Source organism: Camellia sinensis, chromosome 6 (genome assembly GCF_055761805.1).
Source record: "Camellia sinensis isolate YWXY chromosome 6, ASM5576180v1, whole genome shotgun sequence".
In the NCBI taxonomy this organism is placed as follows: Eukaryota; Viridiplantae; Streptophyta; class Magnoliopsida; order Ericales; family Theaceae; genus Camellia; species Camellia sinensis.
Window position 1 is genome coordinate 72,098,118 of NC_138966.1, and position 72,089 is coordinate 72,170,206.

General features: G+C 38.3%; 1 protein-coding gene across 4 annotated transcripts; it reads left to right on the forward strand.

Moving 5' to 3' along the window:
• Positions 1-7,369: 7,369 nt before the first annotated feature.
• On the forward strand, positions 7,370-60,332 carry LOC145788649 (transcription initiation factor TFIID subunit 4b-like). 4 transcript variants are annotated; one of them, XR_014332438.1, is made up of 15 exons: positions 7,450-7,770; positions 7,975-8,080; positions 16,931-17,457; positions 17,565-17,660; positions 17,739-18,689; positions 25,823-25,953; positions 26,080-26,167; positions 26,280-26,415; positions 26,543-26,598; positions 26,669-26,725; positions 26,827-26,967; positions 27,061-27,126; positions 27,214-27,478; positions 57,874-57,992; positions 59,882-60,332. XR_014332438.1 is itself a non-coding variant. In XM_082873965.1 (14 exons), exons 1-14 carry the CDS (start codon positions 7,732-7,734, stop codon positions 60,052-60,054), a joined length of 2,832 nt encoding a protein of 943 aa, XP_082730091.1. In that variant the 5' UTR covers positions 7,370-7,731; the 3' UTR covers positions 60,055-60,332. The 4 variants fall into 4 exon arrangements, 3 of the variants coding, with proteins under 3 accessions (XP_082730091.1, XP_082730093.1, XP_082730092.1); XM_082873965.1 differs by lacking the exon at positions 57,874-57,992 and having other exon boundaries at positions 7,370-7,770; XM_082873967.1 differs by lacking the exons at positions 57,874-57,992; positions 59,882-60,332 and adding an exon at positions 33,812-34,109.
• Positions 60,333-72,089: the final 11,757 nt, after the last annotated feature.

A 72,089-nucleotide genomic window follows, 5' to 3' on the forward strand; every position in this document is an offset into this window, starting at 1 on the left:
CAGATTTATTTACACTTGAACTTACATTTCATCAATTCATTCTGCACCACACAAATATACTACCCAAGAAAATCTGGGTAGTTTTGCAACATAGCATTTTTCTTTAGGTAAATGGGCACAACAAGTCATTGTTACCAAATGGCCTCAGGATGAGATGCAAGGCCCTTTTCCTTCTTATATCACAAGGCATGCGATCAACTATGCATTCAATAAAAAGTTGTTAGCTTGAGAGACACATATGCGGGGAAAGGTTACTTATCCAATTGAGATTAGAAAAAGCTTTTATGACTATTTAGGATTTATGTAACTCCATGTATAAAAATTATATAACAAAAATAAGCTTTTAATAAGCTTATATAACAAAAATTATACAACTTGAAAGGGTAATTTGTAAACCAAATTGGGTCGATCTACTTAGAAGTGTCTTCCTGATTTGGACTGTGTTGTGAGTCGAGCAACGTCTTGCAAATAACATTGCTTTGAGCCAATCAATGGCTAGGTCGATGAAAGATGTTGACCGAGCTAGCAGAGGCCCATGTCCTTAGATTTGACTATATCTTATAGGCAGTCAACATCTTGATTGAGCTATGTGGAAGGCGGTTAAATGATGGTGAGAATGAAGCTTTAACCGAGATGGGGGAGAAGGATGCGCAACGCTAGGGAGTTGGTGTGCCGAGCTATGAGAGCACAATGCAGCACGGTGCATGGTCGTCTGGCGAACGGAATCAAGATAGCTCGGCTGACTGGTAGAGAGCCGAGCAAAGAGTTGTGCTATCTCGCTTGGCTTGCAATAAGGGGGGGTGTCAAATGATAAACATTATCTTTTGGAATTATGATTCTTAGAAAGACTCTACAAAGGAGAATTAGAGTCCTACTAAGATTGTGCCATGCAGAATCTACAAAAGCTCAAGTTAAACCCTAATATCAGGTATTGCAATTCTAACCCCCGAATTTACAAAGCTTTTACTTTCTTAGTCTACTTGCTAACTTAGGCATTAGAGGGGTTTTTGGCACATACCCGCCAGTTAGCTCACATTTGTGATTTCAAGTGTTACGATGACGTTTGGAGGAACGCAACCTTGATCAACATAATTATACAAGTGAAGATTATTTCATGCTCGTACAATTGTCGTCGTCTGTGGGAAGTGTTCAGAGAACTGACCTTTTGATCAAGCTTTCCTTCAGTAAGTTTGAATGGCACACAATAAAGATCTGCCACAATCTGTCATTGACGACTAGACGCCTGAAATGAACAGGAGGTGTAAGGATTTGCCTTTTGCTCCCCCTATGCCATACTTGGACCCTCAACAACGGAACCCGCACAAGGGCACGCGAGAAAAGCAGGGTTTGAGCCCTCGCTACTCTCGAAGCCTAATTAGATAAAGGAGATAAACAAATACCCAAGTTCTGAAGGATCGCATAAGGAAGTAGGACAAGTTGATAAGGAGGATAGCAGTAGACATGGAAGCTCTAAAATGCCAGGTGAAAGGCAAGTGCGTGGCTAGGGTTGAGATTTGTGAGGGATGAACGTGATGTCATCGTTCTAGAGATCAGGATGGTTATGCCAAGCCCACACATTTTAGGAGCAGAAGCCTCAGGACAGGTGGCACCTAGTCAAGGACTTCCAAAACTTGTTACTCTAGGTCTGAGAGGTCGAGGTCTAAAAGGTCATACACAAAAAAGAGTAGCTATCGACCTTCACACTCTCATCAAACATCTTCGCGATACACCAAGTTGCCCAAATCAAAAAAATTGAGAACTGTTTTAGAAGAAAGGGCACGAAGGAAAGAAGTTTCCTAGGCGCAGGACCCTTAAACGGTATCTGCTCTATAGCGATTGGTTCTTAGGAAGCATAGAAGCTTCGAGATTACAATGCTAATGCTGCGCCTTGCTTATGAGCCAACAAGCAGAATGTTGTTATAGAGTTTGTCGTTTGTCTCAATGATTGAGAATGAACCTCTACCTTCAGGTTTTGACCAACCTAAACTAAGTTCACAATCTATGATAGAAAGTCAGATCCTTACATGCTCCTTAGCCACTTTCGACAAATGATGGCTATACACAGATGAAATGATGCCTTGATGTGCATCCTGTTTCTGTCAAGCATTGGAGATTTAGGGTTAACCTAGTTTAAAAGGTTACCAGAGGGTAGCATTGCCTCCTAGGCGTAGCATGAAGAGGTGTTTGTCACCAGGTTTAAGACAAACGCCAAGACGCTTGTAGAGGTTGATCAATTGCTGGCCATTGACATGGACAAGAAGTAGACATTGAAATCCTACAACAATAGGTATAAGGAAACATTTAATCAAATTAGCGAATGCCCCACCAACCTAGCTATTGCCCAATATAAGCGTGGCTTGCCGGTTGGGCACAGATTGAGGGATGCCATGACCATGACGCTACCTCTTACCATGGAAGCCTTGATGGAGATGGTGCATCAACACATCAAGGTGGAAGAGGATGGTGCCTGCTCTAAGGCAAGATCCAGCACAATAGCAATGTTGGACAAAAAATCCACAGCTAAAATAAACATGGTTGGTAAAAAGGGAAAACTGAGCTACAACAATCGTGGCAGCTTGCCAAATGATGAAGAAACCAAAGCAAGGAAGTGGAAGGTTCACACTGCCATCACGATAGTTATTAAGAGGCCCATCTATTGAATTTTCAACAAGATACGCGATAAACCCTTTGTTTGGCGGCCTTCCAAATTAGGGAAAGCACAAAGGGGCTATGACAACAAATATTGGTGCACTTTCCATAACAAAGTTAGGCACCGAACTGAAGATTGCATGCCACTGAAGCAACATTTGGAGAAATTGGTGAAAGTAAGCCACTTGGACCGATACATTGAGGGGGGAGCCAATCCCCCAAGACTGTAATGTGCCAGACGGAATGCCAGTAGACAGTCCATCACAAGGCATGATTAATGTGATACATGGGATCATTGAACCTAAGCGAGTCTGCGAGCTCAGAAGAATGATAAAAAAGGCAAAGCACATGAGGGAGGTGTTAAGTGTTCAGCTGACTATGAAGAAAGGGAAGACAGAAGCAAATAATGGCATCCCTTTCTCCGACCGTGACCTAGCAAGGTTGTAGAACCCCCGTAATGACGCGCTAGTGGTTACTTTGCGCGCGTCAAGAATTTTGACATCAGAAAGATCTTGATTGATCAACCGAGTTCATGCAAAATAATGTACTATGAAACTTTCAAACAATTGAAGTTGGATGACAAGGACTTGGCACCATCCATATTGCCCTTTGTGGGCTTTAATTCAATGCCTGAATGGTCGATTGGTAAGAATTCTGCCGGTCAAAGCAAGCTTGATGGTCAAACAAGTAGAGTTCTGGGTTTTGAAAGTCGCATCCACTCATAGCATCATTCATTAGAGAGCATGGTTGCATGCTATGCAAGTCGTAGTGTTAACTTACCATCAAGTAATGTGGTTCCCAAACGAAGCTGGAGTGATTGAAGAGGTCTTGAGACACCAAATCATGTCCAAGTTCGTGATCATGAATGACAGCCACGTTGCCAAAGGATTTGTGTAGATAGTGGAAGAACTGAAGAACAATGAGATACTCGGAACGTCAACAAAATAGCCGAACAGAAGGCCGTAGAGGATCTGGCGAAAGTAAGGATTAAAGAGAACAACCCAGAGAAGTTTTTCTTGCTCAACTCATCTTTGTCCAGCATTGAAAGAAGGAGATCATAGATTTTTTGATCTCCAATCTCGAAGTGTTTGCCTGGACGCCATACGAAATGCCCGGTATTGATCCAAACTTCATCTGTTATTAACTCAATGTCAACCCTATCGCCAGACCGGTTAGACAAGACAAAGAACTCGCAGATCAGCTCCATAACATGCCGAGGTAGTGGCTAAGGAAGTGCAGAACTTGCTGGAAGTAAGGGCAATCTAAGAAGTCTACTATCCAAAGTGGATTTTGAACACTGTGGATGTACCAAAGAAGAATGAAAAATGGCACGTTTGCGTGGACTACAAAACAGTCAACAAAGCATGCCCAAATGATAGCTTTCCTTTGCCAAGGATTGATCAGCTAATGGACCTAAATGCTGGTCATAATCGACTTACCTTTCTAGATGCATATCGCGGATATCATCAGATCGCTGTGTATGAACTGGACCAGGAGATCACGTACTTCAGAACTCTAAGAGGGTTGTACTGTTACAAGGTCATGCCTTTTGGCCTAAAGAATGCAGAGGCAACATTTCAACGTATGGTCACCAAAATGTTTGCGCCATTATTGGGTAGAATGATGTATGCTTACATTGACGACATGGTGATCAAGTGCAAGGATGAGTTAGATTATCTTAATGATCTGGTAGAGATGTTTCGAATTCTGAAGGCACGCGAGTTGTGACTAAATGCGTCTAAGTGTGTGTTTGGCGTGGGATCAGGTAAATTTTTAGGCTTCTTGGTGACCAACTGTGGAATAGAAGCAATTCCTTCCCAAATTAAGGCCATTCAAAAACTTGAAAGGCTAAACACTATCAAGAAATTGCAGCACTTAACAGGGTTAGCCATCGTGCTGAATAGATTCATCAGTCAGTCATCAGACCGATGCCGGCCTTTCTTCCAGGCGCTTAAGGTGAAATTTGAATGGGACGAAGAATGTGATCGAGCTTTGAAAAGCTTGAAGGACTACTTGTCTTCTCTAGCACTTTTCACAACTCCAGTGCTTGGAGAAAAGCTCTACTTGTACCTTGCAATTTCCCAGCACACCGTCAGCTCGGTGTTGGTGTGTAGAAGAAATACAACACTTGCCTATCTTTTATGTGAGCAAGACAATGCTGGGCGTTGAAATGAGATACTTTCCATTAGAGAAGCTTGCCTTGGCTCTAATGATGGTATCTAGGAAGCTGCCGCACTACTTCTACGTGCACATAGTGGTAGTATTGGCCGCATTTCCTTTGAAGGCCCTATTTGAAAGGGCAGACTTTTCTGGGAGGATACTAAAGTGGGCAGTGGTGTTAGGACAGTTCGATATCAAGTTCCAACCTAGAACAACAATAAAGGCCCAAGTATTAACACACTCTGTGGTGGAGTTCTCCCCAGGAAGTTACTTTGTTTGCTCGGTTGAACTGACTATGGAACCTGAACGAAGAGGGAAAAGTGCTATGGGAATAGCGCAACCCTGCACCACCTAGCAACAAGTTGCATTACCACCTTAAGCGGATGAACTGCACAATGCGCTATTGAACCTAGCAGTGGTTGCACTGCCCACTGAGGTCAACGACACATTGCCAGGAGGTGATGAGGTAAGCCACGCAATGACAAACGTGATTTGCAATGACGTGTTTGAAAGGAAAATGATAGAACAATTGAACAAAGAGATTGACAAACCAATAATGGACAAAGACTTGGAGGATATAGTCGAAATACCAGATACTAGGACATCTTCAGAGCCATCTACTTGTTGGAAGTTATTCGGGGGAGAGATGTGGAAGCTTTTTGTGGATAAAGCTTCTAGCAGACATGGAGCTGGACTGGGAATAGTCCTTATCTTGCCAGATGGCCTGACTATTAAGCAGGTGATCAGACTTGGGTTTCCAGTGTCCAATAATGAAGCGAAGTACGAAGCATTCTTGGCCAATCTGAAATCTACCTTTCGGATGAAGGCTATTAAGCTAATGGTGTACAGCGACTCTCAATTGGTAGTTAACCAAATATCTAGCGAATATGAGACAAAGGATGATAAAATGGCCAAGTATCAAGAGCTGGTCAAAACATAAATTAAAAAGTTTGAAGTCGTTATGATAGAACTGATCGGCCGAGATGAAAATAACAAAGTGGATGAGTTGGCCGGCTTCGCATCAATGTCCGACACTTCCATTCCAAACCCTTTGTTGATTAAGTTCCTACCAAGGCCAAGTATTGAAGAACCTGAAGAGGAAGAAGTATTGTGCGTCGAGCTAGGACCTTCTTGGATGGACCTAATCATTATTTTCTTAAAGGGCAACATCTTGCTAGAAGACAAGAATGAGGCGAAAAAAATTCGAGTAAAGTCATAGCAGTTTTGGTTATCCCCATCTTTAGCATTGCATAAAAAAACATTCATAGGGCCATACTTGAAATGTGTGCACCCTAGCAAGGTTGAGGCCTACTTGTTTGAAATTCACGAAGGAATATGTGGAAGTCACCAATGGGGGAGATCTTTGGCCTACCGAGCTATCTCGCAAGGATATTGGTGGCTGTATATGTAAGCAGAAGCAGAGAAGTATGTCAGGAAGTGTGAAAAGTGCCAGAAGTTTGCGCACCAAATCCAATAACCAGCAAAAGAACTCTTTCATTTAACCAACCATTATCCTTTTGCGATGTGGGGTGTAGATATACTGGAACCACTCCTAGTCGCACCGGGCAATAGGAAGTTCTTCATTGCGACGGCTGACTACTTAACAAAGTGGATTGAAGCAGAGGCACTTGCTTCCATCAAAGAAAAAAACGTCAAGAAATTTGCCTGGCAGAACATTATCACTTGGTTTGGAATTCCAAGGCCTTGATATCAGGCAGCGTCACACAATTTGATGGAAGGATATTCAGAGGCTTCTATGAAGAGCACAAGATAAAGTTCTACGACTCCACCCCGGCTTACCCACAAGCCAATGGTCAAGTTGAAGAGTCAAACAAAGTGATCCTGGATAGAAAAGGTGAAAGGAAAGTGGATTCTATGGGCCTACCGAACTACCCCAAGGCGATTAACCGGGGAAACGCTTTTGCTTCGGCCTGCAGTATGGAAGCTATCATCCCTTTGGAAGTTGGCCTTCCCACTATTAAAAGCGAAAAATTTAACCCAGATCTGAATGAAGAACCTTGGAACTCGACCTTGCAAAAGAACGATGAGAGAGAGCTCTGATTCACATTGCATCATATCAACAAGAGCTATTCAGAAAGTACAACAAGGCAGTGCACCTAATACAATTCAAGGTAGGAGATTAGGTTCTACTCAAAGCCATAGGAAACACTTTCATACCCTGTGATGAAAAATTAGGACCAAATTGAAAAAGACCATACAAAGTGGTGGGGCTAACAAGAAAGAGAGCCTACCAGTTGGAAGATACAGATGACCGAACTATTCCAAGACCATGTAATTGGAAGATATAATTTTTTTTTTCTAACTTTTTGCTCAGCATTAATAAACTAAGTAGACAGTTTTCTTTTCACACTTTTCCATGTAGTTTTCTGTACTTGTATTACTTCAGTCTGAACTTTGTAAAAATCTGATCTGATTAAATATAATACACGATAACCCCTTGATCGGAACACATTGTTTACAAAGATATAATACTTGATAAATTCTATATATTACACGATTCAAATTATCAAAACAAAATATAAAAATAAGCCTACAAGGTGGACTAGACGGTCCAGTCTTGATCTTTAACCGGAGACAAGCTGGACCGTTCGCAAAAAAGACCCATAGGAGCCAAAGCGTAAACCGCTCATATCTCATGGGATCAGACATCACGGGCAAAAAAGGAAAGAACATAATAAGATCGTTGGGGATTTCAGTCTGTCCTTGGCTAAGTTATCACTGTTTTCCTCAGTTTCACAATTCCAATTCCCAATTCCAATTCCAATTCGTCGTCAAAGAGGTACCAGATTTGTCTTGGTAGCAGAAAGATTCACCTCGCAGTCGCAACCGATCAATTGCCCATAGCATATACAAAACACGGACACCATTCTCAATCACCAGCCTGCGAAATCAGAGATTGTGATGGACCCTTCCATTATGAAGCTCCTCGAAGAGGACGAGGTTCCCTCTCTCTCTCTCTCTCTCTCTATATATATATATATATATGTATCTATGCACATCCACCACAGCATCCACACCCGCAGAACAGAAACACAAATACGTTAGAGATTGTTTGGATTTGTAGAATGGGGGTCTGTACAATCTGGGAAGTTAATAAAGGCTGAATCTTTTTATTATTTATCTGATGATGATATATGTTTGTAGGACGAAACAATGCATTCAGGGGCGGACGTGGAGGCGTTCACAGCTGCTCTGAACAGAGACATAGAGGGCGATACGTCCACATCTCAACCCTCTGATTCCGACAGTGGTATGTACCTCTCTACAACCCCTTTCTTCTGGCTTTTCTATATTTCTTGAAAATGAAAGCATAAATAGCCCCTCTATTAGCTAATAAACAACATGTAATTCAAGTATGGAAGAAGATAATGGGTTTCCCTTATTTGTATTATTTTGCTTCTATTTCCGATATTATAGAAAGTTACAAAATCAAACCAAACTAAGCTTTGTATCCCACTCAAGTGGGATAGGCTAATTAGTTAAATTAAAAAATTATTTTTTCTTAAGTGCCACATCCATGTTGGTTTAGGTTTTCTCCCCCTAACATTTTTATTTACAGTGATCATATTACTCTTTCTTACCATTGTATTTATAAGTTTTCCTTGTACATGACCAAACCATGTTCTATTTTTTCTCAATTTATCCCTAAATGGTGTGACCCCTCCGGTCGTTTCAAGGACATTTTCATTTCTAATTTTATCTTTCATAATCTTGTCACACATTCATCTAAGCGTTCTTATCTTAGCTGCACTCATTTTATGATCATGTTATTTCTTAGTTTCCAAGCATTTTGTTCCATACAACATTGCTGTTCTTATAACTGTTGTATAAATTTTTCTTTGTATTTTATTGGTATCCATCAATCCGGTAATATGTCTGATGCACTCCTCCACTTGAGCTACCTACTCTATTTATGTGGATTACATTATCTCCATCATCACTAGCCTTTTTAATAATTGAACCTAGGTAACAAGAATGTTCACCATTTGTTATTTTCTGGTTTTCAGTCTTCACTTCTCTATTATTTCTACTGTTATTGTCACAAAAATTACATTTCATAGGTTTCAATTTTATTTTTATTAATTTTAATATTTTTTAGGCAAGTGCTTCTTCTCTAACACTAAATTAGAAATTTGGAGAAAAGCACTTGAGTAAAAAAATGCTTAAAATTAATTGAAATAAAACTGAATATATAGAATGTAATTTTGTAACTATAAAAGCAAAAATAATAGAGAAGTGAAGATTGGAATCTAGAAGAATACAAATAGTGAACATTCTTGTTACCTAGGTTCGATTGTATTAATAAATATGGTGAGGTTGGAGATCATGTAATCCATAGAATTAAAGTAGGTAAAGATTTACCGTTAATTTCTTCCTTAGTTTCATCCATTAGAATATTATCATCTGCAAACAACATACGCCAGGAGATATCATCTTGAATGTGCTAATTAATTTATGATTAAGGAAAAATAGTTAGGGACCTGAAGGGACCCTTGATGCAACCTTACAATGATTTAAAATTCAATAGTTTCTTCTACAACCTATAGATGATCTAATTGTAGTTACAACTATCATACATATCTTTTATCACATTAATATAATCTTCTGTCATGCCTGTTTTCTTTGACACACCAACTATATTATATCTCTAGGCACCTTATCATAAGTTTTTTTTTTGGTCCTTTTCTATTACGGTTAATTTCACTTTCTACCACTGAATTATTGCCAAATTATCTACTTAGTCCCTGAACTATTGATTAAGTCTAGTAAGTCCCTAAAGTATATAAATCAAAGGCTACTTAGTTCTTAAATTAAACTATCAATTGAATCTGTTAAGTCCTTAAAAAGATTTTACTTCAAAACTATTTGGTTTTTGAAAAGATTACAAAAATAAAATATAAGCCAATAAGTATTATAAATTGGTAGAAGACCCTACCTAATTAACATTTTATTCCAAAAATATCTTAAATTTTTATTATGTTTATGTCTTTCAAGTACAATTAACTTAAAAGGTTCTTTAGGTAAGTTTCCTTTATAAGGATTAAAAATCTTATTTTTTATAATTTCTTGGAAGTGGCCCAATGCCGGTCGATGCGTCGGAGCTTGTAACGTAATGGGCCAATGCTGGGTCGGAGCAAGGGGTTGGGCTGATTGGTGGGACAAATTGGTAACTTAAAAGGTTCTTTAGGTAAGTTTCCTTTATAAGGATTAAAAATCTTATCTTTTATAATTTCTTGGAAGTGGCCCAATGCCGGTCGATGCGTCGGAGCTTGTAACGTAATGGGCCAATGCTGGGTCGGAGCAAGGGGCTGGGCTGATTGGTGGGACAAATTGGTAGGCCTGTTGGGGTTGGAGTTGGTGTGGATCGTGTTGTGAGGCTCTCAACTGGGCCACCTGTTATAGGGTTTGGGTTGGGCTGTAAGGGGCAGGGTCAGAATGGTTGTCATAGAAAGTTGGGTTTTCAAAATGGGCTTGGACACAGGCTTGTTTCGCGGGGGGTGTAGGGATGGGGCTATAATCTGGGTCCAAATTCATCTCTACACCAGGTTTCCGGATCACTCCAAAGGCCGTTGGGCTAGTGAGGTTACGCGCAGCGTGGGCGTGCTCAGAGTGTGTCTGGAGGGCATTGCAAGGCTGGTTTTCTGATACCGGCAAGGTTTCCAACACAAGAGGTAGTGCTACAGGCTCCGAGTGTGTTCAATCTGGGGTTCGTGATGTCAATCGATGTGGTGGCTGATGGTCATTGAGTAGTGGGCTCTCATATGGCTGTGGTGGTGGCTACGACGCAAAGGGCTGAGGAGCAATGGGTTAAGCTGGGTCAAGTGTTTGATATGGTGGATGATGGGTGTTAGTTGGCCATCAGGTAGGTGTTTTCAAGTGGCAAATGTGGCACCATTGCCGGAGCCTATGTTGACACCTTCGGTTGGTCAGGGCTTCAAGGAGGTGTCCGGTCCAGCGGGTGGTTGGGAATTGGCGATGGTGGTGGTGCCTAATCGTTGGGAGGATCTGGCAGATGATGGTGCTGATGGGTTGACTAATGATGGAGAAGGGGGGTCAATTTTTAGGGTTGGGGAGGCTAATGGCAGGAAAGATGTGGATTAGTTGTTGGCTAGACCAATTGTAGTGATCAAGGGTCAGGATGAGACGGGAGTGGAGACGGGTTTCCAGGGTAGGGATGTGCCCGTCTGCAGAAGAGGTGTCAGAATGGGTGTTAGGTCGGATTAATGAGGTGAGTCGTGTTTTGGGGGTGCCCTTTGAGGGACATGAGGAGGAAGTGGAAGCGTTTTAGTTGTTTTCAATGATTGTGGCGTCATGGCGTAGTAAGGTGCTGGTTAGAGAGGGTGTGGTGGAGGTGACAAAGTGGAGGAAGGGGGATTGAGAGCTTCGTGATCTTGAGTGCTCAATTAATTATGAGCGTATCCCAGGGGAGTTGGGAGGTTTTTCGGTTTCTTGTGTGTTTCGGTGTGTGGAGGATGGTTTTCGGTGGTTCTTTACTGGGGTTTATGGCCCATGTTTGAGTTTTGTGCGTGTTACGTTTTGGAAAGAGTTGGAATGTGTCACTTTGAGGTGGGGGTTACCATGGAGTGTGGGGGGTGATTTTAAAGTTGTTCGGTTCTAGGTGAAGAAGGCAAGTTGCCATATATTTGTTAGTTCGATGAGGTAGTTTTCTAGATTTGTTGATGAGGGTCAGCTGATTGACTTGCCACTACAAGGGGGTTGTTATTCTTGGTTTGGAGGACAAGATATGTCTCGTTTAGATCGTTTCTTGGTGATTGGGGATTGGGAGGAGCATTTTTCTATTGTCCTCCAAATTAAGTTGTCTTATCCGGTTTCGAATTATTGGCCCATTTTGCTTGATAGTGGGGGAGTTCGTTGTGGTCTGTCGCCTTTCCCGTTTGAAAACATGTGGTTGAAATTTGAAGGTTTCTTGGGTATGGTTTGGGTTAGTGGAATGGTTATGTGGTGTCTGGTTCTCGTAGTTGCAGGCTATGTTACATGGACTTGGATACGGGTGTCCGGTGCGGGTATGTATCTTGATATCATACTCATCAAACTATATATTTAAGGGTATGTGGGCTCTGCAAAAAAATGTCTTATTTTTATATTTTTAATCATGTGAGATAAAATAGTACTATATATAACTTAATAGTGTCAAAAAGACATTTATAATTATTATATGACAATATGTATATATAATAATAGTGTTATATGCAATTATATAAGAAGTATTTATTGAAAAGTATCCGACACATATCCCATACTCTTGTCTTGAGTGTTGTGTGTCAGTTTGTGTAACATAAGATTGCAGGTTGGCTAGGAAGTTGAAGTTGCTTAAGAAGAATCTAAAGAAATGGAATAGGAAGGTATTTGGGTATGTAGAGGGTCAGAATGGGGCGAATTTGGTAGTGATTCAAGAGATAAATGAGCAGGAGAGTGTGGGGAGTTTGTCAACAACAACTATCTTTCTTAGGGACAAGGCAAAAGAGGAGTTTAGTTTTGTTGCTTAGATGGAAGAAATTAGTTTTCGTCAACAGTCATGGTGTTTGTGGTTGAAGGAAGGGGATCACAATATGAAGTTTTTCCATTGTATAGGTAATGCTTATAGGAGGGTCAATCAAATCGAGAAGATTTGTGTGGATGGTGTGGAGTTGGAATCTATGGGGGAGATCAGTGCTGGTATAACAGAGTTTTATAGGCATCTTGATGGAGGCAAGTGGCAGCAGCCTCTTAAGGTGTACAAGAGACGAGGAAGAGATGCCTCTAAGGCCCATGCTTTGATTTGGCATGCATTGGATGATGAGCACCTCATTTGGGACCGTGGCTAGTTATGTTTTAGGCTTATGAGTCATGTTTTATTATTATTATTTTAGTTTAGGGTATTTAGGTAATTTCATAATTTCTAGACATAGGTTATACGGGTTACCCATGGGTCGTCTTGTGGGTCAAGTTATTTGATTAGATTTTATTTATGTTTCTTATTTGGTTTTAAATTAGTTTTGGAAGTCTAAACTATTATAGTAATTTTTTTTTTGTTCTAATTGGTTTAGGAAGTCTCTTAGTTCTATATAAAGCCATGTAATGCTTTTAATTATTTAGACTTGATATTTCAGAGAATTTAGAGCTTTTAAATCTTCTTTATGGATTGTGTGATGCAATCAAACCCTAGGTATGATGCCTAAGGAGTTCTAGGAGTATTCCTAGACTTATCTTCTTCTTCTCCTTGTTTCCCTCTTTTATTTTCTGCACTTTAACCAGCCTAAACACTGTTCACGGGTACTTTCACTGCCCCAGAACAGCTCTTACAATGCTGTCCTGCATCACATCTTTTTCATGGGGGTAGGGAAGAGTGGCATCTAGGCCTTAAGGGTGTGGTTTTTGATAGAATTTCGGATGATGATGGGAGGGGTTGGAACGACCGTTTTGTGGGGAGGTGTTGGGGGCGTTGTGTGAGCTTAATAGGGATACAGGTTCGAGCTTAATGGGGATACAGGTTCGGGCTGATGGTTTCACTTTGGCTTTTTTCCCGCACTGTTGGCAGATGGTTAAGGGAGATGTGTTGGCCATGTTTGGGTAGTTCTTTGAGTGTGGGTGTTTTGAGAAGTGTCAATGTGGCGTTTATTGCTTTGATCCCTAAGAAAGGCGGGGCAAAGGATATTCATGATTTTTGGCCGATCAATTTGTTGGGGGGTGTGTACAAGCTTTTGGCTAAGGTTCTGGCAAGGAGATTTAAAGGCACCCTTAAGGAGGTTGTTTCAGAATCTCAAAATGTGTTTGTGGCAAGTCGTCAGATTTTAGATGCTGTGTTGGTGGCAAATGAATGTGTTGATTCTAGTATCCAAGAAGGTCGACTAGGGTTACGTGTAAGCTTGATATTGAGAAGGCTTACAATAATGTGGATTGGGAATTTTTGGTCTATGTGTTGGAGAAGATGGGTTATGGTGGTGGGCAATGGATTCGGTGGGTGCGGTTTTGTATTTTGATGGTTCAGATGTTGGTGTTGGTGAATGGGACCCTTGTGGGTTTTTTTCCAGACTGGTCGTGGGTTGCGCTGGGGTGACCCTTTGTCTCTTTTGCTTTTTATCTTGGTTATGGAGGCGTTAAGTCGTTTGTTGTCTGGAGTGGTGCAAGGGGGTTTGCTGGAAGGTTTCAAAGTGGGCATGGAGGCGGGTGAGCCGTTGGTTGTGTCTCACCTCTTGTATACTGATGATGTCCTTTTTGTTTTTTTTTTTGGCGTTGAGGTGGCGCAATTAGGTGCTCTTTGATATGTGTTTTTATGTTTTGAGGTGGTTTCAGGTTTGAGAGTAAATTTGATGGTGGGTGGTCTTTGATTGGCGGCGATTCTGGGGTGTAAGGTTTTTGTTTTGCCAATATCATATTTGGGTTTGCTTTTAGGGTTAGCTTATAAAGCAACGGTTGTGTGGGATGGGGTGGTGGAGCGGGTTTAGCGTCATTTGGCAGGTTGGACTCATCAATACTTGTCTAAAGGCGGGAAGTTGATGTTGATCAAGAGTACGTGAGGGAGTATTTCTATGTATTTTGTGTTAGAGCATGTCATTCCAGCATCAGATGTTTGACTTTTGGAGAAGTTGCAACTGAAGTTCCTTTGGGGTGGTTTGAGTGATGAATCTAAGTTCCATTTGGTAGGATGGAATGAGTTGTGTAGTTCGAAACATGGGGGTGGTTTGGGGTTAAGGAAGTTGGTGGTTTTCAACAGGGCTGTATTGGGGAAGTGGCTTTGGCGGTTTATAGGTGAAACGGAGCGTCTATGGCGTCGGATTGTGGTTGCAAAATATGAGGTTGGGTAGGGTGGTTGGGGTCTGTGAAAAGGTATTTGGCTAGGTGTGAGGGAGTTTTGGCGGTGGGTTAGTTTTCGGGTGGGAAAGGGTGTGCGGGTGTGGTTCTAGAAGGATAGGTGGTGTGGAGATCAGAGTTTGGTAGTTTGGTTTCTGATAAGGATGTTGTGGTATCATCATATCTATCTCCACTAAATGGGAGGGTGGTATGGGATGTCAGGTTCCAATGGGTTCTTTTTACTAAGGGTGCTAAAGGGATTTTCTGGCAGGGTTCTTTTTACTGGGCCCAGGTGGGCCTTGTGGATTGTTCATTCCCATGGAGGAGTGTGTGGTTTGTTGGTGCGCCAACTAAAGTGGCATTTTTTGTGTGGACAGGTGTGCGTGATAGGATTTTGACTTTGGACTATTTGATTCGTTGTCGTCAGATTTTGGTCAATTGGTGTTCTATGTGTTGCCAGGACGCAGAATTCGTCCTGCATTTGCTGTTTCATTGTCCTGTCGCTTTTTAGCTCTGGTGGTTGATTTTTCCAGTGTTTGGCTTGAATTGGGTGCAGCAGGGGAATGTGAGGGAGGTGTTGTGTAGTTGGAGGGGGTGTCTGGTGGGGAAGCGGCATCGGGGGAAGGCTTGGAATTAGGCTTCCCTGTGTTTTCTGTAGTTGGTTTGGTTGGAGCGTAATCGTTGGACTTTTCAAGGGGTTTGCGTGTCGGTGTCTTGTTTGAAGAATAAATTTTTAATGGTGTTGTCTAGTTGGGTGTTAGGGAGGGTTGAGCCAGATTTGTTTTCTTTTCTGGATTTTGTTGATTCTTTGTTTAGCTGATATGTAGTTTTGTTGGTTTCATTGTATTTGTTAGCATCATCTTGATGCTCTTTTTCTAATAAAGTTACTTCCATTTATCAATATATATATATATATATTTACATATTAAGCAATCTATTTTTTTAAAAAAGAAAATAATCTAGTTGACTCTTATTTGACCCACTTTTAAAAGTTATTAAAGATTCTCTCTTTTTAAACAGTTGTTGATTACTATAAAATCAAATGCTACCATGAAATCTAAGATTCACCCTAAGGCCTCATTTTGGTGACCAAAACCATATGCACCATGTATCCTCTTGTACGTCAGCTTATCTTTTCCTACATGACCATTGAAATCTCCACCTATAATTATATATTCGTCTGTAGATATTTTGGATATAAAAGTTAAGGATATAAATTAATGCAATGAAACAAATTTGACTGTAAGCGTCTACTTAGGCTGTGTGTGGTTCAGGGTAAGGATTTGGAAACGGAAATGGAAACGGAAAACGTATGTGAAATGTGGATGAAATATAGCTACATTTCACACACCTTTTCCCTTTCCCTTTCTCTTTCCAAATCCCTACCCAAATCTATGAACCAAACACAGCCTTAGTTTAATGTAATAAGAAACTGAATCATTGATCGGTTTGGGAGCTGAGTCGAGAATTATGAATTCTGATTTAGCATTTTCCACATTTCACATGCTAGGATAACTTTCCCCTACGGGTTCAGATGCCAAATTCCATGCGGAAGCCTGGCTAATTATTCGTGTAAACCAGCTTGTATATGGTATTTTACATTTATTAGGCACTATTTGGCATCCCCTACAAAGGTGCACTTTTTTATTTTATTTTATTTTATTTTTATCTTTTTATCTTTTTTGGGTCGCATCAGCTCTCTACTTTTTTCACATCTTTTTGTAAAAAGTTAAAAAGTATACTTATTTAACTTTGTGGTCTGGAAGGAAGAGGCCTGCCTTTTGTTGCTGTTGTAGTTGTCCAAGTGTGATAGCTTAGTGAGGACTATGCAAAAAGGCTGCAATGAGTTTTTGTTGTTGTTATAGTTGTCCAAGTGTGATAGCTTAGTGAGGACTAAGCAATAAGGCTGCAACAAGGACTAAGCGGTGAGTTTGATGATTCTGGGAACTATTTGGTTTGTAAAAGCTTGCTGTTTTTGTTTATATTATTTATTTATGATTAATTGCAGAGCATTGTAATGAGAATACATTTGTGAGTTTCTATTGAGTCATACTGAGTAGGGTACTGCAATATAAATGGCTCAATATTTTCCGTTCAATTGTTATTGTTTTTATAATATAGTGAGTCCATCAAGGATCACACTTTGAAGTTTCACTTTTGAAGACTTTGGAACTTAAAGCCTGTGACTAACTTGCATGCATTCTTAGGTATACTGTGGATTTGTAATTTCATGTCTTGGCTTTTCTATTGTTTTGTACACCATGGTTAGAAACTTCTTGATTAATCATGATATGCTGAACTTCAACAGTAGCTTTATCTCAAGGAAGCAATCACACTTCCAGTCAGTTATTTCCACAGTGGCAAACTTCCAGCCAAGATGAAAATGCCAATTTTCAAAATCGTCAAGATCTGAATGGATCCCAGCAGCAAGATCCACATTCATCCGAAATGGAGCTAAAGCAGCATGGTGTAGGTCCTGAGTGTCAGCAGCAACAAATTGACACCTCACAGGAATTGAAACAGCCGCAAGATGACCGTCAGCAACGGCAATTGGAACAAAATCCCTTCCATTTTTCTCAAACACTGGGTGTTCAGAGTTCTGAAAAGAATCCTGTCCATAACCTAGAGCCAGACAGAACACACAATCCAGAGAGTGAGTCTCATAACCCAAAGTTACAAAATATGAATAATCAACAGGCAATGACAACAGAACAGGCAACGAATCCAATGAACCGTGGAAAACAAGTTCCATTTGCCATGCTGCTTCCGGTCTTACAACCCCAACTTGATAAAGACAGAGCCATGCAACTTCATACTCTTTATTATAAATTAAAGGTGGGTCTATGACATGCATTTCTTTAACTGTTATGAATGTCTTGCATGGGATGATTTCTTTTGTATTACATCTCATCCTAATGGGTAAAATATTTTGCTATTTTCAGAAAAATGAAATATCCAAAGATGGATTTGTCCGGCACATGAGAGGTATTGTAGGGGACCAGATGCTCAAGATGGCAGTGTATAAATTGCAAGCCCAGGTAAATATAAACTGATTATCTAATTATATTGAGTCTCTTTTGGTTGGGGTTTAGTGCTGAAATCCAACTGGAAAACAGGCTGCTCGAAATTCACAGACTGGACCCAACCAATTCTCATTACAGTCTCAAGCATCTGCGCAACAACATCATCTGAAAATGCCACCTGTTGGTGCCCAACAGGGAATGGCTCCCCAGTCATTTGCACAACTTCACCGGAAGGGTGTCACCTCTCCTACAGACCCCTCTCATATTCCTTCTTCTGCAGCTCAACTGAAGACTGATTCAAGCAATGCAGCGACGGATAATAATGGTAAAAAATCCCAAGAGATGGAAAGCCATTTAGATTCACATGGTATGCCAGCAAGCCAAATGTCTTCATCCAGTTTGAGTAACATAAACCAGGAAAGGGAGCGGTCCACAATCCCCATACAAGGACTTAGCAAGCAGCAGCAACAACATTTGCACTTCTCACAATCATCTTTTCCCATTTATGGAAGTACAGGTGGTAATTATGGTCACCCATTTTCTGGAACAAATGTTAATTCTTCAGCAGCATCTCTCAAACAACAGCCCCATGATTCACAAATGAGGCAGGGTCCCGTTCATCAAAGTATTGGTGCAACTCAGTTAGGAACATCAACTCAGGTCATGAATGTGTTGAATGTGCCTAATTTTGAGAGGCAAAATCCTTTTAGTGAACCGAAGAGAGTGCAGGGTGGAACTCTAACCCATTTGACAAATAATTCAACTTTGCAACAGAATTCAGTTCAATGGCAATCATCAACCAGTAAAGAGCAGAAAAATTGTGCTCTATCATCAATGACTCACATTAAACAAGAGCCAGTTGATCAGGGGAATGAGCAACAGCACAAATCACAGTTGTCTTCTCCCCAGGGATTGTCTTCTTTCTCTCCTTTACAGGTTGAACGTGGGAATGCAATTACAGGAAATTTAGAAGATGAAACTCTTGAGGCGCAGCCCTCGAGGATGTCTATCACTGCCCAGCTGGGCCTGGACCCTAATATCTCGGTAACCTTGTTTTGATCATTTACACTTATCTGCTTGTTTTGTTGTTTGAGTTTCCGATGCATGAATTCAAAAAATCAGGATGAGCTGTAATAAATTCCCATCCACTTAAAATCACTCTGCCAGTGCAACAGTGAAGACAACATAGAAAATTTGAAGGAAAATTAACCATCCCCTTTTCTGTTTGTTGTAAAAATCTTCCATGACAAATAGGTTCATAGGTTTGGATACTCAACATAAAAATGTACTTTTTTTCCTGCAATATGGATATTTTTATAATGTCTGGTTGTCTATAGGTGCTAGTTGAAGCCAAAATCTGTTTAGTTTTTGTTAGCATTCATCCTGCAGTTGTGCTGTTAAATTTATAGATAGGAAAGAGAACTGTGCCATTAAACAGTCTTGTTTGGATTCTTTCTAATAATGGAGAGCTGAGGTGACTGGTTTATTTACAGGGCTGGCTTGAGGTAATTTGAGGCTTAAAGCAACAATTTTAAATGAGGCTTTTTTTACATTTATTTATTATTTCATCATTATTATTTTTTCTATTTAAGATTTATTTTTCACTTTTTTTTTTTATATATCATGGAACCTGGAAGTGGCCTAGAATGAGAAACAGAGTAACCTAGGAGATCATGGAAAATACTCCTAAAACTCTGCAGGCAGTAACAACAAGACCTGATAATGTAATTTGGATCTGCTTTTCTAATGGGGTCTATTCTCCAAAATGAGTTTGGGAGGCTGTGAGCTCGTGAGCAAAGTTGTTTACTTTTGTGGTTTAATCAAAATGTTCCAAGTGGGCATTCATTAAATGGCTGTCTTGCCTAAGTAAATTGACTAATCACCTATTCTTTGAGTGCCAGTTCTCTGCTCAAATCTGGAGAAACATTCTGAAGCAGAGTGATATATATATATATATAGAAGGCCTGTTTCTTGTAACTTAAATAAGCTGCTTATGGCTTCTTTTTTATTTTTTATTTGGGGATTCTGTACTAAACTCTTTGTTGTAACTTTTGTTTATAGCTTATTCCGTAAAAATAACATACATAAGTTGAAAAAACTGATTGTCATGTGCTTTTAAATTCTATTTATAGATTATCAATTTTCAGCTTAGAATAGGTATTGACAAAATGATTTAAGAGAGCCTTAATGATGCAGAGCATAAGAAACTCAAAGAAGGCTAAATTTAGAGAAGTGATGATACTTGGACATTGGCATAATTTCATAGAGAAACTGATAGAAATCTTCTATAATTATGTTTCTAGTATTATTAGAGTCTTATTTTATTATTATTTTTTATGGTTTTTAGGATTTTTAGGTATTTTGGTAATTTTATATTTGTTGACATGGGTTATATGGGTCGCTCATGGATCGTCTTGTGGATCAAGTTATTTAATTGAATTTTATTTGTGTTTCTTATTTGGTCTTAAATTAGTTTTGAAAGTCTAAGATATTATAGTAGTTTCTTTTTTTATTGTAGTTGGTTTAGGAAGTCTCTGAAGTCTATATAAAGCCATGTAATGCCTCTAATTCAATAGAGTTGATATTTTACAAAAAGTTGAGAGCTTTAAAGTTTCTTTAGGGTTTGTGTGATGCAACTAGACCCTAGGTGTGATGTCTAAAGGGATTCTAGGAGTGATTCCTAGATTTTTCTTCTTCGTTGATAAGCCAACTCAACCCACTTTTTGTATGTTGTTATTGTTTGTTTGTTTTTTTTTTTTTTTTTAATTTTAAAGCATTTTGTTTTCCTATTAATGAAAATATTTATTTTTCTGTTAGAAAAAGGGACTTTCTTTCTAGTTTACTTTATTTTTTTATTTTTTTGGTGACAAAGATAGTGTTAGTGCTGGAAATTTGTGTTAATGCATATAATATGATAGTGGTGTTGGTGGTAGATAGTGGCATGTATAGAATATGATAGTGGTGTTGGTGGTAGATAGTGGCATGTATAGAATATGATAGTGGTGTTGGTGGTAGATAGTGGCATGTATATAATATGATAGTGGTAGATAGTGGTAATATATAATATGTAAGTGGCATATAATGGGTTATAATGATGTTTGTAATATCTCCTATATAAGGAGTGTCATTTGGTCTTGTAAAATAAGAAGTTTTGAATATAACAGAAATATATTCCTTCTTCCTCATATTTTCGGAGTTCTTCTTCCTCATATTTTCTAAGTTGGTATCAGAGCAACAAAAAACGCAGCAGCCCTAAAACCGTCATAGCCATGTCGGAAGTCACGTCCGAAACCACTTCAACGCCTGCCGCTGCCATTTCGGTGAAAACGTCCAACTCTCACTCTGTCCAAATCACCACCATCCGCCTAAATGGTGATAATTTTCTCCGCTGGTCACAATCTGTCCGGATGTATATCCGTGGGCAAGGAAAGATCGGTTACATCACTAGTGACAAGAAGGCTCCTGCTGTTAATGATCCGCTGTTCGACAGTTGGGACGCTGAAAACTCCATGGTTATGACATGGTTGGTCAATTCTATGGAGGAGGATATAAGCTCTAATTACATGTGCTATCCTACTGCACAAGAATTGTGGGATAATGTTAGTCAGATGTATTCTGACCTAGGAAATCAATCTCAAGTTTTCGAATTAACTTTGAAGTTGGGAGAGATTCGTCAAGAAGATGATTCCGTCACCAAATATTTCAATTCGTTGAAAAGGTTGTGGCAGGATCTTGACATCTTCAACACATACGAATGGAAATCGGTTGACGACTGCAACCACCACAAGAAAACTGTGGAAGACAGCCGTATTTACAAGTTTCTTGCCGGCCTCAACATTGAGTTCGATGAAGTGCGAGGAAGAATTATTGGCAGACCTCCTCTCCCATCCATTGGCGAAGTATTTGCCGAAGTCAGAAGGGAAGAGAGCCGAAGGAGCGTCATGCTTAAGAAAAAGGGTACTGGTGAATCAATTGAAATTTCTGCTTTAATTAGCGATGCTGCGGCCAACAAGGCTGCAAATTACCAGCGCAGGTTTGATGATAAGCTACGGGTCTGGTGTGATTTTTGCAACAAGCCTCGCCATACACGCGAAACGTGTTGGAAGATCCATGGCAAACCTGTCAACTGGAAAAGCAGCAAACAAGGAGAGAAGAATCGTGGCTTTCCTACCGCTAATGAAGCCGATTCAGGTCCCTTCAACAAAGAGCAGATTGATCAACTCTTAAAGCTGATAAAATCCAACTCCTCATCCGGTACTCCTAGTGTTTTGTTGGCACAAACAGGTAGAAATCCTAAAGCCTTCTCTTGCCTAAACTTCTCTCCGTGGATCATAGATTCCGGTGCCTCCGATCACATGACTAGTTTTTTCCATTTATTTAGTACCTATTTCCCTTGTTCTGGTCATGACAAAATCAGAATAGCCGATGGTAGTTTTTCACCTATTGCAGGAAAATGATTTATTAAACTAACTGAGAAAATTAATCTCAATGCTGTTCTTCACGTCCCCAACTTAGCCTGTAACCTTTTGTCTGTCAGTAAACTATCTAAGGATTCTAATTGTCGTGTTACATTTTTTGAATCCCATTGTGAATTTCAGGACCAGAACTCGGGGATGATGATTGGGCGTGCTAGGATGCTTGAAGGTCTTTACTACTTTGATGAAGTACCTGTTAGTAATAAAAAAGCTCAGAGCTTTAATAGTACTAGTTCAATCTCTGTTCGAGAAAAAATAATGCTATGGCACTATAGGCTAGGACATCCTAGTTTTCTTTATCTGAAACATTTATTTCCAAAATTATTTAAATGGATTGATTGTTCTTCTTTTCATTGTGAAAGTTGCATTTTTGCAAAATTTCATCGCTCTACTTATTTGCCAAAACCTTACCAGACTTCCAAACCTTTTTATTTGATTCATAGTGATGTTTGGGGCCCTTCTAAAATCACTACTCTTTCTGGTAAAAGATGGTTTGTTACATTTATTGATGACCATACCCGCTTATGTTGGATTTATTTGATGAATAAAAAATCTGACGTGAAAAATTTATTCACAAATTTTTACAATATGATTGAAAACCAATTTCAAATCAAAATTGGTATTTTACATTCTGATAATGGAACAGAATATTTCAATGAGCAGTTGGGTGAGTTTTTAGAAAAAAAGGGGATTTTTCATCAATCTACATGTCGGGATACCCCTCAACAAAATGGCATTGCAGAACGAAAAAATAAACATCTACTTGAAGTTGCACGTGCTATAATGTTTTACATGCATGTTCCTAAATATTTATGGGGTGAAGCAATTTTAACAGCCTCTTATTTGATAAACAGGATGCCTACAAAGGTGTTAACATACAAAACACCTTTCGATTGTCTCAAAGCTTTTTTTCCTGACACGAGGTTGTTTTCTGATTTACCCGCCAAAGTTTTTGGATGTACTGCCTATGTTCATGTTCCTAGTCAATTTCGTTCAAAACTTGACCCCCGTGCTATAAAATGTGTTTTTTTGGGTTATTCCTCAAACAAAAAGGGGTATAAGTGTTTCGATCCTCAAACCAAGAAATTTCATGTGAGTATGGATGTGTCATTTGTGGAAACAAAATCCTATTTCCCCAACACTTCTCTTCAGGGGGAGACAAGTGGAGTAGAAGACCGTTTTTGGGATATTTCTATCCCGCTCCCCAATGTCATTTATCCTACACAAAAACCACATCTGTCTGATAATGATCACTTAGGAGAACCAAGTTCTATGGTGCCTAGTCAAGAAGATTCTTGTTTAGGGGGAGAAGTACTACAAAATGATCTAAATCCTGAGCTTCAGGTTTATACTAGGAAGCGATTTCATCTGAAGAATAATGACCTGAATGTCCATCCTAATGACCCGAATGTCCACCCGAGTTCTGGCATCGAAATTTTAGGTAATCCTATTCCTTCTATTTCCGACCTTGATGTTCCTATAGCAATTAGGAAAGGTGTCCGAAATTGCATTAAACATCCTATTGCAAATTACCTCTCCTATCAAAGACTGTCTAAAAACCATAGAGCTTTCACATCTAGGATTTCACACTTGTTTGTTCCAAGAAATATACAGGAAGCATTGGATGATCCGAATTGGAAATTAGCAGTCATGGAGGAGATGAATGCTTTAAGGAGAAGTGGTACTTGGGAGATAGTTGATCTACCCAAAGGCAAGAAAACAGTTGGGTGTAAATGGGTGTTTACGATAAAATGTAACGCAGATGGAAGCGTTGAGAGATACAAGGCGAGACTGGTGGCTAAAGGCTTCACTCAAACTTATGGGATCGACTATCAGGAGACGTTTGCTCCTGTTGCTAAAATAAATTCCATCAGAGTACTGTTATCTCTTGCAGTAAATTCAGATTGGCCTCTACATCAACTTGACATTAAGAATGCATTTCTCAATGGTGATCTTGAAGAGGAGGTGTTCATGAGCCTACCGCCGGGATTTGAGCAGACTTGGAAGCGACAGAGTATGCAGATTGAACAAGTCATTATACGGACTCAAACAATCACCAAGAGCGTGGTTTGAACGCTTTGGGAAGGCAGTTATCAGTTGTGGCTTCTCGCAGAGTCAAGCAGATCACACAATATTTTATAAACATTCAAAAAATAGTAAAATTGCAATTTTGATTGTTTATGTTGATGACATCATTTTAACTGGTAATGATGAAGCAGAGTTAGCAGCCCTCAAAGAGAAACTCGCAAAAGAATTTCACATTAAGGATCTGGGAGCTCTCAAGTATTTCCTCGGAATGGAATTTGCAAGATCCAAGGAAGGTATATTCGTTAATCAGAGAAAATATGTTCTTGATCTCCTTGGAGAAACAGGTATGCTTGGTTGTAAGATGGTGGAGACTCCGATCGAGCCTAACTTGAAGTTACAAGCTGCTAAGGCTGAAGAAGTCAAAGAGAGGGAACAATATCAGCGACTTGTCGGGAAATTGATTTACTTGCCTCATACGCGGCCTGATATTGCCTTTGCAGTCAGCATGGTAAGTCAGTTCATGCACTCACCAGGGGCAGAGCACTTTGAGGCCGTTTATAAGATCTTAAGATATTTGAAAGGAACTCCAGGGAGAGGCTTACTGTTCAAGAAACATGGACATCTTCAAGTTGAAGTATACACAGATGCAGACTGGGCAGGAAGTGTTACAGACAGGAGATCAACATCCGGATACTGCTCCTTTGTAGGTGGGAACCTAGTTACATGGCGGAGTAAAAAACAAAATGTGGTAGCTAGAAGTAGTGCAGAAGCAGAGTTCAGAGCTGTTGCCCATGGAATCTGTGAAGTAATGTGGATTAAAAGAATTCTTGAAGAATTAAAGCTTTCTCACCCGACACCTATGAAGGTCTATTGTGACAACAAAGCAGCTATATCTATAGCTCATAATCCAGTTCTACATGATCGCACAAAACATATAGAAGTGGATAAACATTTCATCAAGGAGAAAATCAATGCTGGCATAATCTGTATGACCTACCTTCCAACAGGTGAACAATTAGCTGATGTGCTAACGAAGGGACTACACAAGAAGCAATTTGATAAGCTGACTAGCAAGCTGGCTATGGAAGATATCTTCAAACCAGCTTGAGGGGGAGTGCTGGAAATTTGTGTTAATGCATATAATATGATAGTGGTGTTGGTGGTAGATAGTGGCATGTATAGAATATGATAGTGGTGTTGGTGGTAGATAGTGGCATGTATAGAATATGATAGTGGTGTTGGTGGTAGATAGTGGCATGTATATAATATGATAGTGGTAGATAGTGGTAATATATAATTTGTAAGTGGCATATAATGGGTTATAATGATGTTTGTAATATCTCCTATATAAGGAGTGTCATTTGGTCTTGTAAAATAAGAAGTTTTGAATATAACAGAAATATATTCCTTCTTCCTCATATTTTCGGAGTTCTTCTTCCTCATATTTTCTAAGTGTTAGTGTGTTAATAGTTAAGATTACAATGCAAGCCAATGTCTCTCCATACGTTGACACCTAAGTGCCCTCTCCATGACCACTTGGGCTACAACCTGGGTCTACTTTGTGGTTTACTCTGCTGTCAAATTCTTGTTTTGAAGTAATCACTAGTGACTTCTTTTATCATATCTTCGCTTACTGCTATTGATTGGCATACTTTTGCCTTCATGTTTTATCAGTTACGTTCTCAGATCTCATCTGCAACGCCTCCAGTTGGACCTGGAAATAATGTGAAGACACCCCCGAAAAAGCCTTCTATTGGACAAAAGAAACCACTTGAATCACTTGGTTCTTCGCCACCCCTACCAAGGTAATATAACTCTTTGCCTAACACAACTGGAGGATAATTTTGATTGGTCGGTGTAATTTTGTTTCATACTTCTCATTATCAACCATTTTTTCCCCTGTATTCACACATTTATGGGATTTTTGACAGTAAGAAGCAAAAACTATCTGGGGCCTTCTTGGATCAAAGCATTGAACAACTCAATGATGTAACTGCTGTCAGTGGAGTCAATCTTAGGGTAAGTTATTTTGCTACCAACTTCATATGTAGTTAAAAGTATCTGCTAAATGTACAATGCACTGGCTTTAAGTAAGGAGCTCACAATTCTTTTGATATTTCGTGTAACATAGGAAGAGGAAGAACAACTGTTTTCTGGGCCCAAGGAAGATAGTCGAGTTTCAGACGCATCTCGAAGGGTTGTACAAGAAGAAGAAGAAAGGCTGATTTTGCAGAAAATTCCTCTTCAAAAAAAATTGGCAGAAATCAGTTAAAGCTTCTTCATTTTGTGATGAGAGTATTCATATCATGTGAATTTATGATTTAGTTTCTGGAGGCAAAAGCAATTTTAAAAGTACATAGCTTGACATGTTGGGATGGTGTGTATTTGTGACAGTGTCAAAGTGTGGTCTAAAGAGTATGAGCAATGATGTGGAGCGATGCTTGTCATTGGTGAGATTTTTGACACTACTGCTTCTTGCTTGTTAATCTTTTCACCTTTCTTATGCAACTGAATGGCCAGTGTGTGGAGGAAAGAATGCGTGGACTGATAAGGAATCTGATCAGATTGTCAAAACAGGTCAGTTTTTCTCCTTTTTTGTCCTTTGTTCTTTTTTAAAAATTGTAAAGAAGAAAGTTGAAAGGACTCATTATTTTGATGGTCTGAAATAAATTCTGCAGCGGGTCAATATTGAGAAGCCAGGGCACCGAACTCTTATCACTTCAGATGTTCAGCAACAAATCTTGGCAATGAACCGAAAAGCCAGGGAAGAATGGGAGAAAAAGCAGGCTGAAGCAGAAAAACTCCAAAAGCTCAATGATGTGAGTTTCTCTCATTTGTTAAATTTAATTTATGCATTTGCCTCTTTAGGTGTATATGCTTTAAGTTCTCTATATTTTTGTTTGTGATTGCAGCCAGAAGGTAATGCTGGAGTTGATGGCGATAAGGAGAAGGATGATGGTCGTGTGAAATCACTTAAGGTATCAAGTATGATTGATTGCAAACCATTTGCCACTAAAAGAAAACAAAGATTTATTTATTATTATTTTTTTTAAATACGTATACAGGCAAACAAAGAGGAGGATGACAAAATGCGGACAACAGCTGCAAATGTTGCTGCCCGAGCTGCCGTTGGAGGAGATGATATGCTGTCAAAATGGCAACTAATGGCTGAGCAGGCCCGGCAGAAACGTGAAGGAGGAACCGATGCAGCTTCTGGTTCTCAGCTGACTAAAGATGTTAGCCGCAAGCCTTTATCATCCTCTTCAAAAAATGCAAGGGATGATCAAGAAGGAGAGAAAAGGGGCTCCTCTGCTGCTGTCATGACAGCTGGTAAGCATGATTATGTTGATCTTTGGCCAAATTTTGACATTAGTGAAGAATTGAATAAAACAATAGAAGAATGAAGAGAGAAAGAGAAGAGAGGAGAGAAGAGAGGTGAGAAACAACCGTAGAGGAAGAGAGAGAATGAGAACATTAGGGTTCTCTTCCCCATTCTTTATTATTTATACTTGTAAGGAAAATTACAATACTCCTTACTAACACATAGCCAACACTCCCCCTCAAGTTGGGACAAAGATATTGCGAATGCCCAACTTGTCAAGGACCGAGTAAAACTCCCTTGGTCAAAATATCTGCAAATTGATCTCTTGTCTTCATAAATACTGTACAAATTAAACCCTCATTCAATTTCTCTTTGGTGAAGTGTCTATCAGCCTCCACATGTTTTGTTCTATTATGTTGGACTGGATTGTGTGCAATATTAATTTCAGTTTCATAGGGATTTTCTGATTAAAACCGAACTCTTTCAAAATTGACTTCAACCAGAGCAATTCACATATTCCATGAGCCATTGCTCTAAATTCTGCCTCTGCACTCAATCTGGCAACCACAAATTCTTCTTGGTACGCTCCGTCACGAGATTACTGTCTACAAAGGTGCAATACCTTGAAGTGGATCCCTTATCAGTGATGGATCCTACCCGATCTGCATCATTATAAGCTTCTATTTGCAAACCATCATGTTTTGAAAACAATATGCCCCTACTAGGAACTAACTTCAAGTACCGCAAAATTCTATATAGAGACTCCATATGAACTTCACGAGGTGAATGCATAAACTGACTAACCACTCTGACTTATATGCTAAGTTGGAATGAGTGAGTGAAAGGTAAATAAGTCTACCAACAAGTTTTTGGTAACGACCCCTATCAATAGAAATATCACTTTTACTATCCCCAGTCTATGATTTTGTTCAATAGGAGTGTCTATAGGTTTACATCCTAACATCGTGGTCTCCTTAAGAAGATAAAGTAGATACTTACGTTGGGAGATGAAAATACCATGTCTAGATTAAGCAACCTCAATACCCAAGAAGTTTTTTAATTCCCCCAAGTCATTTATCTCAAACTCCTTAGCCAAGGAATTCTTCAATTTCTCCATCTCAACTATATCATTCCTAGTCAATACTGTTAGAATAATATATTATGTTTGTGGGTTATTATTTTGTAATTATTTTATGCCTTATGGCTCCCTTGTAATTATTAACTCCATTAATATAAATAGGGGATGATAGCCTAATCATTCCCTAATCTTGGTATTCTCTAAAATTAACATGGAGCCTAACCCTAAAACCTAAATTTCTCTATCCATGCAGTACCCACCGGAGCCACCACACAGTTGTCTTCCATCGTCACACCCTTAGGACTATCTTCACTTGCCGACAGAGCTCAGGTCAGGAGGCCTGACGGCAGTGGTTGACAAGGCTAGGAGAGCCCTAGGCAGCCTTGACTGGGTGTGTCGCTGACGAAGCTAAGGCTAGGAGGCCTGACGGCAATAGCTGATTGGGCTGGAAGAGCCATAGGCAGCCCTGACTAGGTGCGTCTGCCTTTGCTGTCGTCGTAGCCTCGATTGGGTGCATCTGTCTCTGATTGTTTGTCGTCTGTTCTTGTCGCGTCTTCGTGATGATGCATCGATGAGTTCTCTTTGTGACTTGGAAGCTCTGTTTGTGGTCTATATTCACCTCACCTTATTTTTCCCTTTAATTTAATTTAAAAACACACACACACACACACACACAAATAATAAAAAAATAAAAAAAATAAAAAGAGAGAAGAAGAAAAAGTTGATGAGTTTTTTAAGTCTTTAATTTTCTTAGTGGTCATTGTGTTTATATTCCTCTGCCTTCCGAGTTTGTGATTGGCACTAGCTTTGTTGAGGGTTTGGTAGTATGGTATCTATGGCATATTCCACCGGTGTATCCACTACTTCTTCGACACCTAGGAGTGAGAGTTTCCCTATACCTACTACTATGACTGAGAACCGCAACCCTAATCTTAAAATCACTACCTCTCTATTTAATGGTCAGAACTATCTCGCGTGGTCGCAGAGTTTGACTATGTTTTTGAAGAGTAGAGGGAAGATGAGGTATTTGGATGGCAAGATACAGGCACCTAGCACAGTTGACCCGGGTTGTGACCAATGGGAGATTACCAACTCTTTGATTATGGGTTGGCTTATTCATTCGATACCAGACATTGGCGAGGGCTACTTATCTATAGAGACTGCCCAAGATGTTTGGGATGTTGTGGCTACCACCTATTCCTACAAAGGGAATTTCTCACAGGCATTTGAGTTGCGCCGCTCTATTGTGAGCTTTGTTCAGGGGGAGCAGACGGTTCTTTAGTACTTCACCTTCCTCACCAATGGCTAGAAACTCCTTGATCACCTGCAAGACTATAAACCTATTTGCACTGCTGGTCGGGTACCGAAAGTTCATTGCACAGGAAAGGGTCTTCAAGTTTCTGGCCGGTCTCAATGTGGATTATGATCCGGTTCGGAGTCAAGTTCTGAGAATGGATACTCTTCCTTCACTCCACTAAACCTAACCCACTACACCACTACCACCTCCACTTCACCTACTCCACCTACCACCTCCACTTTACCTACTCCATCTACCACCTACTACCACCTACTCTTCTATATATAGGAATCATTGTAACATTCAATATATCAATCAATAATACAAGCATTTCTCTTTATACATTAAATTTCTACATGGTATCAGAGCAGGTTTAGAACCTAGTATTTTTGCTTCACCGGCGGGCGGCAACTTCGCTTTGGCCGCCCGCCGGACCTCAACCTAGTCCACTAGCATTTTCTACACATACCTTCACTCTTCTTCACCACCTCGCCGACGCAAACCCAAAATCTCTTTACCCATCCGTATTGTCATGATCGGAACTCTCACTGGAGCCCAGTGGGGAATCTTCGCTAATGGTATGTACTGTTGCTCCATCTGGCTTACAATCTTTGGACATAGAGATTTCCTTCGCTGCCGGTTCTTCAGACCCCTTAGGACAAGCCTGTCTATCACATGTGGCATCAGAACTGTGACTTTCCTCCAAAACACAACCCATGGAGTGCTGATGCAGACTATCATGTGTTTCCTGCACAACAAGTCTGGTGTCATCCAAAATCTTTTCCATGTTAGGCTCCTTAGACATACACTCAAACAATGTAGAGATTCTTGATCGAAGCTTTGTCAAGGATAGTGAATCAGCATCAGATTGTGGATCCATTACAGACAATTCCAGATTAGAAGGCACCTGCTTTGCCAACGAATCCAACTCAGGCTGTTCTTTAGAGTGGAAATCTGAATCAGGAAGTCATCCATAAGCTGCAGGTGATTGTACTTTCAGCCTTGTTAGGCTTCTCAACATTCTTATCCTTCTTGAAATGGGACAGCTCAGAGATCAATGCTGTAGCCCAAGCAATTGCAGTAATGTCACCCAACACAGCTCTCTCTCTCTCTCTTTTTCTCATTCACACTGCCACATACACACACATGCACGACATCCCTCTCTCTTCATCATGTACCCCACTCTCTCTCTCTCATCTTTCAACTTTCAAACCCACAATCCTTTTTTTTAATCAACCCACTCCCTCACTTTCTTTAAACCCCTCTTTCCCTCACATGGGCTTGTCCCCTCTCTTTCCTCCGTTTGATTTCAAAATCCATTATTTTTATTTATTTTCTCCAAACCACTTTCCTTATTTCCCCCCTCTTTCATTTTGATTTCAAATATATTTTTATTATTTCTTTCTTTATTTTTCTTTCACATTATTTTTAATCTTTTTCAAATTCCATTCATACCATATAGCTTTGCACACCAAACCATATTTTATTCATCTCGGGATCAACCCCGATCACCATTTTACACCACAAAACAACAACAAAAAAAAAAAAAAAAAAAAAAAAAAAACAAACAAAACCCAAACAACCACATCCACAGGCGGGTTTTTTTCTTCTCTACTCTGCCGCCGGTCTTTTCTTCTTGCCTCCGTCCTGGGCGGCCCTTGCCGGTGTTGCCTCCGTGTTTCCCACTCCACTGGGCATGATCACTCCTCCCTGCTCCTCCACTGCAGCATATGGCGGCCCTCCAAATCGGAACATAACGGTGGCCTTCAGCTTCAGCTCCTTATTTTCCGCCTTTAGCACACTTATCTCTGCTCGCGCATCCTTATACATGCGCTGGAGCAGAGCCAGTTGGGCGTTTAACAGCTGCACCTCATTTGTCCTACTCTGAAGCCGGTGCGATAAGTTTGTGACCGCAGTCATGGTCTCCACACATGACTTCAATGTATACTGATTGGCTTCTATATCTGTTTGTACTGCCATTTTTTGCTCCACCGACCGCATCGGAAAGTTCAACGGAGCAAAACCAGAGGTGTTTGGTTGAGGTTCACGGGCCACCGCACCAGTTATCTCTCCTGTTGACTCGTTGAGGTCGGGAAAGAGAGTGAGCAGACCACGGGAAGAAGAGGCCATGTTCTGGGTAGCTGAACGGGAAGAAGAGGCCATGTTTTTTGGGTTGCTGAGTGTTTCAGCGAAGCAGCGATTTCCGACTGGTACTTTCAGAGAAGGATTGGTTACAGAGTGTTACAGAGTATCTCTCTCAGCAAACGAAGAGTTTTTCAGAGGATTTTAGCAGGTTTTTTTGTTTCAGCCTCAGCCTCAGCCTCAGCCTCCGTCTTGGTTAAATAGCCGAGGCTGACACGCGCATCATGCGCCCCTTGACGCCAGACGACAAACCGGGCGCGCAAGCCAATGTGGTGACGCGCCTCGCCATTATGTCCGGCACATCTTTTTATGACTTGGGCTCGCCTTTTGATGGCACGCCTTTTTATGGATTGGGCACGCCTTTTGATGGCACGCCTTTTGAAAGATTGGGCACACCTTTTGAGGGTGCGACTTTTTAAGGGTCCGACAAGACTCTGTAAACTGTCCCGACATTGATTCCGGTTAGCTCCTTCATGGGTCCGACAAGACTCTGTAAACTGTCCCGACATTGATTCCGGTTAGCTCCTTTATGGGTCCGACAAGACTCCGTCAACTGTCCCGACATTGATTCCGGTTAGTTTCTACAAGGGTCCAGCAAGACTCCGTAAACTGTCTTCTACAACGGTCTGACATGACCCCATAAACTGTCTTCTACATCGGTCCGACACAAGCCAGTGTCTTCTACATCGGTCTGCCATAACCATACAGTCTTCTACAACGGTCTGACACGACCATACAGTGTCTCCTATCCTCTTTTATTTTTTATGTATTTTCTTGTTTTGTTACTCTCTCCAAACTCAAGTTGGTTAGTTCCTATCCCCCTTGAGTTTGCGGGGGGCTGTTAAAACCTATCACCTACTTCACTCCACTAAACCTAACCCACTACACCACTACCACCTCCACTTCACCTACTCCACCTACCACCTCCACTTTACCTACTCCATCTACCACCTACTACCACCTACTCTTCTATATATAGGAATCATTGTAACATTCAATATATCAATCAATAATACAAGCATTTCTCTTTATACATTAAATTTCTACACATTTGCCTATGTACAGAATGAGAAGAGTCGCCAGTTTGCTATGATGTCCCTTGTCTCTACTGACCGCTCAGCATTACTGTCTACCTCTAGAGATGGCCTCAGCCTGACTCCTATCTCTCCGTCTGCCGCCAAGGACTGTGTATTCTGTGATTACTGTAAGAAGCCACGACATACTTGTGAGACATGTTGGAAGCTTCATGGGACTCCATCCTAGGGTTGAGGTGATTGGTCTGGTTCTAGAGGAGGTTGGTCAAGCCAGTCTAAAGGACGTGGCTCCTATCCACGGGCTCATCAGTCTAGTGTCGTTGATACACTTGATTCTACTTCTGCTTCTGTTGGCCAGGCTTCTGATGGTCTCTCTGACATGACTACTCATGAGCTTGAGGATGTTCTGCGTCACTTGCTAGACCGCCGGTCTTCTACTGTTCTTAGTACATCGTCCTAGTCGTTTGCCCGCTTAAGTAACTTAGCCTCTTCTCCTTGTGTTTTCTTGTCTCATAAGTTTTTGCCTTGGATTTTTGATTCTGGTGCCTTAGATCATATGTCTGGCTCCTGTGACCTTTTCTCTGCCTATAAGCCCTCTTTAGGTCAGGACAAAGTCAAGATTGCAGATGGTACTGTTTCTGGGAAAAGTTTAGTCCATGTCACTCCTACTTTACCTCTCTTTTCTGTTCTTCATGTTCCCAATTTTTCTGTTAACCTGCTATCCTTGAGTCGTATTACAAAGGATTTGAATTGTAGTGCGACATCTTTTCCTGATCATTGTCTTTTTCAGGACCTTGTCACGAGGAGGACAATTGGCAGTGGTAGTGCAGAAAATGGTCTCTACTTCCTGGATCAACGGGACAAGCTTGCTCATTTTTTCACCACGGGTCCTACTACCACCGATGATATATGGTTGTGGCATCGGCGTCTTAGGCATCCTTTTTTTTATTTACTTAAGCATTTCTTTCCATTTGTTTTTTCAAACAATAATGTGTCTGAATTTCTTTGTGAGTCTTGTCAGCTTGGAAAACAACACAGAGCTTCTTTTGCTTCCAGTTTTAATAAAAGCTTAGATTCTTTCTCATTAATACATTTTGATGTTTGGGGTCCATTTCGTGTTGTGTCTGTGAAATATCATCTCTGGTTTGTTACATTTATTGATGATTTTTCTCGTACTACTTGGGTGTATCTCATAAAGACAAGAATGATGTTTTCTCTGTGTTTCGCAATTTTCATAAGATGATTTGTACTCAATTTGGAGCCACTATCAAAATATTCCGTTCTGATAATGGGGTTGAATACATAGATTCTGGGTTAGGGCAATATTTTTATACTCATGGCATTATCCATCAGACCTCTTGCACCAATACGCCTCAACAAAATGGGGTGGCGGAACGCAAGAATCGCCATTTTCTTGACATGGCTCGGTGCATGTGTTTTTCTATGAGTGTGCCTCGGTTTCACTGGGGTGACGTCGTTCTCACCGCTGCCCATCTTATTAATCGTCTTCCTACCCAGGTCTTGCAAAAACTAGCTCCTCTTCAAGTTCTCCTAGGTTCCCAGTCCTTGTTTTCTATTCTTCTCAAAATATTTGGTTGTGTCTGTTTTGTCCATACTCACTCTCCTACTCATGGTAAATTGGACCCTCGTTCCCTCAAATGTGTTTTCCTTGGTTACTCTCCTACTCAAAAAGGGTATAAGTGTTACCACCCTCATTCTTGTAAGTGGTTTGTGTCCATAGATGTTACTTTCTTTGAGTCCCAGTCCCAGTCCTATTCCTTATCCTCTCTGGTGTCACAGTCCTCCCTTCAGAGGGAGCCTTGGTGTGAAGTGATACCTGTGATTCCTATTGCGGAATCTGCTGTTCTTGCACCACCACCTCCTACTGGGACTACAGAACCCAATATCACGAAGGATAGGGAAGAGCAAGTGTATGTTAGGGACAAAGACAGACAAAAAGTTAACTGGATACAAGAGACCACTTTTGCTCATCCACTGCCATCTCCTACTTCTGATGAGAGTCTAGGTAACTTTAAATCTCTGGAGTCCATTGATCTTGATGATCCTATTGCCAAGAGAAAGGGTGTGAGAACTTGTACTCAACACTCTATCTCCAATTTTGTGTCCTACTCTCATTTGTCGTCCTTATATAGAGCATTTGTGTCAAATATTTCCTCTGTTAGCATTCCTAACCATTTTCAGGATGCTCTTGCTACCTCTGAGTAGAAACTTGCTATGATTGAGGAAATGAAAGCCCATAGGAAGAATGGCACTTGGAAATTGATTGAGTTACCTAAGAGCAAACGACTTGTGGGATGCAAATGGGTGTATACTGTGAAACACAGAGCGGATGGTTCTATTGAGCATTACAAGGCTAGACTTGTGGCAAAAGGGTTCACTCAGATATATGGCGTTGACTATCAGGAGACCTTTGCACCCATGGCTAAGATGAATTCAGTCAGAGTTCTTCTCTCTCTAGCAGCTAATCTAAATTGTCCACTTCATCAGTTTGGTTGGCCACTTTATTAGTTTGATGTAAAGAATACCTTTCTCCATAGTGACCTCGAAGAGGAGGTATATATGGACATTCCTCTTGGTTTTGAGGATCATCAGACAGAAGGCAAAGTATGTAGGCTTCGGAAGTCATTATATGATCTCAAACAGTCTTCAAGGGCTTGGTTTGAGAGATTCACTCAGGCTATGCTTAAATATGGCTTCAAACAGAGTCAGGCAAATCACACATTGTTTGTGAAACATTCCTCACTTGGTAAGACTACAAAACTCATTATTTATGTAGATGACATAGTTCTTACGGGCGATGATAGTGAGGAAATTCTTCTGTTAAAGAAATATTTAGCCAATGAGTTTGAAAATCAAAGACTTGGGGAGCTTGAAGTATTTTTTGGGAATTGAAGTTGCTTGCTCCGAGGATGGGATATTTATCTCACAGAGGAAGTATGTGCTTGATCTGTTAAAGGAAACTGGGATGCTTGGCTGCAAGGCTTATGACACTCCACTAGAACCTAATCAGAAACTGAGGGATGATGAAGGAGCAGCTGTTGACAGGGAGAGCTATCAGCAATTAGTGGGTAAGCTCATTTACCTATCTCATTTCCGTCCTGATATTGCTGTTGCTGTCAGTGTGGTTAGCCAGTTTATGCATGATCCTCATCAGATTCACTTCGAGACTGTCATGAGAATTTGAGGTAGTCTGCTCCTGGTAAGGGTCTTTATTTTTCAAAGTATGATCATCTTCGTGTGGAAGCCTATACAGATGCTGACTGGGCTGGATCAGTGACTGATAGGAGATCGCCTTCAGGGTATTGCACCTTTGTTGGAGGCAACCTAGTTAGTTGGAGGAGTACGAAATAGAATGTGGTTGCTAGGTCAAGTGCAGAAGCTGAGTTTAGAGCTATGACACAAGGGGTGTGTGAGCTCTTATGGATCAAGTTATTGTTGACTGATTTGGATATTGATCAGACGGACTCCATGCAGTTATACTATGATAATAAGGCCGCTATCAACATCGCTCACAATCTGGTTCTACATGACAGGACAAAGTATGTTGAGATTGATCGCCACTTCATTAAGGAGAAACTCATTAGTGGCACAATATGTACTCCCTTTGTGCAGTCTGGTGAACAACTTGCTGGCATTCTCACCAAGGGAGTTGGGAGTAAGCCATTTCATGACATCTTAGGCAAGTTGGGCATGGGAGATATCTTCGCACCAGTTTGAGGGAGAGTGTTAGAATAATATATTATGTTTTTGGGTTATTATTTTGTAATTATTTTGTGTCTTAGGGTTCCCCTGTAATTATTAACTTCATTAATATAAATAGGGGATGATAGCCTAATCATTCCCTAATCTTGGTATTCTCTGAAAATAACAAATACAATATCATCAACACACACCATTAGTGCAGTTGTCTTCTTATGTGAGGAATGTTTGACAAACAAGTGTGATCAACTTAACATTGATAATACCCAAATTTGAGCATAGCTTTGATAAATCTCTTAAACCAAGCTCTCAGTGATTGCTTCAAACCAGTGACTTATTTAGACCGGCAAACCTTTTCACTATTATTAGGAAGTGGAAATCCATGAGGGATATCCATACACACCTCCTTTTCCCAGTCACCATGAAGAAAGGTATTTTTTACATCAAGCTGTTGGCTGCCAATGAAACAATGACTCTGATGGAATTCATCTTTGCTATTTGTCTCTTGATAATCAATTCCATATGTTTGAGTAAATCCTTTGGCTACTAGTCTTGCTTTCTATTTCTCAACTAAATCATTCGCCTTATGTTTCATAGTGAAGCCCACTTACTTCCAACTAACTTCTTCCTGTCAGGTAATTCAACCAGCTCCCAAGTATTATTTCTTTAGAGCATTCATCTCTTCATGCATTTCTCCACTTAGGATCATTAAGTGCTTCTTGGACATTCAGAGGAACAAACACAAAAGAAAGTTGGGATGCAAAAGCATGATAAGATGGTGAAAGATGATGCAAGTAAACAAAGTTAGAGGTAGGATATTGAGTACATGATCTCACACCTTTACGAAGAGCAATAGGAACATTAAGATCGGATTCAACATAAGGAATAAGTCCATGATCAAAGAGTTCAAAACTAGGTACACAAACAAGACTACTTGAGTCAGTGGAATCAGATTGCCAAGTAGATGGAAGAGAGACAGTCTTATCCTTCTGTCGTCTAGAGTATACTTTCAACTCCCTAGGACATATTTCATGGTCATGAGCATTTTCATGACACAATAGGTAGCACAGGAGAAGATGGATCTTCACTCAACTGTGCCCCCTAAAGAGAAGGCTTCGGCAGGTAATAAGACATAGCTTCAAAGAAGGTCACATCCATGGATACAAACCGTCTACCTAACAGAGGATGATAACACTTGTAATCTTTTTGAGTAGGAGAATAACCAACAAAGTTGCATTTGGTTGCCCTAGGATCAAGCTTACCATGTAGACATTGTGGAATATGAACGTAGCATATACAACCAAAAACACGAAAAGGAACTGAAAACTAGGTGGAGGCAGAGGAGGTGGATAAAAGTTTCAATGGAGGACTGGAAACCTAGGACTCTCTAGAAGGCATGCAGTTAAGAAGATAAGCACCGGTGAGGACAACATCAACTCAATAGACCTTGGGAAAACTCATAGAAAAACTCAAGACCCTAGCAACTTCAAGGAGGTGACGATTCCTCCGTTTAGTGACACCATTCTTTTGGGGGGTGTCACTGCAAGAGGTTTGATAGATAATACTATGGTGACGAAAATAGGAACAAATGCCCCCATTAAAATACACACCCCCATTGTTAGAGCGAACAATATGAATAGGGGTATTGAATTGGGTGAGTATCATGTTGTGCGACAGTTGAAAACAAGAAAACACTTTACTCTTGTCCTCCATCAAATAAACCCAAATAACACGAGAAAAACCATCAATGAAAGTAACAAATCATTTGAAACCAGACAAATGAACAACTTGACTAGGACCCTAAACATCAGTATGAAATATAGTGACAGGAGAGGTACTATTATTACTGATAGGAAAAGACTCATGATTGTGCTTAGCAAGTTCACAAGGTTCACAAACCAATTTAGAAATATCTAATTGAGAAAACAAAGAAGGAAATTTTTTTTTGTAACAAAAGAAATGAAGGATGGTCTAATTGTCGATGTAGAAGCCACAACTGCTCCTTTGAAGTTGCACATGTCATAGATTGATGAGCTTGCTGAACTGGACCATCAGGTAACCCTTGAGAGTCCAGAAAGTAAAGATCGTCTCTTTTCTTACCACTGCCAATCGTCTTCCTTGTGACACGATCCTGAAAAACACAATGTGTGGGAAAAAAGGTCACGCAATAGTTAAGTTGTTTGGTAAGATTACTAATAGAACGGAGACTATTAGACAGGTTAGGAACATGCAATACATAAGAAAGTGGCATTAAAGGAGTAATAGACACTGAACCTTTGCCAGACACAGATGAAAGAGAACAATCAGCTATTTTAACTTATTATCCTGAACAATATAAGAAGAGAACAAATTAGACAAACTAGTCATATAATCAGAAGCACCAGAATCAACGATCCACCTCTACCAATAGTGTGACAGCCTCTACCCCCTAACGGAGGACGACCATGAAGTTTCCAATAGTGCTCCTGATTAGGGGTGTAACTCGGGCGGGTTTGGTCGGGTTGGGGGTTTGCCCAAGCCCAGCCCGAATTGTATTTGGCAGTGCCCAAGCCCGCCCAAGCCCAACCATCAACCCGAGCATTGCTGCCCAAGCCCGGACCAAGCTTTCCAAGCCAAACTAGGGTTAGCCCGAATTGCCCGAAATTCACAAGTCCAACAATCTGCTTCCACAAAATAATCTGAGTACTGCTTAGCTATAATCAATAGATTTCAAATCTGGTGCATAAATCAAACAACAGCCACAAACACTAGTAGTCTAGTACATATAAAACTTCCACACAACAAACTTCAACATCATCAAACTTCAATACAAACTTCAACATCATCCTAGATGCCAAACATAAATTGAAAACAACAATGGTTCATTATTCCATACATCAAACAGTGCTTCATTATTCCATACATAAACTGAAATCAACAAAATAAAAAGCAGTGATTCAAGTAGCAGTCCAGCAAAAACTTCAATCTAACAGAAATTTCATATTTTGATCTTCACATCTTCATCTCAATGCAACCATGTCCTAAAAAAAAACAGAACATAATTACAAAAAACTCCAATAAAATAATACAAATCAAATGAAATATTAAATTATTCTTACCTCGTGGTAAAATTTCTTTCAAACATTACTTGAACTCGATATAGAAAGAGTACCAATTTCATCCGTTATGGCTGCGAAAATTAAAATACTTGAGATAATATAATAAGATTTGTAAATTAAAAACAAAGCACAAGTGTAAAGACTAACTTACTTGACTCTAGTTTCTCAAGATCCTCTAATTTTTCTTCAACATCAATTGGACTTGATGAACTCCTTAACCAATCTTGTCCACAAATCAAAGCCTCCACAATTTTAGGAGTTAAAGAACTGCGAAATTGATCAAGTACTCGACCCCGATGCTAAATGCCGATTCTAAAGCAACAGTTGATATAGGAATGGATAAAATATCACGTGTTATAAGACAAAGCACACGATATGTAGAAGCTTTCATTTTCCACCAAGCTAAAATGTCAAAGTGTTCGGATTCCTCTTCAACCCCATCTTCCAAATAACGATCAAACTCGGATTTAATGACCACAGTTTCTTCAGCTTTCAAGAATTGATGCCAATCTTGTTTATGCATATCAACCCCAACACTTGAAACCCCAAGATCATCCATTCTAACATCATTTCCACCTTTGGAGACACCCACATTTTCCATAGATTCTAACACAAAGGAGGAGTAATGCTCATAAAGTTGCTTCATGATATGCTTCACTTTTTCAATCATAGCATCAACATCACTAATGGAATAATATCTTGTGAAAGAAAACTTAACATACTTCAACTTGTAACGTGGATCTAAAACAACAGCAACAATCAACAAAGGATTAATCTTTTCGATGTTATAATACTTCTCAAACTTCAATTTCATTTTCATGGCCATGCTAGAAAAGAACTCGTTCTCATGATTTGCCCAACTCAAGAGGAGAGCTTGAATCCTATTGGTCTTCAAGAAGGAAATAATTAGAAGTCACATACTTGGAACTGGAGACACGCTTTGTTATCAAATAAAAGTTCTCAAGGAACTTGTGAAGACTTTTAACTGTCATCCAATCCTCCTCCGTCGTAACATTCTTAACCTCGATTTTGAAACACACATCCTTCTCCTCCAATCTCTCAAATACTAATTGATATTCAATTGCATTGTTTAACATGATATAAGTTGAATTCCATCGCGTTTGTACATCTAAACACAAAGCCCTCTTACCCAAAACTCTTTCCTCCTCGGCACATTTTTTGAACATCAGCAATCGAGATGAGGAACTCCTTACATATTTCACATAATCTCTAAGAGCCAATATTGAACTCTTAGCCTCCTCAATTCCATCCCTCACAATCAGATTTAGGATATGAGCAAAACACCTCACATGAAAAAAATCACCATTTAATAACAACCCATCCCTCTTAACAAGCTTCCTTTTTAAACTTAAAGCTGCTACATCGTTGGAGCTTGCGTTATCTGCCGTAAGTGTGCCTAATTTTTCCAATTGCCACTCTAGTAAGCATGTTTCCACAGCTTGTGCAATTACCTCACCATGATGTGGACTTGGAAGAACACGAATATTGGTAACTTTTTTTGTAACTTCCAATCAATATCAACGTAATGTGCTATGAGACACATGTACCCAAGGTTTTGAATGGAAGTCCACAAATCTGTGGTGAGACAAACTCGTGAAGCTGAATTCTGAAAGATTGCTTTCAAAAGTTTCCTTTCAAAATTATAAATTTTTGTGCAATCTTTGGTGATTGTGGTTCTTGAAACAATGTGAAATTTTGGTTGCAAGGCATTCACAAACCTTTTAAAACCCTCTTTCTCCACAAAACTAAAAGGTAGTTTATCAATGATAATCATACAAGCAAGTTCCCTACGACAATGTTCTTGATCAAATTTCCAATTCACAATTTGAGCTTGACTATCAACTGTTGAGGAGAAAGACAAATGTTGTTGGGTTGGGTCCTTATTACCGTCATAATAAGAGCATTGCTTAAGGTGTCTCCAAAGTGTGCTAGTACCTAAAACACTTGGACAAGCAAATTCACGTCCAAAATAGTTGCAATTTACTCGTTCTGCTTTACTCTCATTAGTTTGTATAATCTTTGTAAAATGATCCCACACTAGAGACTTAGATTTATATGGTTTCTTGCGCTTACCTTCCTTAGGTTTTGCACCACCCCAACTGGATCTTTCTCTTTGTTATTTTCGCCATCAGTTTCCCCAATCATGTCTAACATACAATCTTGCAAGAGCTTCCTCTGCACTGAAGAAAGAAATATGATGATATTTACAAACAAATAAATAAATATGGCACTCTTTATCTAATCATATGTATAACATAACTAAAGAAACACAAAAACAAATATTTACTGAATATATCAATTGGGAATCAAACACAAGCAAGCAGAGCACAGGCTTGGTTGGCTCAGTTTTAATTCAATATGACTTTGTTTTTATATAAATGATGTTATTTAATTAAACCGAAGACAAGAAATGCAATCCCAGATTATATATATATATTTAATGTGAATCAATATAATTATTATATACATCACAATAGTTGCATTGCAAGAATTTCCGTTACGCCCGAGAACATAAATCAGTTACATATTTGAAATGCAAGAACAAAATTTCACTAACCCAAACAAATATATACACAAAATTTCACTAACATAAACATATTTTGCAAATCTATTAAGAAAATTTTTTAAATTCATAGATCCACTGATTTTGAGTGGTAATCGAATGACGAGTGACCAAAAATAGACAAATTGAAGCATAAATGCAAACACAAAGAGGGATCTACCAGTTTTTTGTGGCGTCGAAGCTTATCGAAAGGGTGGCGTCGTTGTTGGTGGCATCGTCATTGTTAGTTGAAGCTTATCTCCGCCGTTCTTCAAAGTTCAACTCTCCTGAACAAATGAAATGAGTCTGAGAGAGAGATAAGGTAGGGTTTTCTTTTTCGATTTAATCTAATGATCCACATAAAAGATGCTAATCCAAGGGTGAAAGACCAGCCAAAAAAAATAAAAAATTAAAATAAAGGAGAACTTTTTTATTTAATTTTTATATATATTATATAATTTTTATAATATATTAAATTCAATTCGGGTTCAGGTTGCTCGGGTTGGCCACTGATTCTGCCCAAGCCCGGTCCGAATTACAATTCGGGCATCAAAAATCTGCCCAAGCCCGTCCAAATTACAAAATATAGTTGCCCAAGCCCTAAAAAAACTCGGGCTGGGCTCGGGTTGCTAGGGTTGAGCCAGCCCGAGTTGCACTCCTACTCCCGATTGTGTCGCGAGCGGTGACAAAAATCACAATAAAGCTTATCCTTGTCATCAGAAGAATCACCAGACTGACCCTTATCAAGTTTCTTGCCACCAAACGTAAATCCCTAGGAATAGTAGAAAAAAGAACTAAACTCTCCGTGGGACTGCGGGTGTAGCATAACCTCGCGTATGCTTGCCTCGTGCTGAACATAAGCAAACACCTCTTGCAGAAATGGAAGTGGCTCTCTACCCAAAATTTGGATATGGAGTTGATCATACTTGGGATTTAACCCAGCAAGAAACTCAATAATCCGTTCTTGCTGAATCAACTTTTGCAATCTCAATGCATCTGCGGCACTAAACATCGCAAGTGTCTGATAGCGATCCAATTCCTTCCATAAAGCACGAAGGGTATGGAAAAAAGTGACAACAGTAGAATCCCGCTGCTTAGTATTGTGAATTCTACACTTGAATTCATATACTTGTGCCATATTTTCCTTCTTAGAGTAAGTCTGTGCAGCCACATCCCAAATCTCCTTTGCCGTGTCCATGAACAAATAATCACCACTGATTTCAGCCTCCATTGAGTTAAGAAGCCAAGACATAATTGTGGAATTCTCAATATCCCATTGATCGTAAAGTAGGTCATCATCCTTTGGTTGCTGTACCTTTTCTGTCACATACCCGATTTCCCCCCTGCTTTTGATAGATAACTTGGCGGATTGAGATCAAGACAAGTAATTACAGCCATTAAGCTTCACAGTGGTAGTCTGTAAAGTGGGATTATTTGTAACAGTGTGACGAGCAACACTAGCCGGTTGTTGAGAAACCACACTTTCTTCCGACATGATTATTTAGTAATTGAATAAAGAATCACCCATCAATAAGGAAACACCCAGCAGCAAGAAAGAACAAAAAACAGGGACTGTTGTGTGCCAAACAGAGTAAAAACAGCTCCAGAAAACATACCCGACAGTCACAAAATACCTTCAAACCATCAAAAACACCATACCACTTGTCAAAGCCCCGGGGTAATAAGGAAACTGTCCCAGTCGGTCCCCTCTAAGCTGAAGAAGACAGGATTTATGCACTGGAAAAGCTGCTGTGGTTGTTTTGGCAAAAAAGGGCCATTTTGCCGAAAAAGAGAAAAATTTGGAAAACCCTAGTAAGGCTTCTCCAATGAAAAAAACGAAAAAAGGTAGTATGAAAGAGCATTGAAAAACGAGCCTGGGAAGATTTTTTTTTTTTTTTTTTACCGTAATACGTATTCTTCAGTCCCGAAAAAGACCGTTGGACCATGGTTTGGCTTTGATACCATGAAGAATTGAATAAAATAATAAAAGAATGAAGAGAGAAAGAAAAGAGAGGAGAGAAACAGCCATAGAAGGAAAGAGATAATGAGAACATTTGGGTTCTCTTCCCTATTCTTTATTATTTATACTTATAATGAAAATTACAACACTGCCCTTCTCACTAACACAACCAACAATTAGAATCATATGGTACTCAACTTTGGAATCCATCACTTCTACATCATGTAAATTACAACATAAAAAGCCATTTGTTGGTATGAGCACGAGTGCATTTATTTGGCGGATATCAGTTTCATAGTAACTATTTTTATCTGGGTTTCAGTTGGATACAATACAATATTGATACACATGGGCCATGCTGCTTGGTATAGACTTTTGTGATATGTAATGTATAAGCTCTACTTAACACAATGTGAAAAGCTTGTTAGATAGAACATAATGATAGTGGTATTTTCCTATATGTGTTATCGTATTGACATTAACCAAAGACTGATGTAGGACAATTAGGGAGACCCACAACAGTGGGCTTTTGGGGCTGATTTGACACTGTTTTAGCTGCTGTTATGAGGCTGTGAACAGTGGATTCGTGATCAGTATTTTAGGCTGTTGAAAGTGCATAAAATAAAAGAGGGAAAGAAGAAGAAGAAGATAGGCTTAGGAATCACTCCTAAAATTCTTTAGGCATCACACCTAGAGTTTGATTGCATCACACAATCCATAAGAAGCTTCAAAAGCTCTTGAATTCTATAAAATATCAACTCTATTAAATTATAAGCATTATATGGCTTTATATAGAATTAGGAGACTTCCTAAATCAACTATAACAAAAAAAGGATACTATCATAATATCTCTGACTTCAAAAACTAAAACTAATTAAATAATTTCACCCACAAGATGACTCATGGCCGACCCACACAGCCCATATTCGAAAATTTTGCAAATTATCAAAATACCCTTAAGCTTAAAATCCTAAAAAATATAAATATAATTATAAAATAAGACTAATAATATTAGAAACATAATTATAGAAGATTTCTATCAATTTCTCTATGAAATCATGTCAATGTCGAAATGTCATCGTTTCTTTAAATTTAGCCTTCCTTGAGTTTTTTATATTCTGCATCATTCTCCGTTGGTTGGAAAAAACTTGACCTCGAGTTTTGAAGCGTTGGACTATAAGAAATCATAAACTTTGAAATTGCATTCATGGCTTTACATTAATATCTTCAAGTTGGCAGCATTGTTTATTCCTCATTTTCGATAGTAATGGAATCAATATGATATTTTTAGCTCTAAAGCTAAATTTTTCTGTAATAACAAAATCAATTGAAGTAAAAGGTGAACTCTTGAATTGATCTAAGTGTTGAATTGCCCCATCATCCATGCAATTCTCTTTTGGCTTTGCAATATGTTGCTTACAATCAATTTGAATGTTACCTCTTGCATCAATGACCAGGGATTCAATATTCTCAACCTTTACCTCAACCAAAATGTTGTCATGCAATTCAATTTTGCAATTCTCTTGTGACTTTGGTATGGTATGTGTTGGACATTAGTTATGGGTAGAGGCTCATTAGATGAGTTTGTTGGCACCACATCAGAAAATTTAGGTAACACATTAGTGACCTTTAAAGGCATATTTTGCTCCGAATCAGCCTTTTCTTGCTTTAATTTTTCATCCTATACAGCTTTTATGGTATCCAAATTTCAATTTGATCTCTAGCTTCTTCTTGAACAATTTGAGAATTCATTTGTATGCTTTTATCTTATGAATGGGACCCTTTTTATTCTTAATAATCTGGTCTTCTTTTGTTTTGGGCAAAATGTAATTGTTTTCTTTCACTTTTGACTTCAGTTGCGCATCTTTGACGACAATTTTTGGTTTTGGTCCTACTTGTGATGCATTTCTAACACAATTTGGTGGTGGTTGTAGCAATCCTCCTTCTGTAGTTGGCTTAAAAACTGTAGATTTCTCCCTAATTTTATGAAAAACTCAAATTGCATATAACCGTTTCAATAGCATCTTCAAGGTCTTCCAAATGTGCATGAGACATCTCTTCTTTAATTACAGATCTCAACTCACTTTTGAAACGAGCAATAGTCCTCTGTTCACTTTCTACCACTCCTGATTTAATAAAGAATTCCTTGTATTTTATTGCATAATCAATCACACGCATATAACCTTGCTTAAGAGTATACAATTGATCAAGAAAATCATCTTGAAAATCCCTCAGCTGGTTTTTTTGCTCTTAGAAGCGCTTTACGCTCTTCCCAAGTTAATCCACTAGTATAGGATCCCTCACAATGTGAAAACATCATGGCGGAACCTCAAGTTCTGATACCTAAATTGATGTAGGACAATTCGGGACAGCCACAATAGTGGGCTTTTGGGGCTGATTTAACATTGTTTTAGGGGCTGTTATAAGGCAGTGAACAGTGGATTCGTGAACAGTGTTTTAGGCTGTTTAAAGCGCCTAAAATAAAAGAGGGAAAGAAAGAGAAGGAGAAGAAGAAGATAGGTCTAGGAATCACTCCTAGAATTCCTTAGGCATCACACCTAGAATTTGATTACGTCACACCATCCATAAGAAGCTTCAAAAGCTCTTGAATTCTATGAAATATCAACTTTATTAAATTATAAGCTTTACATGACTTTATATAGAACTATGAGATTTGCTAAACCAATTATAACAAAAAAAAATGAAACTATTATAATATTTTTGACTTTCAAAACTAATCTAAGAATAAATAAGGAAAAAAAAAAAAAGACTAAATAACTTTACCCACAAGACAACCCATGTTCAAAAATTCTGCAAATTAGGAAAATACCCTTAACCTTAAAATCCTAGAAAACACAAATATAATTACAAAATAAGACTGATAATACTAGAAATAGAATTATAGAAGATTTCAATCCGACCAAATTGATGCAGGACGGCAAATGTAAGGGCTGCAATGCTGAATTCTGTGGGGTTTTTTTTTTTCGTTGTGGTTTCAAGATGAAAAGTAATGGGAAATTTAGGGCTTCTATTAGTGTATGGAAGAATTAGGTTTAGGGTTTAATGTAACAAGAAGGAAGAATGATTTTTGGGACTGTTTTGGGTGCTGTGAACAGTACCCCGTGAATAGTAATTAAGCTGTGGAAGTGCTGAAATTTAAGGAAGAAATAAAAGAAAAGAAAAGAAGATAGGTCTAGGCAATGTTTTGAAAATCAGACTGGACCGGCCGGTTGAACTGTCGATTGGTCTAGGCTCTGGTCCGGACATACTCACTTAACCGTTCTCACTTGAAAACCGGTCATTTTAAGCTAAACCGATGAGATTCGTGGTTAAACCGGTAAAACGAACGACCGGGTGTGGGTTGGATCAAACCGGTCTAGTTTACTATATATGGTCTAACATTGAAAAAGTTGGTGCTAGGAGGAGTTGAATCTAGCACCTTAAGCTCTAAGAGAGCATGAATTTCCACTATGCCACCATGGCTCTTTGTTAATATATATGAGATGTATAATATTTATAGTATTCAAAGTAATTTCTGTCAAAAACATATATAATTAATATTTTTACAACAATATTAATATAAAAATTGTATAAACATATATATTTGATAAATATATATCTTAAATTATAAAAGATATTTTAAATAAATAAAATGTAAAAATATTTTAAATGAATGTATTTTATTTATTTAAATTATTAAAATATTTATAAAATAATTATAGTATCATGGTTCGATTCTGGTTCAATTCTGGTTCAACTCGATGGTTGAACCGGTAACCCATTCACCCAATCTCTTTTCCGATTCGCTCACTGGTTCGGTTTTTAAAACATTAGGTCTAGTCATCGCACCTAGATTCAATAGGTATCACACCTAGGGTTAGAGTTGCATCACACAAACCCAAAGAGGCTTCAAAACTCTTAGGATCCTTTAAAATATCAACTCTATTCAATTATAAGTATTACACGACTTTATATAGAACTAGGAGACTTCCTAAACCAAAAAAAAAAAAATTATTATAATATCTTTGGCTTCAAAAACTAATCTAAGATTAAATAAAAAACAAAAACAAAGACTAATTAAATAACTTCACCTACAAGACGATCCATGGGCGATCCACACAACCCATATTTGAAAATTATGGAAATTAACAAAATATCCCTAAGCTTAAAATCCTAGAGAATGTAAATATAATTATAAAACAAGACTCTAATAATACTAGAAACATAGTTATAGAAGATTTTGATAAGTTTCTCAATGAAATCATGTCAATGTCCAAATGTCATTACTTCTTTAAATTTAACCTTCCTTGAATTTCTTATACTTTGCATCAAAGACACTATTGGCTTGAATATTTTTTTTAATATTCCAAAAATATTTCCCCCATAATTTACACATTATTTGTTATGTATGAGACTTTCCACTTATCTGACTTTTCCACTTATCTGACTTCCCGAATCCCCTTCCATATTTTTTGCAATTTATTTGTTCTTCTCCCTTTATATTCTAGAAAAAAATACAAAAATCTAGACTTCTGAAGGGAGATGCCATTTGGGTTGTTCCCGTTATTTTGAGGCTATCATGTTGGTCACGTTTAAATAATTCCCATAACTCCTAAAATTTTGCAACTGAGGGAAACCTTTCTTAACTGCTTCAATTGTAAATTATGTGATGACTGCTCGTCAACCTCTCTCAATTGCTTGAGTTGTGAACTATTATAGATTGTCAGATTTCAAGCACACACATAGCGTGTACCCTCTTGTAAATGATAATGAATACGTACACATACACATGCATGTGTGAGAATTATTTGTCCATTTAAAATCATCAAGTCTAAGATTTTCTTGTCACATTAAATCCGGTATTTGCTGGTTTTTAAAGCTAGACCATTGGCCAACCTGTAGAAAAAAGTAATGATAAAATGGTGGTCGATTGATCATACAAACTACGTTACACGGACTCTTTAGTTTTTGGGAGGTACCCGTGTTGACATGACACGACACGACACAGGTACGGGTGCAGGATACGACTCTTTACAAATGGACATGGGAGAAGAAACAAAAGAGGAGAGAGCAAGGAGAGAACATGGTCGCCGACTTCAAAGGGGCAAAACATCAATCCCTCTGTCGTTGACTTCGATCCCTCTGGTCACGTCCTTCGACTGTCTTTGTCGACTTCGACTTCGTATAGCGTGCTTTGACTTCGACTTCGACTTCGTCTTCGTCTTCGACAAGCACGACTGTAAGCCCCTCTCACTCTGTGTCACGTCTCTCTCTCTCCCTCTCTCCCTCTCCCTCTCTCCCTCTCTCTCGTCCATTCCACCGACATTGATCTGCCTCTTGATCTACCCCTTGCTCTCTCTTTTATTCTTTATTTATTATATTTCATCCCTCTATTTTATTATTTTTATAAAAATATTTATAAAAAAAAAAATTGGGTTGAACGGGATAAATAAAATAAAATTTTGGGCCTACTAAAATTTGTGCCTCTTAAAATTTTGGCCAACAAATCTTATAATATCATGGGCTGTTATGTATCTAATTTATATGTTTGGTCCATAAATTATATATAAAAAAAATTTATTGGGTTAACTTTTTAACTCATGTTTATATAAAATATATATTTAAGAAATAATTATTTGACGTACCCCGTATCCGTATCCTGATTTAGATCCGTATCCACGTACCCTCATTTTAAGTTTTGGGGTGTCTGACCCTTAGATATACACCCGCATCCGATACTCGCACCCGAGTCCGTGTAACATAGCATGCAAACATCCTGAGTCATACATACACTAATATATCAAATGAGGGGAAATTACATTGACACCTAGGAGCTTGTATTTTGCACACCAAAAATAAAGAACTAACTGTCACCTCAATTTTGTAGAATAGTAGCAAGTTTAAGTTGTGTAAATCTTAGAAATCAATTCTTAATTAATTCGAATAAAAGAATAATTGTTTTTATCTACATTAGCTTAAAGCAATTATAAAAGGGAAATAAAATGAATTGGATTTCAATTAAAGATGAGTTTGGGGTTTAGATTCCGCCACTAATCACGTTACGAGTAATTAATGTATTGAAATCTAGTAAATCATCGATTTGGATAATAGGGGACATACTGGGGCTACAAGCCTCAGTATCATCATCAAGAGGATGTGTATATTTAAATCGCAGACACGAATCATCTTCGGTTAACATGAATCGTCCACACTAAACTAGGGCTTCATCCAGATCCTAAGAGAGTGGAATCTTCAAACATTGAAAAAAAAAAATGCCATGGATTGATGATTGGGAGCACCTCTCTAGGTTGAAGCCGCCTTTTCTAGGTTTTCGGCTACCCTTTTTGAAGTTGGAGAACCTTATCTACAAGACACACAAACTGGTCAAATTTTTAGAAAGAACTTTTAGGCCCTCCAAACTACACTTTATAGTCAACAACTCAACATTACTTGATGGTAGTACGTTTACGAAGAACATTTAGGCCCTCCGAACTACACTTAATAGTTAAGAAATAAATATTGATGGTAGTGTTTTTAGGAAGATCGAATCCCTACACTAAAACGGCGTGATTGGGAAGCTTTTGCATGCTTTACTAAATACTTGGAGAACTTCAATTCGAGCCCGACAGTAAGCTTTGAAGATTTGAAGTGAATAGAACAAAGAAAGCACAATCCATGAGGTTTGGAGAAGACAGACTGAATTTGATGAATCTCGCTATCAGAGCCACTCATCCAATATCGGATTGATGTGATTCAAGTGGCATTGGAAAGAAGACTTAAAGGGCTACAACTTTGTGTGAAATACAAATTTTGAAATTTGGACATTTATAAGGATAAAATTTGCCCTCAAGAATCTACTGTTGTAAAAATCCACATGAGCAAAACTATTTTCCGCAAGAGTAGATTTCCCAGACTTATTCAAAAAATTTCCAACTTTCCATTGGCCAAATCCGCACATGCAGAAGTTAGGTTCCGCACATGCAGAAAAATATGCAAATTTAGGTTTCTAAAATTCAATTTTGATCAAGTAACATTGAGTTCTTGAATATAAAGTGTAGTTTGAAAGGTCTAAATGTTTTACATTTTGACTCATCTCACACCCCCAACATGCACTTTGCTAGTTCTTGAGCAAATAAAAAAAATACAGGGAAGAAAACTAAACTAAATTATCCTAGGCCACGTTCGTAGGGTTCACAATTGCATTTAACGTATGCAACGAACCTTTTAACTACAAGGGGGCTTTTTGTTGCAACTTAAAGGAGCTGATTATAGCTTATTTTAATTCGGGAGTATGTGTCAGACTGTTTGGTGTAACTTCTGGTTATAGTTTATTAGGCAGAAATAATTTAAATAAATTGAAAAAAGTTGATTATCTAGAAGCTGGGAGAGGGGTACTTTTGGCCTTTGTTTTCCAATTATTAGCTTTTAGCTTACAACAAGATGCACCAAACAACCCCAAGGTTACGCAATTAGATGAGTGTTCATATAGAGGGGAACACCCTAGGCCAATGCTGCTCATGTTCAGCACTAAACAAGGAGAGAAAGAAATGAATAAAAGGAAGGAAAGAAGAAAGAAGAAAGACTTTCAAGTTTTTCACACAACTTTGAGGTAACGATATACTTCAACTATTGTCCATCTTGAGATATATGTTTAGTGCTGAAAATATGTAGATAACGTGAACTAAAAATAAACCAAACCAAACCAAACTAAACCAAGCCTTAAGTTTCATCAAATAGGACCGGCTACATGAATCCTTCTTCTCCACTTGACTCTATCAAATGCCATTTGGTTAGTCAAACCAAAGAGTTTTATATTTCTAATTACTACACTAGCCCATGTCAATCTAGGTCTGTCCCTTCCTCTAACACTTCCCTACTGTTATTGTATTATATCTCTTCACTACTACCTTAATTGGTCTCTATTGTATATGACCAAACCATCTCAATCTATTCTCTTTCAGCTTATCTACAACACTCATCTACCTTAGCATCCTCATCTCAGCAACACTTATCTTATCTACATGTTTCTTAGTTTCCCAACATTTTGTCTCATACATCGCTAATCTAATAGCTGTTCTATAGAACTTTTCTTTTAATCTAGTGAGTACTCATTTATTGCACAGTACCTAAGACGCACTAACACGATAATCTATTCTAGTGCTTCTTTACAAGTTTCCAACTTAGTGTTAACTTGTTCTCTAGTTTCAGCCACTAATACGCTATCATCTACAAAAAGCATACACTTCTACATCATCCTGAATATTTCTTGTCAACTCATCCATAACTAAAGCAGAAATATAAGGACTTAAGGTTGATCCTTGGTGTAACCCCACGGTATAGAATCATCATGCTAGGTGTGATTAAAACTTGAATATGAGTCACTCTTGTGTAGGTATGCCATAACTCTCTTTCTTAAACTTGTTTCTTTGTACTAACTGGCCCCCCACGTGTGCGCGTGGGGGTCGCGGCATTGTTGATTTTGTCATTTTAGCACATTATTGTATCACAATGTTATATAATTTAAAAACAATGTTATATAATTTTATTTTTTATCTGATTTTTTCACATTTAAACACAAAGCAATGAGATTCATATTCATAAATGCATATAAGACAGACTCACTTGTGTCTAAAAGTGAAAAGTGAAAAGAAGAGGTAAAAAATGTAATCTACATGGAACATTTTCCATTAGAGCAGAAACTTTAACTTTGATTAACTTCCCTAATTCATCAACCTAACTTTACGATCAAAACAACTTATCTCAATTTCTAAGTGGCAAATAAACATTTAAGTATACAAAATTGAGCATAAAACTGTATCATGATGTAGGGGCTTAACGAATGTAAATGAAATTATGTACTAATTTTGTTAAAAGAAGTTGCAAGTAAAATCATGTGTGACTTTCGAAAGAAAAGTGGCCCACAGCAAATAGATATTCTTATGTGGTTAGTACACTTGCAAACTATTCAATAATCAATACCTTAAATGAGAATGATAATTTAATTTTAAAAATAGATCGTTCACTTCTTCTCCTTCTTCTTCTTTTTCTTCTTTTGTTTGTTTGTTTGTTTGTTTTTTTTTTTTTTTGCAGAAAAATTTTATAAAATCATGGACCGTGTTATTGAATTAATGTAATTTTTTTTATGAATAATTTACATGGATAGTTGAACAAAATAAACTATTCATATCATAAATGAGACATGTGGTGACTCTCAAATGACTTAATAGCACCACCAGTCCACACTGGAAAAATGCCTACCTAAAACAAAATACACAATAATTTATTACTATGAGGTTTATCCAGTAATGTGAATTCAACAATCCAATATGTGGCTTGGAATATAATCAAATAATAGACTAAGACTAACTACAAAATCATTTCAACTGCGCTGCCTAGATAGCAAGACTTGTGCATAGGAATCGGTAAGGATTCAAATGGAATATGAAACAAGTAATAATTGAACGCCAACTCCCAGTATTCATATCAAAGACTCAACATAGACATTCCATGTTTTAGTTTATTGACCAAGATAAAATAAAGTTGCAAATAATTCTCTTCCATTTGTTTGCTTCAACAATGGAAAAAAGTACACACAGAATTATTTAAGTTGTACATTTTTTCTTTCAATTACCAAAGATGAAAATTCCAACCTTGGAATATTTTATTGCTTTGTTTCTGGAAGTGGTCAGTATAATAAAACCATTCAATTATCTATTTGTTTTTATTGTCTACATGCATGGGTTTTTGACTAATCCTCTCCGGTTCGATCTCTGTTTGCAATTCGAAACATCATATATACCAGTATGATATGAATGAAGTGATTCTAAAAAACTAATTTAAAATATAAATAAATAAATAAATAAAACTTAAAACAAAAAAAAAAAAAGAAAAAAGAAAAAATAAGTTGCGGTGGAACGGCGAACTCATCTGAAAGAATGGTTTTGATGGAGATAATGCATCCTACAGCCCTCTTCTCTTTTCTGGTTGAGAACGGCGAACATAGAGTGGCAACGGGGACAAGAATGCAGGTGAGCACTGACGAGTTGGAAAAGAATACTACATATTCTTATGCAAGCGGTGGAAGCTTCTGGGAGACCAACATGTGGGCTTCTAGCTGGACACTGTAGACTTCTCCTCAAACCACTTGGAAGGACAATGTTTTGTTATATTTAAGGTTTACATCTATCAAAGGGACTATAAAGTCTAACGAAGGGACCACATGGGTCTAACATTAGAGATTTCTATAAATCCAATAATCGAAGGGCCGTGGTATTATATCCCCCATGCAGGGCCTCACTAAAGGATGCCACAAATACATTTAACAAAAAGGAACTTCATTCATTCATATAAAATAATATTTCATAAACATCATTAAGCAAGTTTCAAAATACATTTCGAATATATCTTTATAGAGATATTACTCATAGTGGGCTTGAACGAATGCTAGACTTTGGGTGTCCAACCTACACAAAACACATAACAAAAATACATTGAAACATACCAATCGAACAAATACCTATTACCTAATCCAGTTCCTTAGATGGATTTATAGCTTCCTATTTCTCTAATTAGGCTTAAACAATGCCTAAGAATGCTTAAAAGAATGAGAGCAAAAATATGCACGAGTATGTCTTTCAAAAGTGGTTGAAAATAGAGTGTTCGTTCGAGTGGCTAGCTGAAGCGGTCTGCATGGTCTACAAAAGTACCGGATGGTCTCTATGTAGGCTCGAGTGAATACTTGATCGCTTGAGTAGAATGCAAAGAAAAACTGAGTTAGCTCAAGCGGACTCTTGGTCGCTCGAGCTATGAACAAAGCTCTGCAAAAATACTGGATGATCTCAAAGTGTGCTCGAGCGGTAACTTCATTGCTCGAGCGATGAGGTTGAATTCTGGGTTTTCAAAACTGGAACTTGAGTTCCAAAACATGAGTTCAAAGTTCAAAAGCTTGCATGGCTGGTACAAACACATGAAAACACTTTGAAAAACATGAATACATAACCAATTTGACGTCATTAACTCAAAACACCATGGATTTGACAAAACTGAACTCAAAAACTTCATGCATGTAAAGAATTGTTTTCAAATTCTTTTCAAAGCTTTCAAAACATGAAATTAAACCTTTAAAACTTGTAATTCTTTGATGCATATAATCTTCAACTCCCAAATTCAACATAGATGATAAAATTCATGCTATAAATGATGAATCATCACATATTCAACCATGCATGTACCTATAACTCAACTATCATCATCTCCCTATCAATTTCTTTCTAATAACTCATATTTAACTTCAATTTCTTCACGAGTACAGAAGCTAAATAGATAATCTACATGAATTAGGGTTCAATTTCATACCTAGAGTCTTTAACTTGAAGAATTCTTGCAAAATCTTGACTTACTCCTTTCATTCAACAAAAACAAGCCTTCCTCTATCTACTACTCTCTCTCTCTCTCTCTCTCTCTATATATATATATATATAAACTTCTCCAGCACAAGTGATACAAAATGAGTTCAAACCCTCTTCTATATAGGTCAAATTAGATTAGGCTAATTAAACAAGCTTGAGGTTAATTAATCCCACTTATATCTAGTTGATTATTTCTAATTATTTTTAATCTGAATCAAATTTTAATTAAACTCCCCAAAAGACTCTAAATATTAAGTGAAACTAATTAAAGTCACTAATTTCGGTTTCTGAATTCATCTAAACTTTCAATTCCTGATTTGTACCAGACATTCTAACAGATATCCCGTAATTTAGACAAATACATACAAATTAAGTACATAACACACATTTAAACATTCAAATTTCACATAATAATATAAATGCAATATTGATATGCATGTTGGGTCGTCACATAACTGCCATGCTATGACCACATGGCTGATATCTAGAAGAGCCAAAAGTCGCCACCCTACAAATTCAGACATCAATTGGTTAATCAGAAGCACAATAGGAAGTCAAGACAAATTTCGCTGCTTGCAAAAATAGATTTCAGCACATACGGCATCAACATGAGGGCAAGCGATGTGTACAACAATCCATCTTTTGAGCAGGGGCACATTTGGATTCTCAGTATTTAGCCCGGGTAGAAGAGTCATTGCAAAAGCAACAGGATGAGTTGTAAAGCCTTCATCACTGAAAATATATATGTACTAATAGTACACCTGTGTTATGCATGGGAATTCTTGTTAGATAAAAAGAAATAGACATAATTTTTTACTTTAAATATGTTTATCTTAATTTTTTTAAACAATAAGTAATATTTAGACTTCATTTTAAGTTACTTATCTTTATTTTATAACCTCAAAAAGGAGAATGTGAAATTTATTATTTTTTTTAAGAATTTTTTTTTTCTTTTAATTTTTTTAATTATTTTTTATTTTTTATGTTAATGTGCTAGAGAATTAAATGAAATGACCCTTTGGACAAAGTATTGGTTTGCCTCATCATTTGGTCATGCGGAGTCTGTCAGCAGTCTCACACCTCACCGCCTTGGACGAAGGCTCCAGTAGAAAGATGATGGCAATTTCGTCAATATGATCATTGCGAGTAGTTTTGAAATTCTCTACCTTCATGAGGAAATTTTTTAGAGAAAGTGTGTTAGAATGCAGGATGCGTTAGGATGGAGTTCTACACTTTTTATATATGTTATAGATATGCATTCTTGTTTCCAAGTTGGAGCAGCATATTATTTGCAGCATATTATTGTATATTAGCTTCATGTGGTTTAGTATTTGAGAATCTATGCAAATGCATGGCACTTCATTCATACTGGGCAAATCTACAACACTGTTCCAGACCTATTTCGCCTCGTCAATGCTCGAATTGCCCCTCTAAGATATTGGTTCGTCCAACAAACGTTCAAAGATTTCCAAGTAGAAAGAGTATTAATCAAGTACTCTTCTAAAAGGAATTCTAAGAATTCCATGGGCGCAAACCACATCCCAGAAGTTTAATCTCATACCCATTTGGTCACATAATCACATAAGTCACGCAAGCAAACAAGCGTCCCATCCTAGCATAGTAACCTATTGTGACAAAAGCCACATCCCACGAGCCCAATGTATTCAAAACAAGGTTTTAGGCCTAGAAGCACAGGCACTTCTAAGATGTGGTGTGTCCGTCAGACACTTACACTCGTTGGACACTTCCCAACGTGTGTTTGACACTAATCAAAACATCTCTTATTTTTTAAAAAGTTTTTTAATCTCAAACACTCTTCGGACACTTGGAGAACACACACGTGTCCATCGATTATACATGCATGAAACTAATTATAAGTTTAAATTAAATAACTTAGGATACAATAATAAAAGAAAAACAGTGTAAATTATAAAACTAAGTGTTATATTGTATTTTTTTTTTTATTATCTTTGAATGATATATTCATATATATGACATATAATAGATATATAAAATTATATATTCCGTCTGTGTTCCCTGCATATTGTGTCTTGCTTTTTTTGAAAATTGGTGTTAGTGTGTTCGTGTTGTCATATTTCTTAGGTTTTAGGTATTAGAGGTGGTTGAATGTGGATCTCTGGGAAAATGGCTAGCACTTCAGTGGCCAAGGATCGCCAGAGGCTGCAAGGGAGAAAGACCAAGGCAATCATATAGAAAAAGAGGTTGGCAGTGATAGACCTTGAAAACATAAGTTATGAGATTGCTTTGTTTAAACTATGCTAGTGTTGTGTTGCTAACTATGTGAATGGATACCCTTTTATAAGCTTCCGACAGGTGGTGAGTTGCCCTTAACAAGCTTATTGTTGCGTCCTACGATTCATACATTGGGAAGACTACATCATAGGAGCTACAAAGGTAAATATGATATCTTGGGAGGTGTATTATCATGGCATGCAACAGGCATGAGTAGGTCAATGTTCCCTCTCTAAGACTGGTCAAAGAGAAGCCGTCTTCCCTGGGGAGACAACCAAGCAACCTGGACGAACCAGTGATCCTAACCTTCAATCCACAATCCTGCAATGATCCCAAGCAACGGATGCAGGCTCTGCTCCCAGCCTAGGCTTCCAAGTGATGGCCATCATAGTAGTGAGCAAAGTGAACCCAACTTGGGGAGTGAGTGCATAGAGGAGACATAGGCAAGCCAAAGGTCAGGCTATGTTGCAATTGAGTTAGAGTGATTGAGAGGAGGTGATCACTCCTGGGTGTTCCTCAATGTTGGCAACATGTTCATCTTGGTCTTTTAGTTTCTTCAAGCATTGCAGCAGTTTCATGCTTTTACTCATTATTATCTTCCTCGATGATGTGATATCTTCCTTCATAGCCTCATGATCTTTTGATAAGGCTTCAAATTTTGGAACCCAATTCAGCTTTAGTCAAAATTGTAGTAAAGAAAATGATCTTAACAACAAATTGGTGCAATAGGATCTTGAAGCTCTAATTCTAAACTGATGTAGGACAGTGTAAGCACAACCCACAGGCAGCTTGATAGATTTTCAAAACAAAGGCTATTTAAGGGCTTAAACAGTGAGTAATGGGGTTTTAATGGTTAAGTTGAAGGCTAATACGTAGAAGAAGGGATTATGATTGATTTGGGGGTGATTGGATAGGGTTTTGGGATGGAAAAGTGCACTTTCTGAGGTCTGTGAATAGTAACTTGGATATGTGTCCAAAGAAGAAAAAGAGAAGACGGAGAAGAAAAGAGGGAAAGAGGTGTTTCACCCTCGCAAGGGTTAGGCAATTTCATGCAAACACAATCTCAAATTCTCATAATATCAATTTCATTGAATCATTGAGATTATATATATATATATATATATATAGGGTAAAGACTCCTGTACAAAAACTAGGACTGAAATTTCTTTCCATGCTCGCCATCACTTGTAAAGCAACAAACACGAGTAGATACAACACAAACTAAGTTTGCTTGTGCTGCTATTGTTTTAGGGTTTAGGGTTCGCATTGCAAACTAAGTTGTTTACAAAGCAAACAGGTGGTGCTATTTATTTTTCACTAAATCCTTGATTTACTAGAACTGCACATATTTTGTCTTCACAACCAACCCAACTAATTCGAATTTTGTAATCCTTTTGTTTTCTTTGCCTAATTACTTGTGCTGAGGGGGTCCAATTAGTTTTAGGGGCCTTGGTGATCCCATGAAAGACGCTAGGTGAAAGCCAAGGGGTTTACTTTAAATGCTTCTCTCTTGGCCTTTAATACTGACCTCACCCCACTCCCTGCGCCCTGTGATTTCATATCTTTTCTATTTTTAGACAAGAAGAATAATTTTTACAGGTACTATTGTTGAAAGGGGGAGGTATTGTAACTAATAACTATGTATTGTTAGACAGAAGATTCTTAATTGATGATCTCTCAAAATAGCTCATGGCATGTTCTTGCCTCGTTGAACATTTTATGTACAATGTTGACTATTTGTATTTCTAATGAATTAAACAGAGCCATTTTTGTGGTAAGTAAAATTTCTAGGTATGATAACTTGGCATTGCATGATTTGTTGCACATGATCTGATTTTAACACATGCTCTCTCAATAGGTATGAATAGAAAATTAGCAAGGAATCAAGTTGTGGTGCCTCAAACAAAAGTAGCCCGTACTATCTCCACTAAGGATGTGATTGCTGTCCTTGAAAGGGAGCCTCAGATGTCAAAATCAACACTGATATATCGCTTGTATGAAAAAATGCGTGCTGAAGCTGTAGCTGAATAACCATGGGTGCATCATGGTCTCAACAAGATCTTCAGCTCGAGCACATGCAAGTCTTGCAAAAATGTGATTCCAATCTGCTGCACATGATTATGATTATTCTTTTTTTGTTCATTTGTGTAATTTGTGTGCAGTTCAGAGTACTGGAAGGAAGATTGCTAGTTTCAGCTTGTAATGCTGATGCAACTAGGTTCTCTATAACAAATGTGATGTCATCTGTTGTTTATTAGTGTACTATTGTATGTCTAATAACAAGTTATGCAGTTTCTTTCCGTGGTTAACCTTTATGTTTGAGTTGTGGCTAGTAAGTAGTCAGTACAACACTGGAAGTCCTGGGTGGGAAGCTGGCTGCAAGTTCTGATAGTGATCCATTTTGTTTTGTTGGTAATCTGTTTTGCTGAGTTTGATGAACTGATATGTTTGTCTGTTTTGCGGGTGATCTGTTTTGCTGCTAGGGGTATGTTGGGTGATTCTGGGATGAATTTTGGGGTTATTGTCCCTTGGTTGTGCTCTGTTTGTGTGTGATCTAAGCTAAGGTTCAAGTATGCATTATGAATTGGTTTTGGCTGCTGTTGTGGTTCATTCTGGGCTAAGTGTGATGGGCTAAGGTTACAAGCTGCAAGCTGCAAGCTGGAGTCAGTGTTTACTGGAATCTGAGCATGCTTTAGCTCATTGTGATGATTTAGCTCTGTTGGTTCCTGGTTTTGTTCTGTTGGTCTATTTTGTTATGTCTGTTTTGATGGCTGTTCTTTGGGTCTGTGATGGGCTAGGTTATGTTGTGCTGGTGTGGTGTTTGGTTTGCTTTCTTGTTGGTTTCTCGTCAACTCTGGGCGTGTTAGCAAATGATAGGATGGGCTTTTTGGTGCCAACATATTTGGAATGATTTAGCTCCTTGTGATGCCTTTGCACTTCCCTTTCCTTTTTTGATGTAACATGTTTGCACTTTGTACTTCACTCATACATCAATAAAGTTTCTTTTTTGGCTGATAAAAAAAAAAGTAGTAGTCAATAGAGCTACCAAGTCTGTAAGTAAACAGTTTTTTTGGGGACTTGTCTATAAATTGGTTGTAACAATCAAAAATGGAAAGTTTGGGGGTAAGATTTTAGATGGAACTAGCCACCCCTCCCCATCTCTCCTCCCCTCAAACCAGCCACCAATCACTTCATCACCAACTTCCATCGCACCTCCCCCTTGCACGCCATCCTTGAACCCCCCCTCCCTACCTCCCAGGGCAACCCAGTTACGCCCGTCCGGCCACCACTGCCCTCCAAATCAAGTCAGGATTCATGATTTTTTAATGCGCAACGAACACACAGATTGATCGACACACTGTTACCATATATTTGAGAGTATTGAGCATATTAAGCATCATCAGCACCCAGGCAACATCTGCAATCTCAATTGCATTTTCAACAGTGACATCAAAGGGAAGGATCAAGTGATCAATTTGGTATATTGTTGTAACTGTTTGTAACAAAATCTATTAGAGAAAGATATATTAGTAAAATATAGAGCATGTAGTTACAGTTGTATACATAAGATGGAATTGGGATTAGTTCCATTATTTCTTCAATGTTTGCTTTAACGTTAAATTTCAATTGTAACACTTTTTTGATCCCAAAAACTCTATATATACATATATAATATATTTAATAGATAAAGAGCATGTTGCCGGAGGTAGTGTGCTTGGGTAGTTGGAGGCAGTGTGTTTGGGCCTTGGTAGCTTTGTTAATAGTTTAGGCTGCAGCAACACGGAAAAATGAAAACTGGTATAAAAATATTTTTACTATTAACTAATGGTGAGAATGGGTGACTGATTTTTTGGTGTGGAGTTATGAATGATTGAGTTTATAGTACATACTTGTAAAGTAAAAGTTTGTAAATGTTGTGAATATGTTATAAATGGTAGGGTGAAAATGTAATGAATTATTTATGGCCTATGAATCATTTTAATAATTTTTTTTTTATAAGATGTGATTGTTATGGAACATTATGCATAACAAACTCCCTTAGGCCTCGTTTGGGAACAGGTTAATTTAGTAACTTTTTGGCTATTTGGTTAAAAATGTAGGTAAAAAAAACTTGTATGTTTGGGATGACTTTTTGGTTAATTACGAAAAGATGTGCAAAAAGTAGAGAGAAAAGAGAATCTTTGACTTTTTGGTATGGGTTGTTGGCTTTTTGGCTAATTTAGTAACTTTTTGGCTAATTGGCTAAAATAGTCTCTTGCCAAACGAGGCCTTAGTATTTAAATTTTTATTTTGCAAATAATAATATGATATGAAATAAAAATAACATTTCGTTAATTTAATTAATCTAATATATATGGAGAAAAATGTTTAAGACGTTTAAAAAAAAAATTCTCTTCAGACATTTCTTTTGATTTGACGCACAATGACATAGCAGGTTAAGTGTCAATTTTTTATTTGTGGTGAAATCATATAAAACTCAATTTATGTTAGATCATTGTGGTGAATTATGGAATTCATGTTGTGGGTCGCTACTTTAGCATCTAACAATCATACATACTCTACAAGCATGTCCTATAAATATATATTGAGAATTGTTGAGGCAAGAAAATTAACAGTGTATAACCGTTAAGTCGATCTATACATATGTCCAACCTTGGCTCCCTCGATATGTGAATCTTGGTTCCGCCCTTGTATATATATCTATGTATCTATATATATAATATATAAGAACCGTTTAGCTGATTGAGGTTCGTCTTTTCTTTTCGATTTTGCTCTTTCATGTTGAATAATTTAGTAATGGTGGTGGCTTATAGGTTGAGTGATAGTTTTTTTTGTAATTATGCAAATATTTTTGGTCAATTATGTAATAGGTTTTTTCGTAATTACGCAAACATTCTTAGTCAATTATGAAACATAAACCTTTTATTTTTTAATAAATTACAATTACACCGATAAGGTTGGTTTAAAATATGAATCGATCCTATAATACTAAAAATTACAACTATCGTTTGTTATAAATTTTAATAATAAATTATTAAAATTGTTTATTGAAAAATATTTCTCATATCATTAAAAAATATTAATTGACTTAATGATTTATTTATTAATAAAATGGTTAACTGAAAAATATTTTCATATCATTAAAAATTGTTAATTTACTTAATGATTTACTTATTAATAAAACTAGTCATTTGTTATACGAGTGTGATTTATATATTAATAAAATCAGTCATTTGTATGTATATGTATTTTCTTCTGTTTCTTTATTAGTTTAGTGAATTATCTTAGTAGTTTTTTTAGATGGAAGAATTATCTTAGTATTTTTTTTATATTTATCTATTGAGAAAAATTGCACACCATAGTTTTGTTTTTTTATAAATTCAGAAGAAATGTTAAAGACTCATAAATTCACCCAAAATAATCTAGTAACAGAATTAGAGTCTACATCATTGGGTGTATAACAAAACAAAAAATGATACATATCATACTACATAATTCTATCATATATCTAATGATTTGTTCTATTCAATTTCATAGAATAATATTTTAATTTTTAAAAAATTATCAAAATACAAAACTTAAATATAGTATAGCACGGCCGTTTGAAACTAATCTATATATAAGAAGCGCTTACCTACTTGTGGCTCATATTTTTTTTTTCTTCGATTTTGTCCTTTGGTTCGGAATTGTTTAAGGCTTGCATTTTAGCTTTCTCATTTTGCCCTTTTATTGTGTATTATTTACCAATATTGGTAGTAGATGAAGGTTTCTTTCGTAATTATACAAAGATTCTTGATTAGTTATGAAACATAAATATTTTGATTTTGGATAAATTACAAATACACCTCTGAGGTTCCCCCTTCCCCCATTTTGCCATTTTATTTTGCATAATTTACTAATGGTAACCTATAATTTACCAATATTGGTGGTACTAATTTGTGTGAAGGGTCTTTCGTAATAATGCAAAGATTCTTTGTAACGCCCTAATATTACACCACTCTTCAACATACTAATACATGATTATCATAACCAATACAGATAATCTGATGCATTAAATAATCTGTTACGTATACCAAAGTCATCTCTTCTCGCTTGAACTGTTCATATGGTTACATCATTGTTTAAGCAAATTATCAAAAAGATTAATAGTTCAAAAGACAATAGAGGATACAAACAGAATGTCCTAAGGGCATATATCTTTTTAAGGATTTTCCTTGAGTACAACTAATCGACTTGACCTACTGTGTCTTTTACTTCCCATTTAGGTTCAGACGACATATTGGGCATGATTAAACTCGTCCCATTGGTGAAGTTAAGTACCTTACTGCAATTCCAGTTCGAGCCACACATCTCTCCTAATATACACCCATTTAGAGGACGAGAGAACTTTTGGCTCCTGCTGATAGCTTCACTCATACCTTGTCCGATGAATATCTGCTCTAGCTTGAAGAAAAGGCACAACCTGGCATTGTCTTAATAGCAAAGACCTCCGACAATGTATGGAAGAGACAGGAGACCTTTGAGAGTGCAAATAAGAGATAGAAGACCTGACTCACCTGTACCCCTAGTTCATTGCTTTGACTCTTTTCAATTTTCTTAAAATAATAATAAAAAAAATTTAATCAAAATGAGAGGTAGATTAGCGTGCTCATTCCATCCTCTGTTTTGAAACCATATAATAAAAGAAAGTTGTGAGTGCTGGAAATTTCCCTTTTATGGTCCAATGAATGGCCTGAATTTTGCAAAAACAGGGTAATTTTCAAGGAGATTAGTCAATCCCATTAAAATTCATCGAAAACTATTTTTGCGAATGGTCATTACCTGATAAACATGAAACTAGCCCTCGAGATGCATAAATTCTGAATCAAATGATCCTATGAGGAAGGAACAAGATAACTGAATTGGACGGAGATGAACCAATCAAACATAGACAGGAATAATCAGGTGATTTATGACTACAGCCGAACTTCAGATAAAATTGCCTACGTATCCTATAGACAGGAATCAGTTCTTATATCATGTTAAGGCTCACTCGGGTATTTTCACTCTTTTTTTGCGCTCTAATTTTTGCCAAAGCCACCCTTCTGAATTTTTTTTCTTCATTTTTTCATTTTTCATTTCTTTTCAAAATTTATATTTTTTTTCCTCTTTTTTTTTTATTTTATTATTTTTTTTCATGCTCTAACTTTTGTCTGGGCCGTCCTTTTGAGTTTTTGACCTAGCGAGCCTCTCAAGGGTAGTACTTTTTTCAGCTTGTCCATGTTGATTGGTTGTGAGAACTCCAATCCATCCAAATCCATCAAAACTGCCGCTCCTCCTGACTAGATTGACTTAATAATGTAAGGACTGTTTAATTGGGTTTGAACTTGCCTCTAGGGTCGTGAATAAGGGCTCGATTGTTCTTCAACACTAAGTCTCCTTTCTCAAATTCTTGGATCTGAGCCTTTTGTTGAATGCTCTGGCAATCCTGCACTGATACCCTTGAATGTGGTATAATGCCTTCAATCTCCCCTCATCAAACAACATCAACTCCTTAAATCGGTTCTATTGCCAGTCAGCTTCAACTATTTGACATTTAGCCATAATCCTCAACGACGGCACTTCTATCTTACTTGGCATACCAGCCTCCATTCCATATACCAAAGAGTAGGGGGTTTCCCTTGTAGACATTCAGATTGATGTCCTGTATCTCCAAAGTGCAAAAGGCAATTTGTCGGGCCAATCTCTATAGGTCTCCACCGTCTTACGAAGAATGGTTTTGATGTTCTTATTTGCAGCTTCAACGACTCTATTGGTTTGCGGCCTATATGTTGATGACTTGTGAAAGGCTACATCGTACTTTTCAAGTAGAACAACCACCTCTCCTTTGAAATGTCAACCATTGTGTGAAATGATTTCATTTGGCATGCCATATCTGCAGATGATGTTGTTTCTGATGAACTTGGCTATATGCGATACTTTCAACACTGAATACGATTGTGCTTCTACCCACTTGGTGAAGTAATCAATAGCAACTAGAATGAATTCATGCCCGTTTGAACCCTTTTGTGCAACTGCTCTAATGACGTCTATGGCCCAAACTAAGAAAGGCCATGGTGAGGTTATATTGTAAAGCTTTGATGGCGAGATATTCATATGGATAGCATGAATCTGACACTTGTGGCATCGCTTAACAAAACTAATACAAATCACTTTCCATAGTTAACTAATAGTATCTTTGTCTAAGAATCTTTTTGGCGAACATTATACCATTCATGTGTGCTCCACATTCTTCCTCACGGATAACTTTCATGATGCGCTTTGCCTCTTTCTCTTCTGCACACAACTTGTGCATTCTTAGATGCCTTCTTTTGTACAACTTATCTCTGCAGATGATGAACTGAGCAGCCAGACTGTAACGCCCCGAAATAAGAGACAATAAACCATCTACCATATTCATTAAATAACAACAGATGAATAAGTGATTAACTTCCATTAGTTCCAATTGATTGTACAAAAGAGTAACATATATAGATACACATTCACAAGCCTTATCTTGAATCTATGGCATATGTTACAGAATAGAGAAATCAGTGCCGTGCTAGGAACAAAATCAATAGAGAACTCTACCTCACGCTGAGGTGGCAAACTTGTGAGATCCTCGGGAAAGACGTCTGGGTATTCATAGACTATACCCTTGGCAATTAAATTCGGACTACATCACTCTCAACACCTAAGAATGTAGCACGAAGAAGACTATGCTCGCCCCAACCACGCAAATCACACATTGGCAACAAAGCTATATCAACGTGATCCCCCAAGAAATAAAAATAGTCACCACTCAAGGTACATACAGTAACCCTCTGACGGTAACAATCTATAATAGCGCGATACGATGACAACCAATCCATGCCCAATATAACATTGGAGCTCAACATATCAATCAACACAAATGCAAAAAGCAAATCGACGACTAGCAACCTCTATCTCACAACTCCAACACCCCTAGTCTAATACAACCTCTCCACCAATCGGTGACTCTACCGTAAGTGGAGATGCTAACCGAGCCACTTCTAACCCCAATGCTGACAGGAATGCAAACGAGATAAAAGAATGTGATGCATCTGTATCAATCAACACATTGGCAACAGAATTACACAATAAGAAGTTACCTCCCACTACAGAAGGCACTGACACTAAATCTGGCTTGGTAACAGCATACACAGACCCAGTAGGTGTCTACTTTACCTACTCACCACTCAGAGCATAAGTCTGATGCACGGATTGAGCCAAAAAGGCCCCCTAATTCGCCTTCGAGTCCTGAGCTGACTGTGCCAGTTGATGACTCTATGTTTGTCTCTGGCCAGACGCACTAGATGTGCCACCCAACTAAGGGCAAAACCTCCTCACATGCCCTCACTGCCCACACTAATAACAGGTTGGCGGCTGCACTCTCCCCTGACTAGGCTCTGAGAACGAGCCGTAGACGGTGCAGATTGTTGCCTTCTTCCCTTCTATGGGCAAACCGCTGACTTGTGACCCAGCTGGCCACACTTGAAACAAATGATCCCTCCCTGACCACCTCTCCCTGACCCAGAGCTTGGTACAGGAAAAGTGGACCTAGACTGTGCTCCCTGGGATTGCTGTGGGTTAGAACCCCTCTGCCTCTTACTCCCATAGTCTCTTCCTAAACCTTCTGACTCATTTGCCTAGAACCCATCATCCTCTTCTCCTCGAACTGGATCATGGTTTCCAAGTGAGCCGCTGCCTCCACAAGATTACCGTAATCTCTAATCATGGACGTAGCCACCTTGAAAAGGAGTCCGGTCATCAACCTCTTCTCAAACTCTAAGTAGCGGCGTTTTTCCGTTGCTACCAACTCCGGTGCGTTTTTCCGTTGCTACCAACTCCGGTGCAAACCTCAAGAAGCTAGTGAAGGTAGCCTTAAACATAACCACCAGTGTGTTATGCTACTTAAGCTTCAAGAACTATTCCCTCAACTTCTCCCTCACAGTGGGAGGCAAAAACTTATCCGAGAAAGTGTTGATAAAGGCCTCCCAAATCACCTCGATGTGCCCCTGCACAAACTTCCACTACTGACCCGCATCTCCCTTCAACTGAAAGGATGCCAAGGTCACTCTTAACCCATCGTCCTCGATGCCAAGCATCTTGAACGTCTTTACCATCTGCTCGAGCCATTCATCAGCTTTCAAAAACTCATTCGGATTTGACCGGAAGAACTCCCTCTTTAAGAAAGACGGCCTTGTCTCAGCAACATGGGCTTGGACTTGATTCTCAGCCCTGAAAATGTCCATGGATTCTCACAAAGCTTCGGCCATTTCTTGGGCCAAAGCGCCCATGGCCTACTAACCAACCGGTTCGGCCACATTGGCCTGACCAACCCCTTTCTCCTGTACCATAATATCATCCATTATCAACACCTCCTGCCGTCTAGGCCTTCCATGCCTACTACCACCACGTTCATGTCCTGACATCCTAATAAAGGTAACACCAGAGATTAGCACATTCACAAATGTGCCAAAGCTAACTCACTCGTGTCCTAATGATCAAGTGCTCTTCTAGGTAATGATCGTCCCGCGACATTGCCAGAGTTCCAGTTAGAAATAGCAGTGATCAAGTGCTTTTCTAACAGGACTTCTAGAAACTCGTAGACTCCAGTCAACATTTTAGAAACTAAACTCCATACTCACTTAGCCATATAAGCATGTTATCACATAGCACACCATACATATAAATATCTCTATCAAGCGAGATAAACCCATTATGGTAAGAACCACTCCCCACGTACCCAAAGTATCCAAACTTGGTACGCTCTAATACCAAGTTGTAACGCCTGGAAATAAGAGACAATAAAATATCCACCATATTCATTAAATAACAACACATGAATAAGTAATTAACTTTTATTAGTTCCAATTGATTGTACAAAAGAGTAACATATGCAGATACACATTCACAAACCTTACCCTGACAGTGCTTGGTTACAATATAATGAATTTAAATCCAATACAGTTAAAACCCTAGGCTTGTACAAATAAATATAACAAAATAAACAAAATGAAACTCTTCCTTCCAAGTCCTCCTAAGCTATTGCCTTAATAGAGGCATATATCATCAGGACCTGAAAATGATTTTCCTACATAGGGTGAGCCAAAACTGAGTAGAAATAATCTAACACAGTATATGAAACTTAATAGAATTATAAGGTGAATGTATATACAATGCTCGTGTCAAAACATTTTCATTTCTCTTTCCCAAAACCATGCAATGCCAAGTTTGTATCACAAATCATGAATACAACATTGTGAATCTCTAGGACGTGTCTGCAAGTAGGCTACAAGCACTACCAATTTGTCATTTTTACCGGTATTAGCCGGAAGGCTCAACACCTAACAGCGCAGGTTTTTGGATTTTCGCTAAGGACACACAGGCCAACTTAATACCACCACTACAGTCTTACCTAGATTCACTATGGTATTCACCCATTTTTCTCAAAATAACATTTTTCAAATGTATTAAATATACAACAATGCTCAATGCAATGGATGAGAAAATAGTTTCAATTCTCCTAATTCTCAAGTAATTTCTACAACAATCATAACTATCCTTCACTGATAGCCCAAAACATATATCTCTAAATAGATAATTAATTTCCATAAAGATTAAGCTTCCAAATTTTAAGATGTGAGTGGTAATACATACCCAACTCCACCATCCTCATCAATGTCATTCTAATTTCACATTTCCAACATCAATTCCAATTATTTATACAAAATCAACATATGAGATATTTAGAGTAAAAATCCCCTTTTCTTCCACAATCAATTCCAAGTATCAAAACCAACCATTTTATCACAACTCAACCTCATTTCCAATCACACACCATTTTGAAGGAAACGATTTGAAAACCCCTTTTTTGATTTTTAAACCAAAATCCTAGGTTTGCTCGAAATCCTCAAATCACAATATTGTTTTAGAAATAACAAGTAACTAAATTAAAAATCATAAGAAAGTACAGAGAATCCCTACCTCAAAGAAGAAGACCCAAAGGAGAGATAGGTAGAACTCAACGGAGCGAAAACACAAACTTCAGCGATTAAAACGAAGCCCTCAACATGCTCTCTTTTTTTATGTCTTATTCACCCAAAAAAAAAAAGGAAAAAAAAAAAGGGACTAGGGTGTAGAAATGGGTGGATCAAGGTGTATTCGGAGCTTAGAGATGATTTCTATAGAGAGAGAGAGAGAGAGAGAGAGAGTAGATATGAGATTTAGAGAAAGAGACATGTGTAAAAAATTGACTTAAAAAGTGAACTTTACGACCTGATATAGGTGTAGACCGCTCAAGTGAAGGCATGGCTACTCGAGCGACCAAACACAATAAGTGAGACCGCTCGAGCGCATGAAGTGACCACTTGAGCAAAGAATACGAACTCCCAGAAGTTTTACAGACAAAGGACCGTCGCTCGAGCTCAAGAAGTGTCGCTTGAGTGCAAGAAGCACCGCTCGAGCATAAATGCCAACTTCCAATATCTTTGTAGGCCTGCAAAAGTATTAAGAGTTCTCAAAGACCACTCGAGTGCAAGAAGTGTCACTTTAGCGAAGAAGCAAAAATCTGGGCATGAACGATTTTGAAAAACTAACTCCTAACCTGTTCCAAAAACAACCAAGACATTCCAATAACTAAGCTCAATGAGGAATAAGGAGAAATATGACATGAACAATCATATATGACAATGAAACTTGGATCCAAGGCATCAATGGGTCGGGTCTAAGCCAAAATCGCTATATAGATGCTGTATCCCTCTTTTGTCCTTGGCATTTGCCCCTTACGGGTATGTGTTACTTTCCAAAAAGTTTGAAATATCAAAGGACTAGGGATTTTCATCTTACACTTCTTCTTCTATTGCGACTATCATCTTGTATACCGATATATATATCTATTCTATAAGGATTGGATGCATCTTGACCCCAACTGGTATATCTATCATTGAGGCTAGGGTTGCCAATGTATCAGCAAATCAGTTGTTCTCTCTCACCAGGTGTGTAAATGTCAGTCTTTCGAACCTTAGGATCAACATGTTCAAAGTCTGATGATAAACTATCACTTTCTCCTCTTTGACTTTCCAATCTCCATTGGCTTGAGAGACAACCAAGTTCGAATCCCTGATCACATCCAACCTTATTGTCCCTAGTTCTAGGGCTACTTCCAATCCAACTATACATGCTTCATACTCGGTTTGATTATTGGATACTTTAAATCGATATTTGAAAGCTAGAGGTATATAGGAATCATCTGGTGCTATAAGCAACACCCCTATCCCATAACCAAATTAATTAGTTGTTCCGTCAAAATAAAATTTCCAGGTATCCTCTTCAAGCTGCAATAACTCTTCATCTGGGAATACGTACTCTGCATGTTCTCCTCCTTCAACTGGATAATTGGCCACAAAATTTTACTACAGCCCTTCTTTTGACAGACTTGCGACTAACATATGTAAGGTCAAACTTGGAAAGCAAAAGCAACCATCGAGCTAAGCTACCGGTATGCGTTAGTTTCTCAAAGAGATATTTGAATCTTGGAACCAGAATTACTGAGTGTGCTAACAGGTAGTGCCTTACTTTCCTAGTAGCCCAAACCAAGGCTAGACAAGCTTTTTCCAAGGGAGTATAATAGGTTTCGTATTCTAGCATCTTCTTGCTCAAGTAGAAAATGGCCTTCTCGGCTTTCTTGTTTGACTCCTGTACAAGCATACATCCCATAGTCGATTCGGTCACTGATAAGTACAAGATCAACGGTTTTCCTAGCTAAGGTGGTGATAACATAGGCGACTTGCTCGAATGCAAACTAGCATCGATCATTCCATAAGAACTTCTTTTCTTTCTTTAGGAGACCAAACAATGGTTCACAAGTCAAGGTTAGCTTTGAAATAAACCTTTTTATGAATTGCATTTTTTCTAGAAAGCCCTCACATCCTTTTCAGTCATTGGTGGCGGCATTTCTAAGATGGTCTTGATTTTTGGCAGATCAACTTCAATTCCCCGTTGGGTGATCAGAAACCCCAACA

Coding starts and splice junctions, on each gene's coding strand:
- LOC145788649 (XM_082873965.1), top strand. CDS start 7,732: ATGGACCCTTCCATTATGAAGCTCCTCGAAGAGGACGAG. Junction 25,954..26,079: donor TCTTCGCCACCCCTACCAAG/GTAATATAACTC, acceptor GATTTTTGACAG/TAAGAAGCAAAAACTATCTG. Junction 26,726..26,826: donor TGATCAGATTGTCAAAACAG/GTCAGTTTTTCT, acceptor TAAATTCTGCAG/CGGGTCAATATTGAGAAGCC.